We start from the raw sequence: 60,948 nt of genomic DNA, 5'->3' as shown, positions 1-60,948 counted from the left end.
GACAAGATGGGAGAGAAGCTGCACCAGGTCCTAACCGACCTCCTGTGCTAAGTTGTCGGGTGGCTTGTACCTCCCTGTTTTAACCACTGGCACAGAGGAGGAGACCACCAGCCTTAGTGTACACGGGATTGAAGGACGGCCACACACTGTTGAAGGACGAGAAAGTCTCTCTTGAGCACCTTTCTCTACAGAACTTGTCATCTCTCACAGCAATGAGCAGTGAAAGGATTTCTTGAAATAAACGAAGGCTTCGCACAATTTTCAAGATTTTGTGTAGAGGTAAACAGTGTAAACAATGGTCAAGCCTTGAACAGGCTTTGCGAAATCCTGTCTTTATTCCTTCAACGGACAGAGTAAAAAAATAAACAGTTTGTCCAATATCTTAAGAGATTTTATGTAATGATTATGATCTTCAATAGTCCATTCCTTATGTAACAGATAAATGATGCTTGCAGGCGGTTACATGTGGGAGAGAGTGAGACGGTTGTTGTGGACGCTGGGCTGACGAGGACAAGTAATTCAATGTGTCGCTCCACGGGGAGAGCAGTGTCAACAGTCTGTTGTGACAGTTGTCATGTCACCCGATCAGCACCCGCCGATTGGTTGTCTTTCTCGTGATTAATCGCAGCTTTTATTTGGGTGTGTGCAATGTGTGTATCCTGTCACCCCACTGTCACCTGGCTCGTCATTGTCGTCAAGACTGCCAGAAAGCGAGTCTACCCGTCTGGTGCTGCTGCCAGCAGGATGGGGTGGGGACGGATCATTCTCACTGTGTCATATGATGTCTGTGAGTCGGGTGGGGACGTGAGCTCGCCAGCTTGTGTCACACCTGTCAACTCCTGCACCTCACCCACCCGCACTGACACGGCAAGGCACGTGACAGTCAGTCACTGCCACCTGGACTTACAGCGGTACACGGGTTGTAGCGGGCCTCGTCCGATACTGCCAAGGGGTCCACCCTCCCACACCTGTAGTAAATGGCATAAAGGTCATTTCTAAACTTTGAGGCGGTTGGTGGAGAGGTTTTAGACGACCTCCCACCAACTTCCTTTCCTCGGAATCAGCCCTCCCTCTCACTGCCTTACCTCCTCCAGCCCTCTGTGGAGTCGGATACACATTTCCAACAGCTTGGTCCACACTTGGCAGCTTTCTCCACACAGGTACCGAACCGGCCCGCCTTAGGGTTTGGACACCAGGGCTGTAACCACTTGCCTGTCTGCTTTCTCCAAAATAGAATGATTTTTTTTTTTTGTCTCACGTTGGCTGAAACTATCGACTGATGGCGGGTGGACGTGCAGTTAGTCACCGTTAGTCTCTCACACACGACTTCTACCTTCTACACACGAGCTCATGAACCCAGTGTTTGAGTCTTGCAATCAATGATTACTACAACACACTTATTTTAATGAGCGTTGTGAGGGTATGATTGTACCCCGGTGTTTATAATGGTCTAAACTCGGCTCCACGCTGATTGGCTGGCTCCTCCTGAAGGTACAGGTGTGTTGGGAAAGCGGCGAGGAGCGAAGGTGTGCTGCACCCGGTCTCTCTCACCTTGTTCTCGTGATACGAGTCCCCGACAGGCCTTTCAGGCCTGACTAATTTGTACATGATGAGCGCAAATGCTCCTCCCGTCAGCGGAGTACATGCCAGACCCCGCGCCCCTCAGGTGAGACATTTGCAATGTTTATAACAATGTTTATTTACAGAGGACAAAGTACAGGTGTCAACGATCGTGGACAACTACTGGATCATTTCACAATGTTACTGAAATAAACATAACAAATATTTAAAACTTTGATCATCGTAACTCGTGGACTGAGCAATGCTTGAGAATGTGAAGTGACAGGTGCTGTTGTTTTATTTACTAGTTGCACAGTTTACATTTTGTCTTTCAACACATCAAAGAACACTTCAGTTGCCGATATAGTAAATGTTGGAGTAGGTTCCAGGTGTCTTGTAACCTGCTTACCTGCCGCTCAGTATCGTGAAAATAAAGTTCGTTTCCTTCTTCGCCAAGAGAGGCTGTAATTCTTACAGAACTCGCTGACATTGTTGGCCTGAAGCTTTCAATCAACATATTGTTTACGCCCATGCTAATCTGTCAACAAATATCTTGATTTCATAAAAAAGTTGTGAACCAAGTACTTCCTGTTTATTATTTTCTTGTCACTTTTCGCTTTCACAAGTGAAGTCATCGAGATAAGATAACAACACGACAGTGGTTTGCCCCGAGAAATGTTGTTAACACTTACAACTGTCAACGATTCCACAGATAAACAACATGGTAGAGTAGAGTGGTGGCTGTTGATAAACAACCTGGTAGAGTACAGTGGTGGCTGGTGTAACATTATTAGCACGATTGACTGTGACGTATTGTCGTCTGTCAGTTGACAGTCGTATTGAGAGTGACATGATATTTTGCCAGTGACATCATGTCACGTGTCTGCCCTGCTGACTTATATGTTCTTGAGAAGCTCCCCCACCAACTGCACTTCTACCCACCGACACACAGGAAGTACACTCCCGTTGCACTGTACCGCAGGCTGTGGGGTCGTCACGCCCCAGCGACCTTTGCGCACGGCTCGCAAGTGACCTTGCAGCAAGGTGTCCATGGACAGGACCTGCTCTTGGTGCCAGCCAGAACTTTCATTGCTGCACTCGCGCGTGTCTACAGTAAAGTGCAAATGGCGAGAGGTCTGGGTCTCGATGTTTCCCGTTACGTTCACTGAGGGAATGATATACCCGGCTATGCCTACCCATGCGTGTGTACCCGCACCTGCATTTAATTGCTCTTTTCCACTAATGTGAGGAATGGTGGCCTCAGTGACTATGGAAAGTATCTATTTGTGGCTGTTGTCTACCCTGTTGCTTACTGCCCAACTACCCGTACTTCTCTAACCAGTGACGTCACCTGGGAGCCATTTGCGAGTGACGTGGAGAGGAGACTCCTGTTGCAATGCTACATTGCCATTGAAATCTTCACGAGGAAACCTTACAAACATGGGAAGGTGCGAACAGCACTTAATAAGTGAAGTGTTTGATAATACCATCATTACATGCGGTGTACGTCACACCGTAACGTCACCACTTCTGTTGGTGGCACGAAGCCACATGTTCGTTGAGAAGACTCCGATACTTATTTAGCATTTCTCTCAAAACTAAAATGCGGGGTAGAGTGCGTCTCAGCCACGTGGCTGTGGACGTGGTGATGTGGAGACTGACACGTCACTGTTGTGATGTCACAGTGGCGCACGAACACGTCCATATGCACGTTTTTATATTTCTTAACACCAGTCACCTGTCAGGTTTTTTCTTTCTCTCCAACTGCTAAACATCGTGTGCGGACGTTTTGTCGACTGGACGTTTCGCCGCTGGACGTTTCGGAGTCGGACGTTTTGCCGACTGGCTTTTCGCCGCATTATGTCAGAGAGAGAGAAAGCTTACTTACTTCTCAAAGAATGAAAGTAACTACTAGATTACACAATAATTCTTTATTTCAAACAAATTTTACACACAGACTTCACAGACAGTTCACTTTGATTGTCACAGATTATGCGCAACAGCTTTGAGAAAAAACATTGATACAATGGCGAGAGAAATGTGTGAGCTAACGGTTCACATGAGGAGGGATAGTGAGAGAGAGTTCACTGATACATTGATACAATGGCGAGAGAAATGTGTGAGCTAAGGGGCGTCACACACTTGACTTCGGCTAAAGGTCCGCGTGAAATGCCGAAATGAAGTGCCCCGCGCTGAAACGTCCGGCGGCGAAACGTCCGTGTACCGTGGCTGTTTGTGTTGGTGTCTCATGCAATATGTATTGAGGCCCTTGGTGGTGTGATGGTGCTGTGGGCTGGTCACGTGTCACAGGTTGTTGACGTCTCGCCTCTTGATAAGCAAGCTCTCTCACTGCACGTGAGCTCTTCTGACGACATCACAGACGATATCACAGTTAACAGTTGATAACGACGATTACAGTGATGCCAGCAAGTTGCAGAAGTAACAAGCAGCAGCAGCAAGAAATTGTGTAACATGATGACAGTAACAACACCAACAGACTGTGTGACAGTAACAACAGCAACAGATTGTCTAAGATGACAGTAACAACAGCAACAGACTGTGTAACAATGTGACAGTAACAACAGCAACAGACTGTGTGACAGTAACAACAGCAACAGATTGTCTAAGATGACAGTAACAACATCAATAGACAAGATGATGCTCGCAAAGCCTGACCCTCCGCCGTGTCGTACCCCTGGAAGAGCTGGGCCTAGTCTGCTGACGTGTCGGTCCTCCACCTTCTCCGTGCACAACTGGAGAGAGAAAACTCTTGTCGTCTGCTTACATCCACTTGATGTTGGGGGACCTGGAGGGGGGGGTAGCTGTCTGCTGCTGTTATACTTCATGAGGTGGAGGAGGGGCTCAGTGGGTCTAAGTGAAGAAAACAGTTTTTACCCTCATTAACTGCAGGTACCCAGACATGAGCGGGTAGACGATAACCGACCTCAGCCATCAGTCCCACCCCTTACCTCCCTGTAGACACTTGTAAGAAGCAGCTGCTTACACCTGAGCTGTCGTGTGTCTGTCACAAAGACAGGAGTGTATATGTTCTGTCAACATGTCTACATTTTGTGTAGACGCTGCTGTGGGTGTGCAGGGCTCCCCCTCCCTGTCCTGTGTATTATGAATGGATAGGCGTGTTGTTATGTGTTGTTATGTGTTGTTATGTGTTGTTATGTGTTGTTATGTGTTGTTATGTGTTGTTATATGGTGTTGTTATGTTGTGTTGCTATGTGTTGTTATGTGTTGCTATGTGTTACTATGTGTTGTTATGTGGTGTTGTTATGTGTTGCTATGTGTTGCTATGTGGTGTTGCTATGTGTTGCTATGTGGTGTTGCTATGTGTTGTTATGTGGTGTTGTTATGTGTTGCTATGTGTTGCTATGTGGTGTTGCTATGTGTTGTTATGTGGTGCAGTGCCAGCCCCCAGCGTGTCTGCCCGCAGCGTCCGTGTGGTTATTACAAACCTTTTGTGTGATGGGAGGGTTAATATGTTGAATTGTTGTTAGTCAAGAACAACAATACAATATTTGTGTGTCGTGGCTGTCTCTGGTTGGAACTGAAGCGGCTTGTTTGTTGATTTCTTTGCAAAAGACTACAACTTCAAGGTAGCAGCCAAAGCATCACATTCGTCTTTTGTGTTTTCACTGTATTGGCCTCCCGCTCTTACAGTGAGTGTCTTCACACCTACCCACCCTCCTCTCTCCGTGTGGAAAGCACCTCCCACCCCAGCCTTAGGACAGTCATTGTCTTTATTGCTCGTGAGGGTGACACTGGTTGTCAGCGACTGTTGGGTGACACTGGTTGTCACATTGGGTGACACTGGTTGTCAGCGACTGCTGGGTGACACTGGTTGTCACATTGGGTGACACTGGTTGTCAGCGACTGTCACACCCGTGCTGTAGCTGTGACTGCAGTGGAGGGACGAAGGGTGAGGATGAGACCCTGACATACAGTGTTCAGCTGTTCACTCTGCTGTCCAGTCCAGTTGACAGTCAACTTTAACCTCTCATGTTCCGCCCCTCACCTCCCTTCTTCGTGCAGGGAGTCTGTTGATGGCGCCTGTCGTCTGTATGTTCTCTTCACTGTCCTTCATGTTTCTCGCTCAGTCATCTGTGTGCTGTTGGTTTTCTTCATCATCGGCACTTTTCGGTAACTTTTCTTTGTTTTTTCTTCTTCTTCTTCAAAGCGCATTTCGTGCCACAGTGAAATCCACATGTAAAATAATAATTTTTATGTTGTCTGTACTTTGTTAGATGTGTCATAGTATTGAAAACATCGTCAATCCTTCCGGTCCGAGGGTAGTATTGAAAACACTGCATGCAGCGTGCACTCCTCCCTTTCAACTGCATTTGAGAAGAAGGCCCTTGGCGGGTGGCAGGCGGTCTGTGGTCTGCGACCACCCAGAAGTAGTTACCACCGAGTTCCAGTCTCACCCGCCATTGCTGCACGTGCGTTATCGCGCCACGAGTACATCCGCACTGGCGCTGAGGGATCAATGAGGATGATAAATACTCCCCAGCACTCCCTCTACCGGCAACACACTCCGTCTTCACTTCTTCTCTCTCTCTCTCTGTCCTTCTGCCCTTCTCTTTCTGCCAAATAGGTGCGATGGCATGTATCCTGTCTGTTAATAGGTGAAGTGGACATGTATCCTGTCTGTCTGTGACCATCATATATTGTGACTCGCATATTTTGTAATCATTTGATTGTGTGCTGCCCCCTGGCGTCGGGACTCATTGCTCTCTCTGTCTCTGTCTCTCCAGAGAAACGGAATGGAACCGAGAAACGACTTTGACCTCTCGACGACGAAGAGAGGTGAGAAGAGCCGAGACGACCTGTTGCTAGGTGACAAGAGGGTGCTTCGCGCCTGGACAGCCAGGTACTCGTCCTGTGGACCCTGACGTCACGCTCTTGGCCATGTGTGACGTGCCTGAGTGGCTGTACTTGTTGTTTGCTTGTGTACTGGTTTGTTGTGAGTGGGCATGCTTATGTATGTACGTAGGTATGTATGTACGTAGGTATGTATGGACGTCTGTACGTCTGTATGTATGCGGGAGTATGTATGATGTCAGGAAGCTCGCATTTTCTGTTCATGTGAAAACTTCCTCATAGCACGTCACCATACGAGACATTGCACACACTACAAAACACTGCACTACACAACACGACACTACACGACACTACATAACACACACTACACATACATACATACATACTCAACACACTACATGCACTACAGGACACTACACTACACGACATTACAATACACGACACTACATAACACAGCACTAATATACACACTACACACACTACACGACACTACACGTCAGCACTACGCTAGTCTGTGTTCCCCGTGTACAAGGAAGTACACACCAGGATGTACACGTGGCACCAAGTCTACCAGTGGCGGAGGGGGAGATAATTAGCTTTAGGGAGAAGGGTCTCCATGGTAACGTGGACATTCTTGCCTCCTCACTATCTTAGGGGAGGGGGTGCTGCCGACTTTCGCCCCCTTCCCTGAGGTAGCTGCGCCCCTGTCTCAGTCTCGTTTCTGGGGTATGGGGACTTGCTGTCTCTGTCTCTCAGTGCTCGTTGTTGGCAAAGTAAGAAGCACGTGGGTCGACAGCAGGACCGGGTAGTTTCAGGGAGGGGGGACGGTGGAGCTGTACAGGGGGAGGGGCGAGCCATGAGGGGCGGCGCTGGTGGGGGTCCTGCCCGTGGCCATGTTGAGCCACTCACCGTACATTTGTCTTGGTGATATCAGCACGTGACGCACACACTGAGTTCTGCCCACAAGCGGCGACAGCAGAACTTCTTATCAGCTGCACAGAAAGTGGGGAACGAGCCTGGGGGCAGAGGAGGGAGTGGCGCTGAGTCTTGCCGGGTGGATTCAGTGTTATATTTACCGAGGTCTTGCCGGGTGACGTGAATTTAAGGTAATAGTTCCTGAGGTCAGCCCTGCGGTGTAACTGCCAGTTGTCCCCAAATAAAGTCACTCGGCGTCCTGCAGAACACAGAGGTCAGCTGTGGTGTTACTGAATAATGGACTGGATAATACCGGCCTCATCCAAATTATGTTAATGGTTACAAAAGTTTTACCTTACAAAAGCCCCATCCTGTGTCCGACAGGATTTGCAGGGTCTCAACCTGTTCGCCAACATCAACACAACAACCAACGACAAACAGTAAAACTTAATGTCGAAAACACATTTCGTTGCACAAATAGATGAGACCACAGTTCCTACAGGTATTAACATCATTTTCACAAGCTGTCACCTTGACTGTCACCTGTCGTCTGAGGGATGACATGGACAGACTAGCAGCTGACAGCCGCCATCTTGTGTACTGTGGGCGACAGTCAGCAGGACCTGTACACGACCACCAGGTCTTTGATCTTCGTCAGTCAGTTCTTCCTCTCATCACCCCGGTGTCCTCTACCCTCCACGGTGCCTTGAAGGACAGTCTTTGACAGGGTGTCACGTGACCAAAGACCAGCTTACGTCGTCTGACTGTTGACAGTAGAGGTTCCTGGTGTCCTACAAGTGCGGCCATCTTGTTTCCTACAAAACTGTTGGTTGTGTGTTGTGTGTATGAGGTCGGGAGCAAGGATGCGTCAGGCAGTTGGTTTCCAATGTCTGGATGCTCCTGTCCTTCTGGCGAGTAGAGTCCACGTGTCACATCCGTAGAGCAGGATGACACTACCAGACTTTGTACAGCTTGTACTTGTAGTCAACCTTCTCTGATGGCTATGTCACATCCTATCCAGTCTAGTCATTGCCGCTGTTGTTGTCGCCATCCTGATGTAGACATCTGGCGTGGAGCTGCCGTCCTGGAGAGGGTGGCTCCCAAGTACTGGAGCTGCTGACCTCGTGGACTGTACCCACTTCATAGACGCCTGTGCTTTGCCTGCCGTTGACCGCAACTTTGGTCTTGTCAGTGCTGGTGTCCATTGTCTGTACACTGGAACTGTCTGTCAGTCTGTCTCTGAGGTCTGGCAGTTGTGTCAGTGAGTACCTGCTAACAGGTCTGTCGTCTGCAAAGCATAGGTTGCAGCTCGGTCCTCCACTAATGTGGATGTAGGATGGTCATGAAGAGCTTCGAGCATGGTGTTCTCCATGAAGATATTAAACAGACCGGTTCCAGGGTACACCCTGGTCCTGCGCCTTCTGATGTGAAGACAAGCTGCTCTTTGGCTGATACTTCACTCCTTGAGCTGTGTACCCGCTTCTCTGATATGAACCAGGCCTTCCTCCATGTTGAGTGTGAGCATCATATGACATACACCCTCGTGCCAGACTCTGTCAAATGCCTTTTAATGTCAATAAAGTTGTGGTTGATTGCCGCTGATGCTGAAGATGATTTGCTATGCGAATGCTTAAACACATTGAAAGAGTGACTAGCAGTGAGCACAGCATTTGATGTTCTTCTGTGATTCTTGCTAAGGACAGAAATCTTTTTTACATTTGACGATGGACATGATGGAAGTATAGCAGTGCTACTAACTGCCCTCTGGGGTAAATAAAGTTGTGTATCCTTACAGAGCTGCTACTAGCTGTCCTGTGAGAGGAATAAAGCTGTGTGTGTATTGCAGTGCTCTCCTCCACTCTTCACTGCCTGTCATAACAGATTTCCTTGAGATGGGGGAGGAGCAGTGGCTGTGTTTACATTATGTAATGTTTGCAGTAATATTCTCTTGTGATCTCTCGCACCACGACTCTCCTTTGTGTTATTGTTATCATGTCTACACACGAGAGAGCTGTATATCAGGCCCTCCATTGTTGCTGTTGTACTTTGTGGTGTTGAGTGCGTCACAGAGTGCGTCAGAGTGTGTCACAGTGTGTCAGAGTGTGTCACAGCCACACTTGCAGGTCTCCACCGTCCAACGAGTGTCTTGGATGTTGTAAGGCTGAGCCCACAGGTAAGTCCCTCCCTTTGGAGTGTGTGGTGAAGATGACATCCTGTGGCTCGCCGTTACCCAGGGAATATTTATGATGGACCAGCGGCAGTCAGTGGCCACACACTAGGGTCAAGGCCGTATTTTGTAACGACTGTTTTGAATTTAACAAAAGACTTGACACCTGCACGCACACTCCTGTAGTAAGAGAGTAATAAATCACCTGCCAACATCTAGTGTCCTCAGCTACTGGTCTTATCAACAAGACTTGAGTTCTCAGGAGGGCAGACCAGCGACGATTACAAAATAAACTTGTCATAAAGACAAACACGCCAGGTGTGATGCTAGTGGCTGACACTGGAGGGTCAGTCCTCAGGGAGGGAACACAGAGAACACAGCCGCTGGACACTCGGTCTAAAGACCAGCCGCAGCTTTATCGTAAACAATAAACTAGCAGACGACGATGAAAAGCTGTAAGAAGGGGGCCTTATCACCAGTCGCCCCCCCCCACCACTGTAACACCTGAGGCAGGTAGGGTTGTCTAACACAGTGTCACAGCATCAGCAGGTCGATGTGTGACAAAGAGGCTGTGACCTTTGCTATGTCTTGTCTGACAGACAGGGAACTGGGGAATGATATCACTCCATCCTGGCTACAGCACTGGGAGTGAGTGAGCGACTTGAGTGGTGGTCGCACTTGCTAGCTCGTGTGTGTGTGTGTGAGTGTGTGCGTGTGCGTGTGTGTGTGTGTATTTACGCACACGTGCCAGTAGTGCGCTATACAGTCTACTTACCGCTGTCTCGTGCTCTCTAACCTCTGTGACGTAGTAAACTGACTTTCAGCGCCGTTAGTTAACGTCTATCATTTAAAAATAGTTTTATTGAAGTCTTGCCATTCTGTGTGCCATCGGCTTTGTTCAGCAGCCTGCAACAAGTGACGTCATTTGTTTGCAATGTTGTTTACAAGCTGACTGTACTAGTGACGTCAGCTGCTTGCAATGTTGTTTACAAACTTTACTAGTGACGTCAGCTGCTTGCAATGTTGTTAACAAACTGTACTAGTGACGTCAGCTGCTTGCAATGTTGTTAACAAACTGTACTAGTGACGCCAGTTGTTTGCAATGTTGTTTACAAACTGTACTAGTGACGTCAGCTGCTTGCAATGTTGTTAACAAACTGTACTAGTGACGCCAGTTGTTTGCAATGTTGTTTACAAACTGTACTAGTGACGTCAGCTGCTTGCAATGTTGTTAACAAACTGTACTAGTGACGTCAGCTGCTTGCAATGTTGTTAACAAACTGTACTAGTGACGCCAGTTGTTTGCAATGTTGTTTACAAACTGTACTAGTGACGTCAGCTGCTTGCAATGTTGTTAACAAACTGTACTAGTGACGCCAGTTGTTTGCAATGTTGTTTACAAGCTGACTGTACTAGTGACGTCAGCTGTTTCCAATGTTGTTTACAATCTGTACTAGTGACGTCAGCTGCTTGCAATGTTGTTTACAAACTGTACTAGTGACGCCAGTTGTTTGCAATGTTGTTTACAAACTGTACTAGTGACGTCAGCTGCTTGCAATGTTGTTTACAAACTGTACTAGTGACGCCAGTTGTTTGCAATGTTGTTTACAAACTGTACTAGTGACGCCAGCTGTTTCCAATGTTGTTTACAATCTGTACTAGTGACGTCAGCTGTTTCCAATGTTGTTTACAAACTGTACTAGTGACGTCAGCTGTTTCCAATGTTGTTTATAAACTGTACTAGTGACGTCAGCTGTTTGCAATGTTGTTTACAAACTGTACTAGTGACGTCAGCTGTTTCCAATGTTGTTTATAAACTGTACTAGTGACGTCAGCTGTTTCCAATGTTGTTTCAGACTACGGGGACGACTGTGGCGATGGCGTCGATGTCTTCTGTGCGTTGTCTTGCTTGTCGGCGTCCTCATCGTCATGTGCGAAATAGTGAGAATCACGCTTCTTCTTTTTTTTCTCTTCTTTTCGTCAAGCGTTGTGATCACGTGACAAGGATGTCTATCTACCATTGGCTGACAGTTCATGAATAACTTGCACCGAGCTTGGATAAGTAATGAGCGCCACCAAGTGTTACATTTACTGTAATACTTTCGGTGTGTAAACTGTGTAACACATACTGGTTTGAACACAGCGTGTGTATGTCACAACTATTAGTCTGTACACAGGGTGGATGTGACACATACTAGTCTGTATATTTATTTTTACAAACCTGTTCATTAACGTATTTCCGAACTGTTTCTCCACTAATATCAAATAGAATTAATTCCTTAACTAACATTTTACAATTAACTCACATGTTTAAAATAGATGCAGCCATGACTTGTTTGTTTACTAACATTTTTTTTTAAAACTGTACTTACTCTTGTAATTTCGCTCATTCCTAAGTTTTGTTTGTAGTTGTCAGTGACGTGTTGTTTCTGAGCCGCTAACTGACATTTTGTGTACATTGTGCTGCTTTCTGTCTGTAACTATATTGCGACACATTTTGCTCGTGTTATGTCGGGTGCGCCGAGTGCTGACCCCTATAGGATGGCAGCCTCTTAATGCTAGATGTGGAGATTGTAGATAAGGTGTTTATTTTAAGGTTAGGGCGCGAGCGTTTGTGTTTAATCGTTGTCATGGAGATACAAAAGCTGTGGTGTAAGGACAGTTTGGGGTTGTGTATTATTGTCTTGGATATTTGTCCACTTTTCTTTCCCTCCCTTTCTTCCACTTATCTGTCCGCTTTTAAAACAAAGGCTCGTGGCTCCCAGCATATCGGGTAGGGAAGGGCCCACATACATTCTGTGTTTATTCTGTTTTTCCTTTCCTTCTTATTGTGTAATGGAGGCGCGTCTCCCGTTACCACAGGTCGAGTTGTCCCAACTGTTTTGTGTGGTGGCTATCTGGGCAAGCAGGCTGTGTTGTTGTTGTTGTTGTTGTTGCTGTTGTTGTTGTTGTTAACCAACTGACATGTTGTGTTGAGCAGCGACTGCCTTGTCGTGTGCTACATGAACTGCCATCGTGTCTCTGTCTCGCTGCAGAGGCCGCCATGTTTGTGGTCCTATCTGCTGTTCAAGCGCTTCCCCAAGCTACAGGCGCACGACGCCAAAGACGTTACCATAGTAACCGCCTACTTCAACCTGGGGAAGGCGCCAACGGCCGGCAAGACCTTCTCCCTCTACAAGTACCTCACGTGGGCCAGCGTCTTCCGGCATCTGCAGAACCCTCTCGTCGTCTACACGGACTCGGAGCAAGTAGGTCGTGTCTGATGTTCAGTGACGTGTCGTGTCTGGTGTTCAGTGACGTGTCGTGTCTAGTGTTCATTGACCTGTCGTGTCTAGTGTTCAGTGACGTGTCGTGTCTGGTGTTCAGTGACGTGTCCTTTTGGTGTTTTAATGCATGCAGCTCATTCTCGTATCCAATTCATTGTTTCCTCCAGTCCATTATTTTAGCCGTGCGACTTCTAAATAAATTATTTGTTCTTACAATTCATTCACCGAGGACACGCCAGGTCTCATGTACAACGTGCTTGTACCTCGGGAGCACTAACACCATCATCTTGAGGGACAAGCCGCGAGCCACTTTCACAATCACACACTAACTCGTGACCATCACACACGTGACCATCACACACTAACACGTGACCATCACACACCAACATGTGACATCACACACTAACATGTGACATCACACTCTCTCTGTGTGGGTTTTCAGATGCGCAATATGCTTGTGGAGACGAGGCGCCACCTGTCCAACAACACGCTAGTCATCTTCATCACCAGGTCTCAGCTGAAGGCTTTCCGCCGGGTGGAGGAAATAAGAAGCATTTTCCGCTCCCCCGACTACCCCAAGTACCCGCCCAACACCGTCGTTGCCGAGTACCCGTGCAGCCAGCACGCCAAGCACGAGCTCGTGAAAGACACATCGACAAGAGTTACTTCCCTGGACCAGGTACATCGCATGGCTGGACATCGGCTACTTCCGGTACCTCACTGAGAGGAGGAGGAACTTCTGGATCGTCCGGCCACCGGACATGGATGACGCCAAGATGGCCGTGACGCAGATCATGCCACCCGACTTCACCCTGTACCCTGACGAAATCTTCAAAAACAACCTGGTGTGGGTGGGAGGAGGTATGAGCGTGGGTACCCGGGGTGTGTACCGACAGTTCGCCGAGGAATACACGGGCGCCACGGACGCTTTCCTGGACCAGGGGCTGAGCAACACGGACCAGCAGGTGCTGTACGCCATGTTTACACACCCGCACGGACTGCAGCACCGGGTGTCCACGCAGCTACAGATGTACACGTGGTCGCTGAGCTGCGTGTGGGACTGCTGGTTCTACCTGGGTTACCTGTGTTATCGCGAGGAGTGACATGCCGGCTACCGAGGCTACCTGTGATGCTCGGTCCTTTGTCAACCACCTGTCACTCAGTGTGCCACACGGCTACCGGCACTCCATGGTCTTCGACTGTCCGTACTTGCCGGAGTTAGACTGGCTACCCGTTTATACAGAAAATACAGATGTTTACATGTTTAGTGAGACGTCACAGTGTAGACGTGTGCAGGTCTCCATCTGTGCAGCAGAGCAGGTAAGTCAGCACAGGTAACACACAAGCTCTGTATCGCCATGTCGTGGTAAGCTCTGTCACAGGTCATCCGTCCAACACAAGCGACTACCGACAGTGGAAGTCAAACCTGTGTGTCGGCATCACACACCGTGTCGCTTTGATGTGTGTGACCTTCGTGCATGAACTGTTTGTAGGCGTGAACACTCCACACACCGCATGGATAGGACAGTACGAAGTGTGTGTGTGCGTGTGCGTGTGTGTGTGTGTGTGTGATGATAGGAATTGTGTGTTTGTACATCTCAGATTGTTTGTGCTTTAACAACGTGTTCAGATGACTGCACTTACCTGAATACCTGATCATTCCAAATGTTGCACTTGATTAATATTAAATAGAGAAAGTTAATAAAGGCGAATGGCAGAGAACTACACAGTTAACTCTTGTTATTTAGCTTGATACATGGAATACAGTTTGCTATTTCGTAGAATAGACTGTAACAGTGGATAACAGGAAGGAAGGAGGGAACATTGGACGAGAGTAGATCATAAGATGCTAACTGAAGGGATTGCACGCACACAGGCTGACAAACAGACAGACAGGCGTGTCCCCAGGCCCAGTGGACCACAGCACCACCTTAACAAGTTAAAGGTCATCAATTAAAGTGTGTTTCACTGACCTCCTCCTCAGTTTACCGTCCTCAGCATGAAAACAACTCATAAACAACGAGTTCTGTGCTTGGCCTCGTGTGGATACCCAGCTTGCTCACGCTCTCAAACTCACCAAAACGACTTTTTTAAAATTAAAACAAAACAAAGAACAACAACAAAAATAAACCCAAACCAAAGCCATCAGGTCTGATCTCAAATAAAGTCAGCAGCAGTAAAATGGAGGCTAGTCAGTGAGTAGTGTACAAACAAACAAGTCATGGTTGTCGATGCAGGCTAAAAATAACCTGACGGGTTGAAAGCATTTCTCAGTTTTCACATTTTGATCGCTGTCGCCAAATGTCAGTGAAGATGGCCATCTGTAGAATATTGGACATGTATGTTTAGATGGACAGACAAACACACACACACACACACACACACACACACACACACACACACACACACACACACACACACACACACACACACACACACACACACACAGTGTTACCAAAAGATTATGCACATCGTGAAGTACACGCACGTAACACAGGTTGACACCAACAGACACAGGTACACAGACAACACACACTCACACAGTTCCTGTCAGCATCTCACAGAAACTCATAGAAGACAACAGACTGACACAAGGACTGTTACTCAAAGACTCCAGCATGCAAGCTGCATCGTTTCTCTGTCCCTCTGTCCGTCCGTCTGTCTGTCCGTCTGTCCCTCCGTCAGTCCGTCTGTCAGTCCGCCTGTCTGCCTGTCTGTCTGCCTGTCTGCCTGCCTGTCTGCCTGTCTGTCCACAGCTCTGTAGGTCACAACTGATTGCTCCCTGTGTTGAGAACTGAGCAGGTGAGAGATTAGATAGGCGTGCACAGACTTCAAATACAGCCGCTGACAGGTAAGAGACTCTTTTGTAGCGGACAGTAGGCTGGGCCTGCATACCTGGTAGGTATACGTCACACACACGATGCCTGGGCTTTGTCTGCGTGTGTGCTCAGTGTTCTTTACTTGTTTCTCCTCCTCCCTTTTACGTTTTTCTTCCCTTCTTGTTAGAATGTGAAGTGAAGAATGGTGTGAGAGCAACGGCGATCACTGGTGTGTGCTGTGGGCAGCTCCACGGGTCACTGACCTCTGTTATTTTCTGTCTTCAGTCAACAATGAAGGCGGCGGCCATTCTCTGCCTCCTCTGCTTCACACTTGTGTAAGTCTGTAAGTCTGTAAGTCTGTGTGAGGTACAGTGAGTGATACAGCAATGAGTTGACACCACACTGACGTGAGTCAGTGAGTAAGGTACAGTGAGGTGTCTACCTGTCACATCGAGTGTCAAACACGTTCACTGCCGATAGCTTGAGGCTGTTTATCGCTAATACAAAAGTAAATCACATTTCTGATTTGTACACAAACATAATCCAACACATCAGCACTCGCGTCACTGACGGAGACATTGTTTCAAGAAAATAGTTTTGGTTCAAACTGTGGCTGCTACAGCATTACGTAACATTAGTCATCATGTGGATGTCATATCGTCAGACAGCAGTCAGTCAGATGATGACATGTCAGATTATGTCAGCGGTCAGTCAGATGATGACATGTCAGATTATGTCAGCGGTCAGTCAGATGATGACATGTCAGTGGTCAGTCAGATGATGACGTCAGATTATGTCAGTGGTCAGTCAGATGATGACGTCAGATGATGTCAGCGGTCAGTCAGATGATGACATGTCAGATGATGTCAGTGGTCAGTCAGATGATGACGTCAGATGATGTCAGCGGTCAGTCAGATGATGACATGTCAGATGATGTCAGTGGTCAGTCAGATGATGACATGTCAGAATATATCCACTCTGTCTGTGCTGTAGGAAAAGCCAGGACCAGACACTGTCGGAACTGTTGGCGCCATTTATGGGTCAGATCCGATCAGAGGTCAACAACCTGTACGTCAGAGCCGACACCAACAACAACGGTCACTTTGACTTGGACGACTTGCGTTCAGTCTTTGAGGAGTATGACATAAACAGTGAGTGTGATCGCTAAGTGTGACGCACACCGTGAGTCCGAACAGTGTGTGTGTGACGTAAACGGTAAGTGTGAACATAGTACGACACAAATGACGTGTGTGTGATGCGAACAGTAAGTGTGAACATGAAGTATGTCACACAATCGGCGAGTGTGAACATTGTGTGACATGCGCTCTGTGAAGCCTGTGTGACGAGACTTCACTCTGTTCACACGGTGACGTCCTGCCTTATCTGACGTTGCCGTCCTGTAATTATGTGACGTTGTCGTGACGCAGAGAACCACGAGGTGACACGTGACGAGTTCGTGCAGCATTTCGCCGGCAACTCCAGCACGCTCCGCATCGTGGCGCTGGGGCTCTTCCTCGACATGGACTCCGACAAGAACGGCATGCTGGAGCAGAACGACGCCACCACCTACTTCAACAAGATCGACACCGACGGTAGACGTCACCGCCTCTCTCCCTCCCTCCCTCCCTCCCTCCCTCTCTCCTTCCCTCTCTCCTGCCCTCTCTCTCTCCCTCCCTCTCTCCTTCCCTTTCTCCTTCCCTTTCTCCTTCCCCCTCTCTCTCCACCCCCTCCCTGCAAGCTTGTCTCTAGGCCTGCCTGTAGGACTGCCTTTAGGACTGAATGTAGGACAGATTGTAGGCCTGCCTTTAGGACTGCCTGTAGGACTGTCCCCGTCAATGGCAATGTACCTCACTGGCATATTTCATGTTTTTCTCAAGAAAACCATCGTGAAAGAGACTATCTTCTTCTTCTTCTTCGTCGATCACTCAAATGGACACGCCTGCCTCCTGCACAAATGATGCTGTGCGCCGCAGGTCCTCCAGGCTGCCGTGTAGCTTCCTCAATACTGGCGTCTCATCAGTCCAAATGCGGTGCCTGAGTTCTTCGTGCATAGGACATTCTTGCAGTAGATGTGCTGTTGTCTGACTGCCTGTCTGGCACGGGCACTGGTCTGTCTGGCCGATTCGGAGCTTGGTGTAAAGGTGGTGATTGAGACGGTTGTGGCCTGTCCTCAGCCTGAAAATAATGACCTGCTCAGCTCTTGTAAGCAGGTAGTATGGGTCGTTTCGGTTGAAACGTGGGTGCTGCTGCAGCCACTTGTTGTGCTGTTTGGCCTTGATGATGGATTTGACTTCACTGTAGGTGGTGGACCTGTCTTGCTGCTCTTTTTTGGATCCTTCCTTGGCAAGAGTGTCTGCGGCTTCGTTGTCAAAAACCCCACAGTGGGAGGGAATCCACTGTAAGACGACTGTGCAGTCTCCGCATAAGGAGGAGAGAGCAGTGGACAGGTCGTTCAGTTTCTTGTCTCGAAAGAGACTATAATTTGTGAAAAATTTTGTAGGACTGTACGTGTACTGTAATGACTCAAGCTGTAATGACTCAAGCTGTAATGACTCAAGCTGTAATGACTCGAAAGGTCTTTGATTCTCTTCCATTCACTATGTGATGCTCATCCTCTTTCGTTAAAAAATATTTGATATTCAAGCAAGCTCGCAGGTGTGCGACTACTGGATTATGGTGCTGTGGGGCTGTGGGACTGTGGTGCTGTGGGGCTGTGGGACTGTGGTGCTGTGGGGCTGTGGGACTGTGGGACTGTGGTGCTGTGGGACTGTGGGGCTGTGGGACTGTGGGCTGTGGGACTGTGGGGCTGTGGCGTGGGACTGTGGTGCTGTGGACTGTGGGGCTATGGGACTGTGGGGCTATGGGACTGTGGGGCTGTGGGGCTGTGGGGCTGTGGGGCTGTGGGGGCTGATGCTAAACATGATACCAGTGCTTGTTGTGGGCGTTGCTGTTGTTATTTTCCTTTGCTGAAACACAAACTGAGACTGTTGTTGTTGTTGTTACCTGCAGATGACGGCGAGGTAAACCGCGAGGAGTTTGTCAGCTTCTTTACACAGGTGAGTAAACCTCAGGTGACAGACTTGTACTTGATGAATGCTATCGTCCTAACGGTTGATATTCACGCGCTTGATGACCGGTGTGACAGGACCTGTGGCAGGACACGAGTGACCCACTGGCACGTTCAGTGATGTAGGAAGGTGTTTGAGGGGGAAGGGGGACAAGCTCAACGACCTTCACATTTGTGTCTCCTCGGTATCTTTGTTGCCTCCCCCTCCTGCTTCCTACGCCACTGAAGTTGGTCTGGCAATAGTTGGTTGATACCTTGACAGTGTCGTCAGCAGCAGCTGTTTGAAGACTTGACACCACTCCATCGCCAGAGGAGGTATTGTCCTGTGTGCTAGAGCAGCTGCTGAAGTCTTTACTGTCACCTTGTGTGCAGCTGTTCGAGCAGCTGTTTCTCATCCAAATCATCGTCAGTCATGGCGGCCTGACTACAACCCACGCTCCGTAAGAGGACGAGACTGGCGCTGATGGCGGTACCAGGACTGCAAGCATCCATCTCTTGTTAGCACTGTCAGCACATCTCAGGCACTGGCACGAGTGATCTCTCCTATCTCAGCACTAAAGAAGTCAAAGGGCACTAACTCGTGGTCACTTCCGCTCTTATTACACGCCTTGTGAGAGTTGTACTTGTATAGGAAATAAACAGGATTCCCAAAGTTTCATGTAGTAACTTTTTAATATATTTTTGTTATGCTCGTGACATTCATCATCATTGCGCCACCGGACCGCCTCCGGGATTCGGAAGCAGCGGCGATGCACATGTCATTCGTTCGACAATCGATTACCTCATTACCATAATGGCCAGCAAAAATATAACAATATTTATGTCTTAATAGTATTGTTACAGTTGTTTTCCTGACTTACTGAGTACCTAGCGTTTCACACACGCTAGACGCCTCCACACCCATCTAGTACAATACGTTATCTCCCTTACTGACACACCGAGTCATTTTGTGAATGTTATTTACCATCATATGCAAATCAAAACAATCATTATTGTCTGTCCAATGCAGTCCAAAACAGAAAATTTTCATTTGCAGAAAGTCAGCATCAGTATATACAAGCATAAGTATATACACACATATACAAGTATATACACACATATAGCTCTCTCTATTTATACACACATATGAACATAACATAAGCATACTTCTATTCCTCTCTATATATATACACATGAACATAGCGGGCAGACATACACACCCATACACGACATTCAATACACACACAAAAGCACGTTTATCACACCTGACAATGTCTACCTGTCCTGAGCAATGTGGTCTATCTAGCGGGGTCTGTGCTCACTGCTCATCTCCAGACTCAGTCTGCGATGACCATGCGCTGTCATTTTTTCGACAATGTATAATTTTACTTACAAAAATAAATAATAAAGAGCATCATTCCAGTCGTGTGTCAGTACTGTGTGTGTGTGTGGAGGGAGTAAGCACAAGAGCTGACAAGGCCCGTCACTCCCGCCTGTTGACCATGTCTGCACAGGCGACCTGTCCACGTCTTCCGTCTGTAACCGCTTCTTCCTCCACCACCGCGGCGTCGCCTCCCTCCACGTACCGTCAGGGGTGAAGTGTCGGGGCGAGTCACGTGACCAGACCAGACCATCTTACGCCGCTTAGCTTTCGAGTTGAGCTTCCTGGTGTCCTGCGAGTGTGGGGACCATGTTTTGCACAAAGTAATTAGTTTTATGTTCCTTGTATATATTCCTGGGTAGGTCTTTCCATGTCAGCAAGTACTTAATGGAGCAAAGATAGCTAATATAATTAATAAAGTAAAATACTTAATGTAGTTCATATAGCTAATATAGTTAATAAAGTTAAGAAAATAATGTACTAAATATAGTTAATATAGCTAATATAGCTAATAAAATAATGTACTTAATGTACTTAAAATGGCTTATATAGCTCATATAGTTAATAAATTAATGTACTTAACGTAGTTAATATAGCTAATATAGATAATAAAGTTAATAAAGTAATATACATAATATAGCTAACAACGTTAATAAAGTAATAAACTTAATGTAGCTATTATACCTAATAATGTTAATAAAGTAATAAACATAATGAAGTTACTATGGCCAATGCAGCTGGTAAAGTAATATACATAATGCAGCTGTTACAGCTAATAAAGTAGTATACTTAATGTAGCTAATACAGTTAATGAAGTCAATAAAGTATTATATTATGTAGCTAATATTGCTAATAAAGTGAATAAAGTAATATACTTAATGTAGCTAATATAGCTAATAAAGTTAATATAGCAATGTAGTTAATACAGTTAGTGTAGTTAATATAGCTAATATAGTTAATAAAGTACTATACTTAATGTAGCTAATATAGTTAATTAAGTTAATATAGCAATGTAGTTCATGTAGCTTATATAGTTAAAGTAGTTTAGTTAATATAGCAATATTTGTAATATAGTTAATATAGCAATGCATGTAATATAGTTATAATAGCTAATGTAGCTAGTGTGGTTAATATGGGAATTTATGTAATATAGTTGATATTGCTAATATAGTTAGTGCAGTTAATATAGCATCGTAGTTAATATAGTTAGTGTAGTTAAAATAGATAATATAAAATAAAAAAGTTAATATACCAATGCACTTAATGTAGTTTATATAGCTAATGTAATTAGTGTAGTTAATATAGCAATGTATGTAATGTACTTAATATAGCTAGCATAGCTAGTGTAGTTAATGTAGTTACTATATTACTGTAGTTAATATAGCTAATATAGGAATGCACTTAAAATAGCTAGTGTAGGCTATATAATTAATATAGCTAATATAGTTAACCAGGGATCAGAACGAGATGTTTTATAAAGCTATAAGCAGCCTTAACATCACACCAGCCTATTTGTAAAGAATTCCAGTCGCACAGTGGGGGTCAAGCCGTGTTGCTGATGTTGGCTGACATTTAAATCAACGGTTTAGCCACACACAGCCACTTCCTGTATTCAAGGACGATGTCTCGGAACATTCGTGACTTACATTCTGACAGCACATGGCGGCGTGGAATTTGCTAAACACTTCACTGAACACTTTACAGAACACTTAACTGAAGACTGAGGTCACCGTCAGGAGGTGGTGTGGAGCAAGCTGCTCTGACAGTGAATGATGGGATACAGTAGTGTGAGGTGTGTGACATGCACGCACCGTCACTTGACTACAGCCAGCATGGCGTCATCACAAGTACATGGCTGACGAAGGGCACCAAGACATATACAGGCCCCTGACCGAGTAGACTTCAATTTTTTCCACCGTTTATCACCTCGCGAAGACTCGCAATCTGTGAGCCAGTGTCATGTGACTTTCTGCCTCTGAAGAATCGAACCTTTCCCTTTCCAGCACACTATTACTTTCCCTTATTATCTCGTGACATCCTGTCGCCTCACATTGTTAGATGAGCGCTACAATAAAACACCAGCGACTACCTCCCCCTCTGGACATAAGACAGCAGCGGTTACCTTCTCCTTCAGAAATCACACGTTGTTAACTCCTTACTTGATATCTCGGGATCACATCGTATCTTCTCATATTCCTCCCCCTCATTCATCCTCTACTCTCACTTCCGTTTCCTCGTTCGTTGTTCCTCACTTGAGTAACAAATCTTTTTGTCGCTCATCATTGCTCATAGTTAGCCGAGTCTTGACCCTCGTCATAAAGGCTAACCCGGGTGCAGCATTTCGTCATGATGCTGGGATTCAGTTCTTCTTAAAATAATGATTCCCAAAATATGATTACATAATTATGAAATTGTCAAAATATAAGCTCTCAAACATCGGTATTGTCACTGGCCACTAAAGAAGCAGAACAGAATTACTCCTTTCGTCGGAGAGCTTGGCTAGAAGTTGTGCTTGTGACAGTGAGTGTGGCTCAGTTCACCAAGTCTCTGCAGTGGAGTCAAAAGAAGAAAACATCGCCCAGGTTGGCGTGCTCAAGAAACGAGTCTTTGCCCAGAAAATGAAAGGGCTGATAGTGAAGTACAGCCTGAGAGATTTCAACTTTATTTTAAATTGGAAATGATGAAGTCCAAGCTCAGACTTATTTCTTACTCAATAATTTGCAGGCAAAATTTACTCTGTTTTCTGATACTCACAATTGTTCTCGTTTACTGTCCTCATGTTTGTCCCCCTGAATTCTTTGTTAGTTGTTTGTAGCAGCACATCAATGGTGTCTTCACGCTGTCCGTTGTTAGAATTGTGCTGATGTTGCATGTCTGGTGCTTGATCTGTCTGGTGCTTGATTCCTCCCAACTCCAGGAAACCTTGTAAACATCAACATATGTTTTCTTTGTCTTTGTTTAGGCTGTTTACCAGCAATCAGTTGGTTTTAACAGCTCGTGTGTTCGTACAGTCAGCACTGCTGTAGGGAGATGTCTTTGTGTTACTGAAAGTCCAAGACTTGCCTGCACTGTACACGTGACTGGATAAAAAGTATTGGGTTATACACTAAGAAGTGCTGTGCAAACATCTGTTACACATGAACCATGTGAGGACTGTGACTAAAATAGTGAACTTTATAACAACAAGAAGGCTCAACCACCGGCAATTCATCTCGTTGCTGGAGGAAGTTGAAGCCCATCACAAAGATGTCCTCTACCAGACTAAAGTCCGGAGGCTCAGCTTTGCAAAAGTTGTTAAGCGAGTTTGAAAGCTTCGAGAAGAAATAGTTCTATTTTTTTAAATAAAAGGAAAAAACAAATGCTTTCCCAAAACTTTGTAGTTTCCTATGTCGTAGAGATCCTGACTTTCTTGTTGATAACATGGACCGTTTGAATAAACTCGATGTCACTGCCGGGTAAAAACATCCTTGTTCATGAGTTATATTTTGCCCTGGACAGAAACTTAATCTTTTTCTATCAAAGAAAAGGCAAAAATCAGCACTTTCCTACCCTGAACTCATTGACATTGGGTGACATTTTCAGGACATATCAGGATTTCAGAGAGTAAGTTGAAAATATTGTAAAATTCGTTTACCGTGGTTGGGGAACGAGCGTCAGACAGTCTGCAACTCGAACTGACCCAGTAACAGTGCAAACAAGTCAAGAAGGATTTTTTAAATCCCACAAACCTTGCCCAGATCTTCAAATCACTAGGTAAGCTCACAAATCCAAACTTAAAATAATTTTCCAAAGGAATGGTGGTGATGTTTGCATCGTCGTATGTGTTCGAACAGAACTTGTCCATCATGAATCACCGAGAGTCCCACCTGCATTCGCCAATCAGAAATAAGACCAGAGTTTGAAAGGTTGGTGAGTGTTAGGGTAAACAGCTTCACTTTTCACATTAAATTCCTTAAGTGAACATCACAATGTATTTATGTTTTAACTTCATTATCACTAGGTTTGTTTTATGGTCCCGTGGCCTGGGTGTTTGACTTTGCTACCGGCTCCCTGCATAGTTAAGAATTTTGAGACCGGCCCACCAAAAGAAAACTTTGCCCACGCCCTGATCCATACAAACAAATAAACAGACAGACAGACAGAGGGACTGTCGGAATAGCTACACTCGTACCAGCTAAAACTAATGGTTTCTTCGTCCACCAGTGCTGTCATCAGAGGGAACAAGTGAATAAACAGCAGGCAAGACATCTTGCCACTTAAGCCTGTCTTGAGTGATGTTAAATAGGACACTCACATACATTCTCACGCATGCGTGTACATAATATATAATATGAGACTCTACAGCACGGTTGTAGGCATAGTAACTACTACCCCCTTGTCCAGGTATGTTATGATTGGTGGGCATCGTCGTCAACGCGAAGTCACGAGACATCACGCCCACGTGACCTCCTGGGCGAGGCTCACACCACAACCAGCGGCTGGCAGGCCTGGAGTCGTTGTCGTTCTAACCACGTCGTAGTCTCTGGTGGAGATGAAGTTGCTGGCGCTGTTGTTTTTCTCAGCTTGTCTGGCCGGCGGCTGCTGTTCCTCAGTCACGTGAGTGTGATACACGATGATCTTGTTTTTATTTATGTCCATTTTGTAAGTTAAAAATATTGTGTAACTACACATAAAAAATATTCGAAACATCATTATATCAGCAATAAGAAATATTGTTAACATCTTACGAATGGACCAAGTAAATAGTTTCTTCTATTTTTCCTTCTCCGCACCGCTGTTCGGAATGTCTTGTCACATATCTTATATGATGACAAGGCTTTTACCTGTTTGATAATATCTTTAGTGGATGAATTATATGTAATAGTCACTTATTTTTCTCTACCTGTGACATTTGGCTTTAATCAACTTATTATACTAAGTTGAATGCGCTCTATTCATCCTTGTTTTTCCTCCCTCTAATTCATTTCACTTGTATGACGACGGCACATCAAACGTATTTTTTTTTAAAACTGTCTTTTGCAGATTTTCTACGAATGCACGACTTCGCATAAATACACAGTCAAGTGTGGAATGTGGAAATGGGGCAGATGCACACAATACGGGTTTGCAATTTTAGTTTTGTAAATGGGCGTGAATAGTAATGATAAATAATACTAGTCATAAATCATAAATAATAATAATTAATAATGACAATGACAATTCTTTATTTATTTATAAGCAAGAAAATGCTTTTTTACATTTAGCCCTCGCCCTTTACAGGGAAGAAAATTAACTACGTAAAAAAAGTAATTAAGCATTATAGAATAATTTGTAGTAAACATAAAGGAAGGTGGATATGTACAAAAGTGGTGGTTAAGAAAAAAAGATAAATGTATATATTTACAATAACAATAATGTGAGAATCCCGACCAAGACTGATGGTACTCTGTGCGCAGACCAATAATGATAAACGAAAGATAACAGCCAGTGAGGTATGTATAGACACACTAAACAACATAAAGATGAGGTACTAGATAACAGTAGACAGTGAGGTACGTGTAGACACACTGAACAGCATAAGAATGAGGTACAAGAGTAGAAGGTAAAGCAATGGATGAAGATATTCACATATTACAAAGAAACTATCAAACCAATGAATGGTTTGGTCCGATGCCCTCCTAGACTAACAAATATACTTTGGGAATGGAGTCAGGATCAGAGACGATGTCAGACGATGTCCGATGTTCAGACACAAGCTCCAGCATATATCTACCTCATACAAAAAAAGTGTGATTAGACAAATATCTTATTAACTAATTAGCAAACAATACCACCATCAAGAATTTTTCAATAATTTTGAATTTCAAAACGCACATTCATTTTGCCAGGTGTGTCACTAACACAGCAGCATGTACCTAATTCAGGTTTTGACTTCAAGTAGGCTGCTGGCCTGTATCCGCACATGTTGTTGTGCTGTCACTATAGTAGCTTCAGATGTTCAGGATGTCAGTGTGTAGTGTCAGAGTGTAATGCCAATGCGTAATGTCAGTATGTAATGTCAGTGTGCAATCTCAGTATGTAATGTCAGTGTGGAAAGTCAGTGTGTTTCTCAATTGTAGATTTTTCCGTCTTTCCATTCTATTGGTTCGGTCATTTTATTTGTCGAGTAAATATTTCTGTCCAGCTACCCAATAACTAAATATATTCTCAAAGGTTTGTTATATTAAAAAGGTATATTGTGTGTTTGTGTATATGTATATGTGTGGGTTAGGGTTAGGCGAGAGAGAGGGGGAGAGAAATAAAAAGTGCCAACAATAACTCGTATGTGGCTGTTGCAGGACAACGACCAGCACATGCTACAGGACTGGAGGTAACACATTTTGTTGTCACACACCTCAGGTCTTCGTGACCATGCTGTACACATGGGAGTAAAAATACAGTCTGTCAGTCAGTCTTACACACAAGCTTGCAGACAACTCTTGTTCTTGTTATTTGGTTCCTCTCTGTGTTTTCTTTATTTGATTTTTTATTCTTTATGAGTGCACTTGTTTATTCTCTTATGGTTCATATGTTATTTGTTTTCCTGTCCCCCGTATGCTGTCCATCTTTTGTTCTTGAGATTAAGCGCTAAGAGCATGCTCCTTAGCAGTGTGAGTATGAGCTTTACAAATTTTGCATTTATAATTATTGTTTTTATTGTTGTTATTATTATTATTATTATTAAATCGTTCTTGTCATTGAGATCAACATATAGTTTAATGTGGGAAAGTCTATGTGCTCCAATGTTTAACCCTATTTTTCTTCTCAGTCAATGGGGGCTGGTCGAGTTGGGAATCTTCTGGCGCCGGAAGCTGCTCCACAAGCTGTGGGGGTGGGACGAGACAGAGGAACTTAGTCCGTCACTGTAACAACCCCTCCCCTGTCCTCTGTGGCACGTACTGTCCTGGGAGCAGCAGTGGGTACAACACCGAGTCTTGCAACACGGGTTGTTGTCCAGGTATGTCAGTACCTTGTTGTTATTAGATGTGTGAGAAGGGTGTGATCTTATACACCCCTGAAAGCTACTGTACAGGAGAACCCTGTTAGTGTTGCCTCCGAGAAAAGCCGTCTGTCTGTATGACCAATCTTACCTGTAAGAACTAGGAGCAGGCAATGACTGCCTGATTGTAACGTCCACTGTCTGCTTGTGGTCTGTACCGAGGTCTGCAATTCATACTGCTGCTTGCTGTCCCAGTATCTGGGGGCTGGTCCAGCTGGCAAGAATACACAACCGGAAGTTGTTCATCGTACATGCGGGGGAGGGAAACAGACCGTGACGTTACAGCGTTGGTGCAATCAGTCCCTCCCCGTCATGCAATGGAGCGAGTTGCCATGGCAGCAGCACTACCACAGAGCAGAGGTCATGCAAGGCGGGACAGAGTTGTCCTGGTGAGAACCTGTTGTGTGTGAAAACTAAGTGTGATAATGTGTCGTACCTCGGAATCGGATCATCTTTCTTACCTCACAATCAAACCATAACATGCCCGGCTTCGTTTGCCGGTCATTCTGAGTCGGGCCTCATACCTGGTCTATCAGATCCTCAACATGTTTAATGTTAAATGTTAAACATCCTTAATGTTCTTAAGGAAGTGGCTAAATTTAGCTTCAGGGATAGCCCTATTTGGCTGGTTTGCACTTTCTTTTTTAACTGTTTCACGTCATAAGATGTTACTGATAACCCTAGTAAGAAAACATCTCAGCAAAGCAGATTGAATGGTAACTACAACAGAGAGAAGAATGAGGGAAAGTCTAGAGAGCATTCAACAAGATAGAGAGACAGAGAAAGGAAAGTGTGTGTGTGTGTGGTGATAGTGGTGGAGGACGATTATAATACCTTAATTATTTTCAATTTCTGTTTCTTACCCATATATTCCATTATCTACACCAAATGTACCACAATACCATCCTACTCCCCCATGGGTGGCAGATACACCCATACCTATCGTAATACCCATACACACCGTAAAACTCATACTTATACATACTTAACTAGTATACACACTAACCAATGCCAACACTGCTTCTTGTGTCCTTTCAGTCAATGGCGGTTTTTCTAGCTGGTTCCTGCAGACTGAAGGAAGCTGTTCACTCACGTGTGGTGGAGGAACAAAGACCTTGACCTACAGGCGTTGGTGCAACAGCCCTCCTCCTCAATATGGCGGAACGAACTGCACTGGCGACTATTTCAAAAAGGAAACATTAGTTTGCAACAGTCAACCTTGTCCTAGTAGGTCCTTCATGTTTTAGTTTTTTTAAGTAACTTGTCTATTACATAGAAATGTAGTCTAAACTATATTTCTCTATAGCAGTGGCTACATTTAGCTTCCAGGATGGCCATATCTGGTTTGTGTACACAATTTGCTTACTTTTTCACATCATCAGATGTTACTGATAACCCTAGAAAGAGAACATCTCAGCAATGCTGATTGCATGGTAACCCTACTACAGAGAGCAGAATGAGACAAAGTCTAGAGTGAATTCAACGAGAGAGAGAGAGAGAAAAGCCAATGTGTGTGTATGGGAGAGGGGTAATGTTGGAGGACGATTTACATACCTTGATTATTTTGAATTACTGATTCTTACCCATATATATGTGTACCATAATATACACCAAACGTACTCCAATACCTACTTATATGTACCATCATACTCCCCTATACATACCGTAATACCCATACATACTATAAAACTCATACATACTTAACCACACTGGTGTACAGACTAGTATACACACTAACCTATACTAACACTGCTACCTGTGTACTTTCAGTCAATGGCGGTTTTTCTAGCTGGTCCCTGCTGACTGAAAGAAGTTGTTCACTCACGTGTGGTGGAGGAACAAAGACCTTGACCTACAGGCGTTTGTGCAACAGCCCTCCTCCTCAATATGGCGGAACGAACTGCACTGGCGACTATTTCAAGAAGGAAACATTAGTTTGTAACAGCCAATCTTGTCCAAGTAGGTCCTCCATAATTTTTTGTCAAAGTAACTTCTTTCTTAGATAGAAATGTAGTCTAAACTAGATTTCTCTACAGGAAAGGCTGAATTTAGCTTCTTGGATGGTGTCGTGAACTCAGGGGAATGAGCACGTGGAGATGGTCAGAGGTTGCGATTGCCACTGCCTGAGGCTGAGCACACTCTCGATACCTCTACTAAATCACGCCGACATTTACGTGTACCCGCACACTTACAGTAAATTGCTAATGACACTTTTAATTGACACGAGCCCCCAGCGCGTTTAACCCCAATGAACAACACAAGGCAACGAGAGGAAACAAAGACTGAAATGAGCAGCAGAGCTAGATCGATGCCAACTAGAGAAGTCCAACGTTGTAAAGAGGGAGCGAGGAGGCTAACCTGCTTTATATGTGGAGGCGACCACATTGCGAGAAACTGCAAGCAGATAAATCAGACAGCGGCCGCGGTGATCAAAGACTTTCCCTACACGTTCAAGGAGCGTGCTAACAAAATGTTGTGCGCAGCCTGCTGTGAAATACCGCTCTCACTCGAGTGTGAAGTGATTATCGAAGGGAACAGGGTGGCTGCACAGAGAGACCCTGCTGCTTCAATCACGATTGTGCAGTCAGACCTGGTGCCTGAGTGTTGCAAAGCAGGCAAGACAGTTGAAATCACTTTAGCCTCATCGTCAGAAAAGCGGATGCTCCCAATTGCGATGGTAAAGATAGACACCCCATATTTCAAGGGATCCTCTGAGGTAGTGCTCATGAAAGATCCAGTCCACAAGGTATTAATCAGGAATAACCGCAAAGAGGGTGGAGGAGTAGTGAGTACAATCCTAGTGTACCCTGTCCAAGAAATGTATGCGGCAGTACAAACGAGGGTTTCCGGGAGGAAGTCTGACAAACACTTGATGCTATCGCAGCATCTACAAGGTCGCATAACTCTTGAAGAACTGAGATGAGCTCAACGACAGGACCCCACTCTTGTTGGGATACGCAAACTTGCCGAAAGTGGCAACACCAGGCAGAAAGGCAGAAATCGAGCGACAAGCCCTTTATCAGTGGAAGAAAGACATATTATATCGGACACACATCAAAGAAGGGAAGGCGGTACACCAGGTAGTGGTGCCTATGGCATACAGACAAGAGGTGCTGCGTTTGGCGCACGACACACCTATGGCTGGGCACCTCGGAGTCGCAAAGACTAAATGCAGAGTATGGTACGACTTCTCTTCGCCGGGAATTTGTGCTGACGTGCGCAGGTACTGCAAGTCATGTGACATCTGCCACAGGACATCCCCCCGGGGCAGGAATTTAAAATTCCATTGGGTAAAATGCCCTTCATTGAAACGCCATTTGAGAGAGTGGCTGTACACATAATTGGCTCAATCGTACCAGCTTCCGACCGTGGAAGTCGGTATATAGTTACCATGATAGATTGATAGATTACGCCACTAGATAAGTGGAGGCCAAAACCCTCAACTCCATTAGGACGGAGGACGTGGCAGAGGCGCTCTGGGAGATGAGGACACGTTTGGGCGTGCCGAATGAAATTCTCACTGACCAGGGGTCACAATTTGTTGGAGACCTTGCCAGAGAAGATAACTCTCTATTATCCATCACAGGAATTAAGACCACCCCAAGGCATGCTCAAGGCAACGTGTGTGGATATCAAACTGACACTGCCTCTAACAACACAAATAAGACTACCGGATCGGCAGGCTTCGCGTTAGCGAAGTGACAGTGCTAAGAAGCCGCAAAAGCTCGCGGGCAATAGGATTTAGACACCATATTTCTTTTATTGCTATCTTTCCTTTCTTTCACCGTTCCAATTCTTTCGTGTTAGACATTAAATGTCTTAACTGTTGGTCAGACCTTTTTATTTAAAACTGGTAGAAGAGTGCAACGAGCAAGTTTTACAGGCAGATGTTTATTCATGCTAGTATACATTCACTCTTGACAAAACGTTACACTTATACCTACTTAACCACACTAGTATGCACACTAACGAATACCAATACTGCTACCTGTGTCCTTTCAGTCAATGGCACCAGGAGGTGCGAAGGGCAATAATAATAATAACTTAAACATACCATCATACTCCCCAAAGAATGGCATATACAGCCATACCTACCGTAATACCCATACATACTAAACAAATCATACTTATACATACTTAACCACACTGGTATACACACTAACCCATACCAACACTGCTATTTGTGTCCTTTCAGTCAATGGCGGTTTTTCTAGCTGGTCCCTGCTGACTGAAGGAAGTTGTTCACTCACGTGTGGTGGAGGAACAAAGACCTTGACCTACAGGCGTTTGTGCAACAGCCCTTCTCCTCAATATGGCGGAACGAACTGCACTGGCGACTATTTCAAGAAGGAAACATTAGTTTGCAACAGCCAATTTTGTCCTAGTAGGTCCTCCATGTTTGTCTTTTTTTTTAATTAACTTATCTATGTTGTCTAAACTATATTTCTCTGTAGCAATGGCTAAATTTAGCTTCCACGATGGCCATCTTTGCTTTGTGTACATAATTTGTGTTGACTTTTTCAAACCATCAGATGTTACTGAGAACCCTAGAAAGAGAACATCTCAGCAATGCTGATTACATGGTAACCCTACTACAGAGAGTAGAATGAGACAACGTCTACAGAGAATTCAAAGAGAGATAGACAGAGAAAGGCAAACATATGTGTATGGGAGAGGGGTAGTGGTGGAGGACGATTAACATACCTTAACATTTTTTGAATTTCTGATTCTTACCCATCGATATATATCTATGCCGTAATCTAAACCAAATGTACCACAATACCTACTCATACATACCATCATACTCCCCAATGACATATACACCCATACCTACCCTACTACCCATACATACTATACAAATCATACTTATCCATACTTAACCACACTGGTATGCACACTAACCTATACTAATACTGCTCCCTGTATCTCTTCAGTCAATGGCGGTTTTTCTAGCTGGTCCCTGCTGACCGAAGGAAGCTGTTCACTCACTTGTGGTGGAGGAACAAAGACCTTGACCTACAGGCGTTTGTGCAACAGCCCTCCTCCTCAATATGGCGGAACGAACTGCACTGGCGACTATTTCAAGAAGGAAACATTAGTTTGCAACAGCCAATTTTGTCCTAGTAGGTCCTTCACGTTTGTCTTTTTTTTTTAATTATCTTATCTATGTAGTCTAAACTATATTTCTCTGTAGCAATGGCTAAATTTAGCTTTCGGGATGGCCATCTTTGGTTTGTGCACACTATTTTTTCCCTTTTTCTTGTCGTAAGATGTTACTGATAACCCTAAGAAGAAAACAACTCAGCAAAGTTAATTGCATGGTCACTCCACTACAGAGAGCAGAATCAGACAAACGTCTAGAGAGAATTCAACGAGATAGAGAGACAGAGAAAGGCAAATGTGTGTGTGTGTGTGTGGGATGCAGGTTTCATGGTGGAGGACGATTAACATACCTTAATTATTTCGAATTTGTGATTTTTACCTATACCAATATACCATAATCTACAGAAAAAGTACCACAATACCTACTTAAACATACCATCATACTCCCCAATGAATGGCATATACAGCCATACCTACCGTAACACCCATACATACTAAACAAATCATACTTATACATACTTAACCACACTGATATACACACTAACCCATACCAACACTGCTATTTGTGTCCTTTCAGTCAATGGCGGTTTTTCTAGCTGGTCCCTGCTGACCGAAGGAAGCTGTTCACTCACTTGTGGTGGAGGAACAAAGACCTTGACCTACAGGCGTTTGTGCAACAGCCCTCCTCCTCAATATGGCGGAACGAACTGCACTGGCGACTATTTCAAAAATGAAACATTGGTTTGCAACAGTCAACCTTGTCCTAGTAGGTCCTTCATGTTTGTCTTTTTTATTTAATTAACTTGTCTATTAAATAGAAATGTAGTCTAAACTATATTTCTCTGTAGCAATGGCTAAATTTAGCTTTCACGATGGCCATCTTTGCTTTGTGTACATAATTTGTGTTGACTTTTTCAAACCATCAGATGTTACTGAGAACCCTAGAAAGAGAACATCTCAGCATGCTGATTGCATGGTAACCCTACTACAGAGAGTAGAATGAGACAACGTCTACAGAGAATTCAAAGAGAGATAGACAGAGAAAGGCAAACATATGTGTATGGGAGAGGGGTAGTGGTGGAGGACGATTAACATACCTTAACATTTTTTGAATTTCTGATTCTTACCCATCGATATATATCTATGCCGTAATCTACACCAAATGTACCACAATACCTACTCATACATACCATCATACTCCCCAATGACATATACACTCATACCTACCCTACTACCCATACATACTATACAAATCATACTTATCCATACTTAACCACACTGGTATACACACTAACCTATACCAACACTGCTATTTGTGTTCTTTCAGTCAATGGCGGTTTTTCTAGCTGGTCCCTGCTGACCGAAGGAAGCTGTTCACTCACGTGTGGTGGAGGAACAAAGACCTTGACCTACAGGCGTTTGTGCAACAGCCCTCCTCCTCAATATGGCGGAACGAACTGCACTGGCGACTATTTCAAGAAGGAAACATTAGTTTGCAACAGCCAATTTTGTCCTAGTAGGTCCTCCATGTTTGTCTTTTTTTTAATTAACTTATCTATGTTGTGTAAACTATATTTCTCTGTAGCAATGGCTAAATTTAGCTTCCACGATGGCCATCTTTGCTTTGTGTACACAATTTGTGTTGACTTTTTCAAACCATCAGATGTTACTGAGAACCCTAGAAAGAGAACATCTCAGCAATGCTGATTACATGGTAACGCTACTACAGAGAGTAGAATGAGACAACGTCTACAGAGAATTCAAAGAGAGATAGACAGAGAAAGGCAAACATATGTGTATGGGAGAAGGGTAGTGGTGGAGGACGATTAACATACCTTAACATTTTTTGAATTTCTGATTCTTACCCATCGATATATATCTTACCGTAATCTACACCAAATGTACCACAATACCTACTCATACATACCATCATACTCCCCAATGACATATACACCCATACCTACCGTAATACCCATACATACTAAACAAATCATACTTATACGTACTTAACCACACTGGTATGCACACTAACCTATACCAACACTGCTATTTGTGTTCTTTCAGTCAATGGCGGTTTTTCTAGCTGGTCCCTGCTGACTGAAGGAAGTTGTTCACTCACGTGTGGTGGAGGAACAAAGACCTTGACCTACAGGCGTTTGTGCAACAGCCCTTCTCCTCAATATGGCGGAACGAACTGCACTGGCGACTATTTCAAGAAGGAAACATTAGTTTGCAACAGCCAATTTTGTCCTAGTAGGTCCTCCATGTTTGTCTTTTTTTTTAATTAACTTATCTATGTAGTCTAAACTATATTTCTCTGTAGCAATGGCTAAATTTAGCTTTCGGGATGGCCATCTTTGGTTTGTGCACACTATTTTTTCCCTTTTTCTTGTCGTAAGATGTTACTGATAACCCTAAGAAGAAAACAACTCAGCAAAGTTAATTGCATGGTCACTCCACTACAGAGAGCAGAATCAGACAACGTCTAGAGAGAATTCAACGAGATAGAGAGACAGAGAAAGGCAAATGTGTGTGTGTGTGTGTGGGATGCAGGTTTCATGGTGGAGGACGATTAACATACCTTAATTATTTCGAATTTGTGATTTTTACCTATACCAATATACCATAATCTACAGAAAAAGTACCACAATACCTACTTAAACATACCATCATACTCCGCAATGAATGGCATATACAGCCATACCTACCGTAACACCCATACATACTAAACAAATCATACTTATACATACTTAACCACACTGATATACACACTAACCCATACCAACACTGCTATTTGTGTCCTTTCAGTCAATGGCGGTTTTTCTAGCTGGTCCCTGCTGACCGAAGGAAGCTGTTCACTCACTTGTGGTGGAGGAACAAAGACCCTGACCTACAGGCGCTTGTGCAACAGCCCTCCTCCTCAATATGGCGGAACGAACTGCACTGGCGACTATTTCAAAAATGAAACATTGGTTTGCAACAGTCAACCTTGTCCTAGTAGGTCCTTCATGTTTGTCTTTTTTATTTAATTAACTTGTCTATTAAATAGAAATGTAGTCTAAACTATATTTCTCTGTAGCAATGGCTAAATTTAGCTTCCACGATGGCCATCTTTGCTTTGTGTGCACAATTTGTGTTGACTTTTTCAAACCATCAGATGTTACTGAGAACCCTAGAAAGAGAACATCTCAGCAATGCTGATTACATGGTAACCCTACTACAGAGAGTAGAATGAGACAACGTCTACAGAGAATTCAATAGAGAGATAGACAGAGAAAGGCAAACATATGTGTATGGGAGAGGGGTAGTGGTGGAGGACGATTAACATACCTAACATTTTTTGAATTTCTGATTCTTACCATCGATATATATCTTACCGTAATCTACACCAAATGTACCACAATACCTACTCATACATACCATCATACTCCCAATGACATATACACCCATACCTACCGTAATACCCATACATACTAAACAAATCATACTTATACGTACTTAACCACACTGGTATGCACACTAACCTATACCAACACTGCTATTTGTGTTCTTTCAGTCAATGGCGGTTTTTCTAGCTGGTCCCTGCTGACTGAAGGAAGTTGTTCACTCACGTGTGGTGGAGGAACAAAGACCTTGACCTACAGGCGTTTGTGCAACAGCCCTTCTCCTCAATATGGCGGAACGAACTGCACTGGCGACTATTTCAAGAAGGAAACATTAGTTTGCAACAGCCAATTTTGTCCTAGTAGGTCCTCAATGTTTTAGTTTTTTTAAGGTAAATTCTCTATTAAATAGAAATGTAGTCTAAACTATATTTCCCTATAGCAATGGCTAAGTCTAGCTTCCGGAATGGCCATTCTTGGTTTGTGTGCACAATTTTGTTTTTAATTTTTCACATCAAAAGATGTTACTGATAACCCTACAAAGAAAATATCTTAGCAAAGCTAGATGCATGGTATCTCTACTACAGAGAGAAGAATGACAGAAGGTCTATAAAGCATTCCACGAGGGAGAGAGACAGAGAAATATGTGTGTGGGGGTGGTGGGGGGTTAGTGGTTGAGAACGATTAACATACCTTAAAAATTTTGAATTTCTAATTCTTACCCATAGATATATATATACACCATAATATATACCAAATGTACCACAATACATACCATCGTACTCTCCCAATCATGTCATGTACACTGTCGAGTATAACCCCCGTCGTCGCCGGATGTAAGCTCGCATCCGCCCACACAGCCGGCACGAACACACATCAACTCGCTCAGCCAGAGGCGCGACACGACGTACCTGTCGAACAATGTATGAACGTAGCTGTATGAACGTAGACCACAACAAAGAAGAAATGAACGTTACAAACAAGAAGTTTAATTAAAAAAATAATGTAGATATACAGGAGAAAGAAAAAAAAAGTATTTAAGAAATAGACTTACACGTGCACGCAAGAAAACTGGGAACCACGCAGAAAAAAGAAAAGGTAACAAGGAATGTTAGTAAAAGAGAAAACAATAGGAAAAAACCGTCAAACAATCGGACACATTGCGGAATAGTACTTTTAGAGTTCTTGCCCCTGAGGCCTTCAGGCCTGACGTTAGATGTGGACACTGTGTACTCTGTGGACACTTCACGTTCTGTGTTGACACTGTCTGCACGTTCTGTGGCCTCACGCGACGCTCTCGCGCTGACCACAACCACACTGTCTGTCCGATGTGTGCCGGGACCCTTTGCTGGTTCACAGTCTGAGCTGCCTCGCTGACCACACGACGCTGGACCGACTGATGAAGAAGACGGAACGCAGAAATGAAGGTAGAAGGAAACGTAGAATTGTTGAGCTTCCACCCACGCTGGGGCGGTAAGGGCGAAGAAGGTGACGAAATAAAAGAAACGCAGTGACGACAAGAACCAGGACGTGGTTGACAAGATCACATGAAGAATCTAAGATGAAAAAGATGACAATGACGATAAAGATGACAAATGTTATAGAACTGTAGAAAACGCGTACAAAAAGCACGTACACAAAGCCTGTGGAGAAAACAAAAGAACAACAGTCACTAGCTGGCCTCAGCGTGAAACAAAAAACTTCCCTCTCCAAGACCCACCTATGGCTATGCCCTAATGTAACCCTATTTTCTCCTTTCAAAATTGAGCCCACAAAAAGATTACGCGGTCAAAGCGTTACCAAGTATACATATCTCTAAATCAACAACCAATGGGGTACTCTAATATTTCTATTACCGGTGCGTCACAAGCACTGAGAGACACAAAGGTAAAGCAACATCGCTGACACGTGACAATAGGAATGGCTTAATTTAGCTTTTCTTCAAAAAAAATAAAGTAACTTCACTAGTAGGAAGAAATGTAGTAGAAACTATATTTCTCTATAGCAATGGCTAAATTTAGCTTCCGGAATAGCCATCTTTGGTTTGTGCACACTATTTTTTCCCTTTTTCATGTCGTAAGATGTTACTGATAACCCTAAAAGGAAAAAAACTCAGCAAAGTTAATTGCATGGTCACTCCACTAGAGAGAGCAGAATGAGACAACGTCTAGACTCTAGAGAGAATTCAACAAGATAGAGAGACAGAGAAAGGCAAATGTGTGTGTGTGGTGTGGGGAGGAGGGTAAGAAGAAAACGATTAACATACCTTGTTTGTAATTTCTGAAAAAGTACCACAATACCAACTTAAACAGAAGCGACCCGAGGGCGCAACGGTTAGCGCTGTTAGCGCCTGTCACCAATACAGTGAAGTTGGCTGCCCTGAGTTCATTTCTCGTCTCGGGCATGCTGTTCTTTCTCTGCACGTGGCACCTGTTTACAGGGCTGGCTGCTCTCCAGTAAACTGTCGTCGATGGCCTATGCACTAGGAGGTGCGAAGGGCAATAATAATAATAACTTAAACATAACATCATACTCCCCAATGCATGGCATACACACCCATACCTACCGTAATACCCATACATACTAAACAAATCATACTTATACGTACTTAACCACACTGGTATGCACACTAACTTATACTAATACTGCTTCCTTTGTCCTTTCAGTCAATGGCGGTTTTTCTAGCTGGTCCCTGCTGACTGAAGGAAGTTGTTCACTCACGTGTGGTGGAGGAACAAAGACCTTGACCTACAGGCGTTTGTGCAACAGCCCTCCTCCTCAATATGGCGGAACGAACTGCACTGGCGACTATTTCAAGAAGGAAACATTAGTTACATTAGTTTGTAACAGCCAATTTTGTCCTAGTAGGTCCTCCATGTTTGTCTTTTTTTTTAATTAACTTATCTATGTTGTCTAAACTATATTTCTCTGTAGCAATGGCTAAATTTAGCTTTCACGATGGCCATCTTTGCTTTGTGTACACAATTTGTGTTGACTTTTTCAAACCATCAGATGTTACTGAGAACCCTAGAAAGAGAACATCTCAGCAATGCTGATTGCATGGTAACCCTACTACAGAGAGTAGAATGAGACAACGTCTACAGAGAATTCAAAGAGAGATAGACAGAGAAAGGCAAACATATGTGTATGGGAGAGGGGTAGTGGTGGAGGACGATTAACATACCTTAACATTTTTTGAATTTCTTATTCTTACCCATCGATATATATCTTACCGTAATCTACACCAAATGTACCACAATACCTACTCATACATACCATCATACTCCCCAATGACATATACACCCATACCTACCCTACTACCCATACATACTATACAAATCATACTTATCCATACTTAACCACACTTCTATGCACACTAACCTATACTAATACTGCTTCCTGTGTCCTTTCAGTCAATGGCGGTTTTTCTAGCTGGTCCCTGCTGACCGAAGGAAGTTGTTCACTCACGTGTGGTGGAGGAACAAAGACCTTGACCTACAGGCGTTTGTGCAACAGCCCTCCTCCTCAATATGGCGGAACGAACTGCACTGGCGACTATTTCAAGAAGGAAACATTAGTTTGCAACAGCCAATTTTTGTCCTAGTAGGTCCTCCATGTTTACCTTTGTTTTTTTTAAATTATCTTATCTATGTAGTCTAAACTATATTTCTCTGTAGCAATGGCTAAATTTAGCTTTCGGGATGGCCATCTTTGGTTTGTGCACACTATTTTTCCCTTTTTTTGTCGTAAGATGTTACTGATAACCCTAAGAAGAAAACAACTCAGCAAAGTTAATGCATGGTCACTCCACTACAGAGAGCAGAATCAGACAACGTCTAGAGAGAATTCAACGAGATAGAGAGACAGAGAAAGGCAAATGTGTGTGTGTGTGTGTGGGATGCAGGTTTCATGGTGGAGGACGATTAACATACCTTAATTATTTCGAATTTGTGATTTTTACCTATACCAATATACCATAATCTACAGAAAAAGTACCACAATACCTACTTAAACATACCATCATACTCCCCAATGAATGGCATATACAGCCATACCTACCGTAATACCCATACATACTAAACAAATCATACTTATACATACTTAACCACACTGGTATACACACTAACCCATACCAACACTGCTATTTGTGTCCTTTCAGTCAATGGCGGTTTTTCTAGCTGGTCCCTGCTGACCGAAGGAAGCTGTTCACTCACTTGTGGTGGAGGAACAAAGACCTTGACCTACAGGCGTTTGTGCAACAGCCCTCCTCCTCAATATGGCGGAACGAACTGCACTGGCGACTATTTCAAAAACGAAACATTGGTTTGCAACAGTCAACCTTGTCCTAGTAGGTCCTTCATGTTTGTCTTTTTTATTTAATTAACTTGTCTATTAAATAGAAATGTAGTCTAAACTATATTTCTCTGTAGCAATGACTAAATTTAGCTTTCACGATGGCCATCTTTGCTTTGTGTGCACAATTTGTGTTGACTTTTTCAAACCATCAGATGTTACTGAGAACCCTAGAAAGAGAACATCTCAGCAATGCTGATTGCATGGTAACCCTACTACAGAGAGTAGAATGAGACAACGTCTACAGAGAATTCAAAGAGAGATAGACAGAGAAAGGCAAACATATGTGTATGGGAGAGGGGTAGTGGTGGAGGACGATTAACATACCTTAACATTTTTTGAATTTCTGATTCTTACCCATCGATATATATCTTACCGTAATCTACACCAAATGTACCACAATACCTACTCATACATACCATCATACTCCCCAATGACATATACACCCATACCTACCCTACTACCCATACATACTATACAAATCATACTTATCCATACTTAACCACACTGGTATGCACACTAACCTATACTAATACTGCTTCCTGTGTCCTTTCAGTCAATGGCGGTTTTTCTAGCTGGTCCCTGCTGACCGAAGGAAGTTGTTCACTCACGTGTGGTGGAGGAACAAAGACCTTGACCTACAGGCGTTTGTGCAACAGCCCTCCTCCTCAATATGGCGGAACGAACTGCACTGGCGACTATTTCAAGAAGGAAACATTAGTTTGCAACAGCCAATTTTGTCCTAGTAGGTCCTCCATGTTTACCTTTGTTTTTTTTTAATTATCTTATCTATGTAGTCTAAACTATATTTCTCTGTAGCAATGGCTAAATTTAGCTTTCGGGATGGCCATCTTTGGTTTGTGCACACTATTTTTTCCCTTTTTCTTGTCGTAAGATGTTACTGATAACCCTAAGAAGAAAACAACTCAGCAAAGTTAATTGCATGGTCACTCCACTACAGAGAGCAGAATCAGACAACGTCTAGAGAGAATTCAACGAGATAGAGAGACAGAGAAAGGCAAATGTGTGTGTGTGTGGTGTGGGGTGCAGGGTAAGAAGAAAACGAGTAACATACCTTATTTGTAATTTTTGATTCTTACTGATATATAACACAATATCCACCAAGTGTACCACAATACCTACTCATACATACCATGATACTCCCCAAACATTAGTTTGCAACAATCAACCTTGTCCTAGTACGTGCTCCAGGTTCTTTTTTTAAAGTTACTTCTCTATTAGACAGAAATGTAGTCTCAACTATATTTCTTTGTAGCATTCGCTAAATAAAGTCAAAACTATATTTCTCTTGGATGTTCTTTTGCGCTTATGTCAAAAAGAGAAACTTTTGACTAAAAATTGATCTCACTGGAAACTAGTGAAAAATTCACAGAAGGTCTAAAGTGCTTTTAATCTATAAATAGAATTGGTTTTATTGTTGGTATTTCTAATACCATCTTTAGTAAGTTGACATTTAAAAACAAAAACCATTTCCTGAACACATAAGATGATAGAAATTAGTTTGAGTGATGTTATCAAGTTTAATGAAAAATGAAATTTTTCTTTGCTGAATAGATAATAAGATCCTGGTTGAGTCGTGTGGAAACATTTCGGTAGTGAATTTTATTTTGACACTGAGCATTATAATATATTTCAGCTTTAGAATCTTTACCATTGTATGATAACTCACGATGTAAAGAACTGCAACAGTAATGAAGAGAAAACAACATGAACTGAGTCATCAAATTTCACATCATACTCTGTAATATGTCGCTTGTTCAAAGATATTCTTAATGAAAACAACGGGAGTAAACATGTGAACATTTACTCGTTGGTTCAGTCAATGGAAGCTGGTCCTCATGGCAGTGGCTGGACAACGGAACCTGCTCGGTGACGTGTGGAGAAGGATTGATGGACGTGACGTACGAACGTGAGTGTGACAGCCCCGCTCCACAGTACAACGGAAGTAGCTGTCTGGGAAACAACACTAAGACTGAAATTGTTATCTGCGACTATCAGTCTTGCCCAGGTGAGCAAGTAATCAACAGGTAGGCAAGTAATTAATATGTTTGATATTGCATTGTCAAACCTGTTACGAGAGCATAATTGATATCCGAGTTCATACTATATTTTACAAAAGGTTTATTAAATAAAATTAAGCAAACCAGCGCATAGTCCATGAGAATGCTATTATTTGTGAGTGTTATTATTTGTGTGAATAAATGTGAACATACATGAATAGGTGTGTGTGTTTGTTTTTCCTAAATTTTAAAAAAAAGGGTAGCAGATATTCTGTTGCTCTACTTCTTGTTTGTCACTTTGGGAAACATAAAAAAAGACAAAAATAAGTAAACGGTCTGGTACTTTGAAAAACAATCCTCTTTCAGTTTGATATTATTTCCCAGTGAAGATAATATTAGTTTTGGTTATAGAAGGGCTGTCACAGACGCCGGTTCTCACACGAGCAATACACACACGACGTCAGTACGCGTTCTTTCAACACAAAACAACGATTGTCTGAGGCTATCCACATCATGTTAATAAGTTGCTCAGGATTTTATGACATAGAACACAGATAAATATATTTATACAAAAATGTCGCAACGCACAGTTCTTAAGTGAAGATGGTCAAAGCCATCTATGAGAAGTAAACATGTAGTAATGCAATAGTCTCTACTTTTAATTTTATAGGAATATCAATCTCTCAGTTCATAACTTAAAACAGTTTCCAATGTTTTAGTCCAGGGTGTATCAGTTCCAAACCATACTCACAGTTCGTAGGGTGGTCACCCTTTGCGTCTACAGTCAGAATACGAGTAACACAAATCACACTGGTAATCTATTACAGGCGGCTTTTCCTTTCCCGAGCGGGTAGAAAACTCCGTGTAGCTCAGTGACAGATGACACTCAAAGGCCGTACACAGTGGCCGTGTAGCTCAGCAGATGACAGATGATGACAGATGACACACCAAGGCCGTACACAGTGGCCGTGTCGGGGAGGGGCTCACACAGTCACAGTTGCGGTACCCCAAGATGGCGATACTAAGCCAACGGTACACCGAGCCCACACTCTGCTGGTGTTTCACCGAAGACGATCGAGGAATCGTCTAGATGTAATCCTCCTTCAGAAGGGCCCCAACACAATTTGCACGTACACAGAGAAATCCTTGGCTAGGCAAGCAATTACTGGCGTCTACGCTTCTCCTCTTAGCGCACACACAGCGTCCTCCTACAATGTCCGCCAATGCCGTCTGCTTCTTCTGTCTTATTCGCTAGAGTGATCTCCCTTTCCCCTCTTTCCCACTCGGTCTCCATTACGTGTTATTTACTGTTACAGTTCATAAACAGCAACACTAACCTAAATACATGGAGGCACGGACTGGTCCGTGACAGGGAGGTTATCTACAATTAGAAGATTTAATGGACTTAACGGATAGCATCATGGTCCTCTCTATGTACTAATCTTCTGTCGTGGGCTTCTGCCCGTGATGAACAAATGTTTCTTTTTGTTCAAGTGCTTTTAGGCCCTTGGTCACCCAAGGTTTGTTGTTAGGATAAACATACACTGCTTTGATGGACTGGTGCAATCAACACTATTTTACTCCTCACTTTTACTTCTAACTGTGTGTTAAATGTCTGTATGGGTATGTGAGCAAAGACAAATTTCTGCCCTGGGTCTCCTGGGCAGACAATAAAGTCTGTTTTGATTTGATTTGATTTTGACTCAATTATGGATAATTAAAGGATTAATTTTAGTAGAGTCTATCAGCGCTAATCAAAGGCAAATGTCAACCCGAAAAATTGAAGCCTTTCATTTCTTAATTAAACATTTCTTTGCTATGAGATAGATACCTGGAAAGCGATAAATGTTTGAGGTCAAAGAGAAAACTAGTGTATACACCTTTCTGGATATTTAGTCTCTGACAACTCATCCTCGTGGTATTTGTCGTTTGCTCCCTCTTCTAAAGGGGTAATATAGGCCTTAATGAATAAACAATTAATTTGATAGCGTTATTGATTATTGATTATTGATTTCGTATCATGTGTAAGTCTAGTGACAACTTGTACATAAGTATTCTGCTACTACTTGTGCATTCATTTAGAAAATGAACAGCATTTTGTATCTTTGGTGAAAGATGCAAAGTTTTTTCATGTGTCCACTGAATTGCACTCAACCTTTCATTGGTCACTTGTGGGAGAGGTCACTGTGGTCACTGGTCCAGGCCGCTCGCAGTTTTCTGTCTTTACCGGAAATTTGTGAAAATTCTAGTTTTTTTTTTTTTTTTTCTTATTTTGTTTTAAAGTGGATTATTAATTGTTTGTAAATACGATGTGAAAAACACAATACCGTCGATTCCACTCATTTTAGTCAGAAATGTGGCCAGTTTCTCCCTGTTTACATCGTCTTCATGTACAAGAGACCAAGTGTGATGGCGGCGTTGGCCCCGCTCTCGCTTCATCCACAGCAACCCTTCCCACAGGTGAGATTTTCAAGGAGCCCACGTTACCTGGTTACCTGATGTCATGCAGATGTTAAACACAATAAACTTCACGTTCGTCGGTCTGATGAAAGATTTCTGTGATGTTAAAGAAGCTTTCTCCAGTTTAAGTGAGGAGGTGGAAGAGTTAAATGATGCTGCGGAAAATTGTCTAGAGAAAATACATTACTCAAAAAAAAAAAAAAAAAAAAAGCAAAAACAAAAATCTGACAGAAATAGAGAGAAGGTCGGATGACATCGAATCGAGAACTAGAAAAAGACTGCAAGAGACTGTAAGAAAAATTGAACTTGAATGTAGATGAAGAAGAAACAAAATTTGTTATTCTATAGACTTCTCTGGAATGACAATGAGACAGTGCAAGACTACGAAAGCACTTTGTGAGAGAAAACCTGGGAGAGTGTGAAACCATAGTTTGACCGTCTGCACACAAAGATAAGGTTTATATCTTGAACACAAAATCCACGCTGAATGGTTCGAAGTTGTTCATTGGAGAAGACTGATGCGAGTGCAGGCTGACACTTGTCGCCTACATGAAGGAGGCAAGAAAGGAGGGAAAATCAATAAATTGGAGTTTGATCACTTATTTATTGATGGCAAGAAGTTCTTCATTAATGAAAATGAAAAGCTTGCAGAACTTAGGACTATGGCCGCCGTTTTTCCAATAATTTACACACAGTACCTACGCATGAACAATTTTGTCAATATTCTCGTGGAAATAAAGAAAACAGCTTAGTGAGTGTGCTGTAAGTTAACATTCGTGTGTTTATGTATGTGTATAAATTAATATTAAGATATACAGGTGTGTGTGTGTGCGTGTGCGTGTGTGTGTCGGTATAATATATAGTGACTAAGACAAGGAAAGTGAGATACGATATTGCCTGACATCCTTCTTAGGAGGTTGATGTGGATGTGTGAGAGGGTGAGTGTGTTGAATGTTGTGTATGGGTGTGTGTGAATGTATGGGTGTGTCTGCCCGTTAAACTATACATATACCCTTATTGTGTGTACGTGTCTTTTGTGTGATTGTAAGCACAAGAATAATAACTGTCTTGAACTTCCTCAAACAGACAATAAAATTTGACTAGATTTTACTTGTCAATACTATTCTTAGTAAGTCAAAGATATCATAATGAATAAAACAGCGAAAAGCTAGAGTTTCATAACTTTTCTCTTGTGTTCAAATAAATGTAAGTTACACAATAAAAATAGAGCATCAAACACATGACCATTTATTCATATATTTCTGAGTAATGTTAAAAAATAATCTCGACACACAAGCAACGGTGAGTATATTATATGATAGTTGTCTACAGTTGTTTAGCCACCTGAATTCAGAAGAAAACGGAAAAGCGTTTGGTATCTTTGGCAAGAGATATGTTATGCAGAGTTTGTAATAACATCTTTCTCACTGAATTATACTCACGTTTTTCTAGAACTGAAAGGTTTTTTTTCTTGATAATTGATTTGACGGGGTGAGGATCATTTCTAGTCAGCGACATCTGCTGGTTGTTAAGAAATTACCCTTCAACAAGAAATCGTCAATAAACATGTAAACATTTATTTGTTGTTGTAGTCGATGGAAGCTGGTCCTCCTGGCAGTGGCTGGACAACGGAACCTGCTCGGTGACGTGTGGAGAAGGGTTGATGGACGTGACGTACACACGTGAGTGTGACAGCCCCGCCCCACAGTACAACGGGAGTAACTGTCTGGGAGACAACACTAAGACTGAAACTGTTATCTGCGACTCTCAGTCTTGTCCAGGTGAGCAAGTAATCAACAGGTGAGCAAGTAATCAACAGGTAGGCAAGCAATCAAGATGTTTGGTATTACACTGTCAAGTGTGTTACCAGAGCATTACTGACATGTCAGTGAGTTCATGCCATATTTTACAAGAGGTTTCTTAAGCAAAATCAAGCAAACCAGCACATAGTCCCCGAGAAACAGTCTGTCTCGCCCAGGTAAGCAAGAAATATGTTTCGGTGTGACACAGTCATAACCTTGACAAGAGTTTTATCGAGAGGGTTGCTTATTTTACATGTTACATGTTACAAGAGGATCCAGTCTCTGACAACTCGTCCTCGTGGTATTTGCTCGACAACGGAACTTGCTCGGTGACGTGCGGAGGCGGGGAGATGACGGTGACGTACAAACAGGACTGTGACAGCGCCATCTCTCAGGGTGACGCAGGAAACTGCCCAGAAAACAGCACCAAAAGTGAAACCACAGACTGCAACACACAGCCTTGCCCAGGTAGGACAGCAGGTGACTCTCTCTCACAACCTTGTGATCAATGCTTTATGGAAATTTGGTAGAAAGGCTTGAAAATAGTGCAGCTTAGTGTGTTACTACTCCTGTGTGTATGTATAATGCATTAGGTAGCTATAAAGGTGTGTGTGTGTGAGAGAGAGAGAGAGAGAGTGATGAGGTGTAGTAGTGACTAAGACAAGGAAAGCGAGACACAATATTACCTGACATCCTTTCTAGGAGGTTCGTGTGGATGTGTGTGAAGGTGTCAGTGTGAAAGCGAAAAGCGTTTTGTGTCTTTGGCGAGAGATAAATTATGTACAGCTTTGTAAATTTATCTTGCTCAGTGAATTTCTTATAAATGACAGTTTGTGCTCTTAAATATTAGTATGTTGTTGTGGCGAGGTTTATGAGTCAGCGACATCTGCTGGTTGCTAAGAAATTACCTCTACACAAGAAAACGCGAATAAACATGTAAACATTTATTTGTTGTTGTAGTCGATGGAAGCTGGTCCTCCTGGCAGTGGCTGGACAACGGAACCTGTTCGGTGACGTGTGGAGAAGGGTTGATGGAGGTGACGTACACACGTGAGTGTGACAGCCCCGCCCCACAGTACAACGGGAGTAACTGTCTGGGAGACAACACTAAGACTGAAACTGTCATCTGCGACTATCAGTCTTGTCCAGGTGAGCAAGTAATCAACAGGTGGGCAAGTAATCAACAAGTGGGCAAGTAATCAATAGGTGGGCAAGTAATAAACAGGTGAGCAAGTAATCAGTAGGTGGGCAAGTAATCAACAGGTAGGCAAGTAATCAACAGGTGCGCAAGTAATCAATAGGTGGGCAAGTAATAAACAGGTGGGCAGGAAACCAACACCAAAGCTTATTTAGACTAAATGATGAGTAGTCACGGAGACGTCACTGCCACTTCTGTTACACGTCACTGTTTTGAGTTCATTCAGTGGAGAGCTGTGTGGCTGTATCTGCAGCTCTTGTGGGCATGTCGTGGGGCAAACAGGTCACACAGGAGTATGAACACTAAGTACAGATGTTAAGTGTGACAGGTGTATGAACATTTACAGATGTTAAGTGTGACAGGTGTATGAACATTAAGTTACAGTTCCGGACTACACTATGGCGGAGGGATCTGCGGAAGGAGACAAGCCCCGGACACAAACTGCAGTCAGCAGCACGCAGCCTTCTCCGGGTAGGTCAGACAGTGGGGTAGATAGGGAGAGGTCTTGTCTGTCAACTATTCTTATCATACCTACTCCTAGTCGCCTCCCCTGTACGACTACATCACGTACGACCACACACACATCTAACCGTTGTCTCTCTCGTTGCGCATGCGTGTAAGAGAAACAAAGAGAGAAAGAAACGAAGACAAAAATGTGATTCGGTATTCCGAGCCGATTTACCTAATAGCAGTTGACGCCGGCATCCGGCTGACAGTTGGAGCTCATCCTCACCGCGCGGGTGGATTCATATGACACCGTCCAGCGGGACCAGTCTGTAATCTCGCGGGACAGTGTCTAGCGGGAGCAGTCCATAATCTCGCGGGAGCAGTCCGTAATCTCGCGGGAGCAGTCCGTAATCTCGCGAAACTGTATCCAGCGGGAGCAGTCCGTGATCTCGCGGGGCTACGTCCAGCGGAAGTAACTTATATAGTTATACGCTGACTTATAGAGTTAAGCAAAGTGTCACGGCACTAGTCGTAATTAAAGGGCAATAATTAAAGTCTTTGTGTGATTACTCACAATGTCTATGATTGTTATTTTGCTTGTATAAATCACAATGTACTTTACCATAACACTCAGTCTCCTCACACCACAACGACTACAGAAAGCTGACCGTAGTAGCATCTGTTGTGATGCAAGTTGTGGGACGACTGGTTCTCCTGAGCACCACCAGAGGTAAGGTCTGTCCTCTCCCAGCTGCTTCTAAAGGGCCGCCATCAGTTTTCTGTTCTCGCTAGGGCGGCCGGGTAGTGTAGTGGTCAAAACACTCGCTTGTCACCACTGCAGGGATCTGCTTAGGGTTCACATCTCGTCTCCGGACACTTTATGTACGTGACACCTGTCCACAAGGCGGTCATCTGTGCGAGGTGCACAAGGACAGGGTCAAGGGTCACCTGGCTGCTTGCGACGGTGAAGAAACCGATTCTCACTCAACAATAAAATTAATAATTGATCATTTTAATCGTCTATTAATTCATCAGACAATGTATTCCATTCATTTATTTATTCACTTTTTTTGCATACATTTAACACGTACAACATTAAAATTAAGCACGTACAGCTTCCGTATTTTACAGAGTACACTGAGTATACTTACCTCATAGTAAACTACATTCATCCACTGGTTGTACTCCACAGTCGCTCATACACTCATGCACTCGGGCACTATGTTCCTTGCAGCCTCGTCTACTGTCTGCTGTCTACATCTACTGTCTACATCTACTGTGTCTGCTGTCTACTGTGTCTGCTGTCTACATCTACTGTGTCTGCTGTCTACATCTACTATGTCTACTGTCTGTCTACTCGTCTCGCCTGTCTATTGCAGTTGTCAGGACTCAGGCATCTGAATACAAGAGCGAGTAGAGGCGCAGGTTGTCAAGAGATTAAAATTAAATTAATGTTAAAGTCTGAATCACACGCACACCACTGACAGACACGACTCCACACACTACAATATAATATATATATAATATTATTGTTGTTACAGGGTAAACCTTTTTCTTCATATCGTGGGCGTGGTTTACAGCTTGTCCTTGTTTGTTGAGGTCATGTTAGTCTGGTCACCATGGATACATATTGTTTATTATACATCAGTTTCAATGCCATTTCAGAGCTATTGAGGTTGTTAAAGATCTTCACCACATTTTAGCCATGATGCTCAGGTATCAATAATATTTGTTTATTTATTGCAAAGTGCTGCCCTCTCGTGGTGTAGACAGGACCTCCTAAAGGTTCGTGTAAGAGCACTGAAGGTTCGGGCAACAGGTTCCGTCGACTTGTATACAGAGGACGGTCCCTGTGGACTTGGAGCGGACTCCAGCTTGGAACTGGTACCTGATGCTTGACACAGCTGCTGAGTGAAGAACGATTGAGACCACCACTGACTGCAAGGTATCACAACTGCCTTATTTATTTATTACCTTTTGTTTCACGTTTGGTTGTTTACTATTACACGGCCCTTCAATCCTTCCAGTTACAGAGCTATAGGTCCGCAGGGTGCAAAATGTCAAATGTATACAAACATTCACTAGACCGATGACACAGTGTCCTCCAAGCTCCTCTCGTTGCCACTGAGCTGCTACACGAGGACAGTCCGAGGTCTTTAGGTAGCAGCGATGTTGACACCGATGAGGGCATTGATGTCAAAACCTTTTGTTTCATTTCTGTGAGGTCTTATTTGGAGGAGACGAGACCCTCAGGATGTCGGCCTCAAGTCTGCAGCTGCAGGCTGCTAGTCTCACTCTGTACAGGGGATTCGGACAGCCGTCTGGTCACGTGCACTCCGTAGCTGGTGTACACGTGTGATGAAGCCAAATGTGTTCTACAAGGGGTACGAACATGTCACTTTGACATACAAAATATTGACACAGAAGTTTTGCTTGTGATGCTCCACAGCAATGATTGCGGTCCGTTTATCATCGTAAAACACACACACACACACGCACGCACACACACACAGCCTCCTAAAAGCAAGAATTGTGTACAGTACACACAAACTCTTTCTGTTAGGAAAAAGGAATCTGTTTCATTAAAGCACAGCGGCTGTGGATGACTTGTACTGGTGGCTGTCAGAGTTCATGTGTTGTTTTGAAGATGTAACACTGAACACGTGAGCGAGAGCAAACAGTAACACGTCACACAGAACACATTACATGAAATGTACACATTAGCATACATACAGACATATAATGTACACACTAACACGTCAACAAATCTCACATCGACACATTTTAATCCTGCAGGCAGCACGAACACTAGACAGAGTGCCGCTCGTCATGCATGTCCACATGAACGTGGACAAAGACAGAAATGTTCACACCTTGTTCACAAGATCAGTCCGTACGAGAAACAAAATATACATGTACTATCAGAGAATAAAACAGTCCACACAGGAACATGCGTGTGTGTGTGTGGGTGAGTGTGTGTGGGTGAGTGTGTGTGGGTGAGTGTGGGTGAGGTATATGACCCCACTTATATGACTCCCTTGTAAATAAAGATGTCATTTGTCATGTGTCCCTGTCATATGTAAGAGCAAGTAATATTGTGTTTGCCTTCCCTATAGACTGATGGACTGACAACAGAAATACAAGAGAGGGGAGGTAACACCAGTTGAGTGACCTGAGGCTGGACTCTTTGTTCACAAGGTCCAACAGGCGCAGTCCAGCTCAGCAGCCCTGACAGACAAAGACATTTGGTGACCAGTATATCCAGTATTGGTTAGGGGAACTAGACTCCAAACAAATATACTCAAATTATAGAATGTTCAAAAGCAGCTTCTTACTAGAACCCTACTTAAAAATCCTACCCCCACATGATTATCTCCCTTTAATAAAATTTAGGTCATTGAATAACCACTTTCAGTGAATAAGGTAGGCAAACAGATATCCCTAGAAATGAAAGGTTCTGTAGACTCTGCAACACCAAGGACATAGGGGATGAATTCCATTACCTTTTTAATTGTAACAAATTTGATACCCAGCGCAAAAAATACTTACCAAGCTACTATACTCGTAACCCAAATGCTTACAAATTCCAATCTTTATTAGCCTCAAAAAATAAAAAGACCCTCAGTAGACTATCTCAATTTGTAAAGATATTACTAAGAACACAGAACACCTGTGAAAGAGAGTGAGGGAGAACAAGAGAGTGGTTACCCTATGTTCTGATATGTCCAGATGCTTTAACCTACTCGATTACAATATCCAAGTTTACACGAAGTGGTTGGAAAAAGGAAAGAATGAGTGGATGATTTTGAATATATGTGAATGAGAGACACCCTATATTTAATGATAAGAATGTGAATGTATATGCATGGATACTTCCTAATTTCTCAATACCCCCTGGAGGGCGACAGAATAAAAGAATCTTGAATCTTGAGTTCTGACTGACACCATGAGCTGGTCACAACGGATGTTGTAGCTTAGTCGGTCGTAGGATGACCATGTTATCTCAATGAATGGGGCACTCTTTGGCTTTTCTTGTTGTTTAGGTTTTATTTTGTTTTTGTTTGGTTGTGTTTCTTTTGTCTTGTTTGGTTCTATATACCTGTACATATAAACGAAGCAGTGAGTGTATATATGTTAGTGAGAGATAATTGGATGTAAAGATCAGTATGTGTGTGAATGTGTTTAGCTATATTTTATCTCAGTACCCCTTAGAGGGGGAAAGAGTAAAGAATCTTGAATCTACAACTATGACAGTTTACACAAGATTCATTACAATATTTGCTATTTAAAAATTTCATGTGGACATCGCTTCATTTTGTTAATGAAAAGAAGACATCATTGCGATTAAAATTTGACTTTGTATGTCGTGTCAATCGTGTTTGTCTAGAGCAGTGATGCCCAACCTTTTTTGGCCTGCGGGCCATATCCATTTCGAACAGCCGTGTCGCGGGCCACTTCACCGTAAAAATACAAAAAAGGAAAAAAAAAATAGAGCAGATTGCATTTTTTATTAGAAACAAGTTGTACTTACCATTAATTATGTGGTAAATAGTGGGATATTTGAAGTTGTTTACCCGAAACCAACTTCTGAATGTCCGGCTGCATCGTAGAGACACCAAGTCGGAGCACTGAATCGAAATGTTCGTCCATCGAAAAAAAGATTGAGAGACGCCCCTACGTGGGGATAAATACTTCTTCTTCCTTTTTTTTTTTTTTTTTTTTTTCGTTTTTTAAGGTCTTCTTTTATTACTAACATGCCGATTTCCTGCACTGTGGGCAGACGTTTCGCGGGCCGTAGGTTGTGCATCCCTGGTCTAGAGGACATGTGTCACGTGTCATGCAAGTTTATCTAAAGGACATGTGTCATGTATCATACTTGCTTACTAAAAGCTACGTCTGCATGAAGTGTCATACGTGTTTATTAAAACGGAGCATGCTCTTATTGCTTGAAACAAGAAGGAGAGATAGACAAAGGTAGGAGAAACAACTGCACAGACAATTCATAAAGTAACAAACATAGAAAATGTAAGGTCTCGTGAATCAGCCTGGTTCAAGATCAGAGCAAAATGGTGTACTGAACTATGTTAATTGTAGGCATGGAGGTCACTAAGGGGAGGCATTACTGTCCATTTTAACGACTGAAAGGCTGGGGCTTGTGTGTGCCACCAGCAGTGATGTCACAGTAGTGACAGTGGTGACAGCAGTGTGCTAAGACAAGTATGTGGCAGTCAGTCGTCATGACGCTGTCCTACCCCAGCTGTGTGGAGGCGGAGTCAACGTCCCGGGGAGCCAGGGAGGGTTCGTTGCCAAGGGACTGGGGGCTCCCCACAAGACGTGGATGTGAGGGAATGTTTGTATGTAGACCACTTGAAGTTGTCATGTCATTTTATCTGTATGTGTCTATACTTCATGCCATGATGTTCGACATTGTTTTTCTGTTTGTGTGTTAATAATAATTTGTTATTACTTGTACAACTGTGTTGTCACGTGTCGTTTGCACACACCAGTGGAAGAGAGCATTGGAGCGAGACGTGCGGGTGCGCGATATGGGGTGAGTGGGTGGGGTGTTCTACAGGGTGTGAGAGAGAGAGAGAAAACGTAAACTCACAACCGTTATTGTTACGACTACCACTACCACTAAGTCTTATAAGTCTTATTTCTTGATTGCAACACCCGGTCTCTCAACACGATGACAGAACCTTTCATCTGCTGTAACGGGTGAAGTGCTAGAGACGTCAGACATGTCAGGAAACACTGAAGCAAAAGGTTGATGAAAGGAAGTGAGAGCTTTCTCTTGTAAACCTTAATTGTGATTAACATTTTCACTACCAACTGGTTTTGTTATTATTAACCAACTCAACTTTATGGACATCATGATCTTTGATAAAAGCGGAATTTCTCCCGGAGAGGCCATAGGTCACTGACTCGCTTTACATCCCCTTTACGCGTGTGACGTGGAGTTTTTAATTCGCTCTCCTGTTCTTTTTCTGATAATACAAAATTTTGGTTCAAATAAGCGAATAATTAGGTTGTGCAATAAGATTTGTTTCTGCATTTTTTTATGATTCGGTCCGGATAGTCGGTAGTCCTTGTAACTCCTCGAGGAGCATAGGGCCGCAACAACACCTCGCCAGCGGACCCGGTATAGGGCAGTTGGGCCCCGGTGCTTCCGATGTCCTTTGCCTCGCTCTCTACCGTTCTTTCCAAGTCTGCTTTGGTCTCCCAATTCTCCTCTAGTCCTGAGGGTTCCAGCAAAGTGCCTGCCTGGCCATGGTGTCAGCTGGTTTGCGCAGGGTGTGTCCTATCCACCCCATTAGCGCAGGGTGTGTCCTATCCAGCCCCATTTGCGCTTTGTGATATCTTGGCTAGTGACATTCTGGTTGGTTCTTTTCCACAGGCTGCTGTTGGAGATCTTTTCAGGCCATCTTATTCCCAGAACATGGCGTAGGCATCGGTTGGTAAAGGTCATTGCTCCCCAGATACGTGAAGCGGTCTGTTTCCAGGATGTTTTGTCTTTGAAGTTGGACTGGGAGTTCCTCCTCTTTGTTGATTCTCAACACTTCAGTCTTGTTTCAGTTGACCTTTCAGCCAGTCTAATCTGCTTCCCTTAACTCTGAAGAGCGGTCCGGTGGCGCAACGGTTAGCGCCTGTCACCAATACAGTGAAGGTTGGCTGCCCAGAGTTCATTTCTCGTCTCGGGCACGCTGTTCTTTCTCTGCACAGGGCTGGCTGCTTGCCGTAATATAGCCTTAGTTGCTGACACGGCGTAAAACACCAATTCCCCCCCCCCTTCCCTTAACTCTGATAGCTTACTCACTTGGGTTTGTGCATGTTGTTGCTGATAGGAGAGGACACTAATGTCATCTGCAAAGTACAGATACTCTAGCTGTTTGATGAAAGGTTTAGTGAGTTTCCTTTGAGTATAATTTGGAAGGACGAGTCTTGTTACAATCCTTTGGATGAAGTTTATGAGATTAGGCGGAATACCACAGTGGATCATCAGCCTTCACACCTCACAGTGACTTACTGACACCTGCACGCGCGCATCTGTACACACATTACCACACACCCACCCCTGTAATAAGACAACTTTAATATAAAATATATTCTGAACTGAATAGTTTACTTCACATGATAACTGTGATGACATTAGATGTTGTGTAAAGTAGACCGTGTGATATTGATGTTGACACTGATACACACTAACGTACATAATCTCGTGATAAACTGATAGTACAAGAGGAGAAAGGCTAAAAACAACGGTTAATGTAAAAGAGAGACAGACACACAACTAAAACAGTGACAGGTGAGTGAATGTCAGTCATCTTCAGGATAAACAATCACAAGTTGTGACGTACAGCGGGACATGAGGTCAAGTTGGACAAAGCCGTGCATCATTCGTCTAAGCTTGTCTTTCGTATCGCCTTCAAACATTCTCGTGAAGTTAAACGCAGGATCGTTCACACACACGACGCTTTTCTCTCCAGACCACGAACACGACATCCACTCGCCACCCACACCACGTCACTGCTGGCCGTGGCCACGTCCTCGATGTCTTCATCCGTCATCACCCGCACTGGGATACCCGCTTCTAGCAGTCCTGTCACCAAACCCGAGTTGTCACTAAAGTCACCCCAGTGCACCAACAGCACGTCTCTCCACTGTAGACAGGGTGGTGTTGTGAAGCCGCTGGTGGACGTCACTGTTGTCGATGTTGTTGTGCAACTCCCTGTCAACATTCACAATTTGTTTGTTCTGTGAATCACGTGTCACACATACAGCGTACACACGGACAGACACATGCATATAACACAGGGAGGTGCGGGATGTGCTCAGGGAGACAAAGAAAAGGTACAAGGACTAAGCTGAGTTACACTTTGGCTCAGTAACGAAGGGAGCGTCCACAGGTCCCGTCTGGACCCGGAGACTTGTTAACATTTACTGGCCTCAAGAGATGTTTGACACAGGACTGGACAATCACTGACCTATGATCAGGGTCCAGAGACTGCTTTAGTGGGGAAACCTCGCGAGACAAGTCATGTTTGTCAAAGTGGGAGTAAAGAGAATGAAGCAGGTGTGGAATATGATGTTCATCAAGTGTCCCTGTTTGTTTACGTGCGACTGACACTCGACATGTTAACACCTGGCCACCCTGCCCTCGGGTCGCCACTACTGACTGGAGTTTGACAACATCTGCAGCTGTCTGTGGAATCTGGTCACACTCCTGATGTGTGGAAACTTTCACACAGTGTCCTGTCCCTGACATCACTATCCCAGTGACCCCAACGACCCCAGACTTCAATCAACATGAAATCACGTGATTCAGTTGTAAGCAGCGAGGTTATTGTCACGTGCAGCGTGCTTCTGATAGGCGGGGCAGGAGGAGGCAACTGGAGGTGGTGGGGTGGGAGATTCTACGTCACTGCGTGTCACGTCATTTATTTCTTCCTTGTTTACGTGATGGCCGCGTTCGGTGACGGTGAAGGTTGGGGTGTGTGGGTGAGAGCCTGTCAGCGGCGGCGTTAGGGGGTGGCAAATGGGGCGGCCGCCCCAGGCCCCGCTCTCGAAGGGGCCCCGCGCTTCAGCCCCGAGGTCATCTTTATGACTTATTGCCAGCTGTGCTAAACAAGTTGTGACAAAAAAATTGACGTTCAGTAAACACTTCTAAGTTCTAATTAAGCAAATTATTGAACCCATGTCTTCACGTTAAACCCGACAATAATAACAAGCAGTTTATTAAGTTTTGCTCTGTTGTCGCGACGTGGCTGTTTCGATGTTGGTTTGTTGGGTGCAACACAGAGCATTTGTAAGAGGCACTGCGAGGGGCTAAAGGTCACATGGGACAATGACAACGACAATGACAATGACAATTCTTTATTTACGAGGGGTAAAATAAGCAGCAGGGCGCTTTTTTTCCATTTAGCCCTCGCCCTTTACGGGGAAGGAAAATAGCTACATAAAAGAAGTAATTAAGCATTATATAAGAAAAGAAATTCGTAATCATAAAGATGGGTGGATGATGATTAGGAATATATATATATAGGAATATATATAGGAATTAGGAATATATACAAGGTGATGATTAGGAATATATATATACAAGGTTACCTGGAGTTGGGAGGAGTCTCTCGAGGTCTCATCTATGTGTCTTGTAAGTATTTGGATAGGTGGCGTCTAAAGCAGTTCAGGGAGTGCAATTGCTTGAGATGCAGAGGAAGGCTGTTCCATTGCACGCTTCCTGAGAATTTCAGACTTGATTTGAAGTGGTCTAGTCTAGGAATGGCAATATTCAGTTTTGGAGAGGTTCTAGAGTTATTGGAGGAACATAGTAGAGAGAGTCTTGGCGATAGTTTGCCTGTCAGTATTTTATACATGAAAATGCATTATTAAATGTAAGTCTGTTTTTTAGAGGAAGGACGCCTAGAGAGGTGAAGTCACGTGGGTCTAATTTCGGTTTTCGTAGAACAGCTTTGATTGCTCACCTGTGAACACTTGCTCGAGGTTTCATGGAAGCGCCATTAGCGGAGTCCCAGAGGGTGGAGGCATAGTCAATGACTGACTGGATGTGGGTGGTATAGAAGAGTTTTCTTGTGTGAGTGTCCAGGCAATCTTTAATTCTTGACAGCTGGTAGACTTTCTTGGAAATGTTTTTGCTTGTGGTTGAGATGTGTTGGGACCACGATAAGTTGTTGTCAATGGTAACACCCATGAGTTTGTGGAACTGTACTTCCATTATTGATTGAGCGCTGATTTGGATACTAGGACATGGGGTGGCTAGGTTTTGTCTTTTCTGTCTGGTTGTTAGAAGCATGACTTCAGTTTTCTGGGGGCTGAGTGACATGTGGTTTGAATCGGTCCAAGCCTGAAGCTCGTCAGCGCTCAGCTGTAGGAGGGAAGCAAGTGGCTTAATCTGTTGGTGGTGAGCGTGTATTGTGGTGTCGTCCGCAAACATTTCACAAAATTGGGATATGTAGAGAGGAAGATCGTTTAAGTAAATGGAGAAAAGCAGGGGTCCTAATACTGACCCTTGAGGGACACCAAATTTAACTTCAAGGGGATCAGACAGTTGGTTGTTTACAGCAACTCTCTGAGTTCGATTGTCGAGGAAGGAGATAAGGAGTTCGGTGCTACTGGTACTTAGTTTATATAGAGTTAGTTTTCTGATAAGCAGTCTGTGATCTATAACATCAAAGGCTTTGGCAAAGTCAACAAATAAGGCGGCAGAGAAGAGATTATCATTAATATTATTTAGCCATTGTTCCACCATCGATGTAAGTGCAGTGTGGCAAGAGTGACTGGGCCTAAAGCCGGATTGGTTTGTATGGAGGAGTTCATACCTTAGAACAGGGGTTGGCAATTAATTTTCCCAAGGGGCCGCATGAGAAATTGGGATAGTTTTAGAGGGCCGGACTAATATAGTTAACTCAGTTTTACCCAATACTGTATTATATTAGTATATATACTGGCGGGGGGCCAGCGGCGGGCCGGTCAGAGACAGGAGGCGGCCGGATCCGGCCCGCGGGCCGGCGTTTGCCCAGGTCTGCCTTAGAAGGTGGTCTTGTAGGTGCTTGTGGATGTGTTTTTCTAAGGGTTTGAGAAGGCAATAGAATTGAGGATTGGACGATAATTTGTAGGGTCACTTGGATCACCTGTGATTGTGAATTGGGATTACTTTATTGCTTGTTTAAGGTGCGTTGGAAAGTAAGATTTATCAATACAGAGGTTTACAGGTAGGTCAGGCTTTCAATGATAGCCGGTGCTGAGAGCTTGAGGATTTTGTTGTTGATGCTGTTCTGGACTTTGGTGTTTAGTATCTTTTAAGTTTGATAAGTGCTTGATATACATCCAATATAGTCATTGGGGGTATGGAGAGAGCCATATCAATGTGTTTTGAGTTACAGAAGCTTTGTAGTTTGTCAAGTTTGTTTTCTTGTGACTTGTCATTTAAGACTACCTGGGAGATGGCAGTAGGACATTTTGACTGTATTGTGTTTGATCATCGCGGGAGGGACTGTGCAGTAGTCGTACAGTGGGGCTGACAGTGACGATTGGGCGCATCAGGCGTTTGTGTATCTGTTGAGTCTGTGTGTCTGTGAGCGTGCTTGCGAGAGTGGAACGTGTGGCGCCTGATTGCGTCACGCGACAGTTACGACTGCTGTTGGACCACATCTTGACCTGCTGCAGTTTGCCTACAGAGCTGAACGAGGTGGGAATGATGCTAAGTTGTTGATACTGAACACTGTGTACAAACATCAGGAGAAATCAGAGCTCATGCCAGGCTTCTCTTCGCTGATTTTTCTTCTGCTGTTAACACCGTGCAACTCAGATCTTTCTCTGTCAGCTCTGTCATCCTCACTGGGTTCTATCAGTCCATCACTGAAAGTCTCATCACGTTTTATTTCATCTCTTGGTTCCACAGCCTGTCCCTAGGGAACAGGAACAGTCTTGTCTCTCTTGTTAATATCTGTTCCAAGATCTGTTCCCAAATCAGTGCAACCAGGTAGAGGAACTTGGCAGCCTGTTGTCATCAGCACATGCTTAGGATCCTGCATCCTCTGTATTTCTCATCATGTGTTGACCTGTGAGTTCTCACTCCTGCCGTCTGTCTGTAGGTAGGCGATGTCTGTCTGTAGAACTAATCGTCATCGCAACTCATTCCGCGTGCCATCCACTTGATAAACTCTACTGACCGTCATCTTGTAATAGGCTGATGTGACCTTAGGTCACCAACTGTATCTATTGTGTGTGTGCGAGACAGAGAGATTATTTCAACGTGTATAGGTATGTATATTGCTAGTGCGACTTCTACCTGAAACTGTCCTTGTGGAGAAATAAAGTTATATTGTATTGTATAAACAACAGCATCATAACGAGATGACATAATATGACAGACACACACCAATAGCACAAGACTGTTTCTTACCTGTTTGTTAGTTATCAAACAAGTAAGTTACCCACACCTACCTGTAACACCAACACGGAGACTGTGTAGGAAGCTGGCCACGTCACGACCGCACGTCACACAGCCACCTGGCCTGTCACCTGAGTGACCCTGTCCTCGGTGATACAGTCGTGTGACTGGCGGGCCGTCTGTGTGGTCGGGTACACCTCGCTTACAGTACGGGTGGACAACACGGTATTTACTGATCTTCTCGTCCTGCTCGACTTCCCTGACGACAGACGGAGGAGAGCGGAGGGGTCTGGTTAAATATTCCACTTGCCAGCAGGCGGGTATGAATGCATAATAACAACTTGCGGCCCACAGATGGAGACGAGGAACTCGTATCAGCAGCTGGTTACAGAATGACGGGAAGTGCCTTTTCTTGTGTCTAGGACAGTAACAGAGGATGTTACTACACGTGTTATACTGTGTACTGTCACTAACATGTGTTTATGTTTGTGTCTCGTGTGTGTCGTCAACTAATGACCTCTTCAAGTAATGATGGCACAAAAATGAATCAATCTTTATAATCTGTACCAGGAATAAAGGAGAGAAATTTTTCTTTTTCTCAGAAAAATAATGTATACACGTGAACATCACATAGTATATATAGATATAAAAATATAACGACATTTAACACACACGCACACCTATACCCTCTCACACATGCACACGAACATCATCCAATTCATCAACGTCTGTCATCTCCGCATAAGATCGTGTCGATGATCAACAAGGCACTGTCGATCTTCAAATGTGCGAGTGCTGATGAAGGTGAAAAATGATCAAATTGGAAAAATGATTGCCATCCTTGGGACAGCTTTGTCAGTGGTGGTAGGGAAGGGAATGAAAAGCGTGACATCCGAGTGGGACAGTCACGTACACAGTCACCTGCAGACTCATCAAATCACGATGCTACTAGACAAACATCATTTATAAAATTATATGGCAGGCTGAAACACTACAGCAGTCGGGAGTCAGTGAGAGGTTTTAGCATTTGTCAAGATGAGAGTTTTTATAACCTGAAGATGGAACCCTGTGATCAGTCAACAGGTGTAGGCCAGCCCAGGTAGATGTAATTCTCTGTTTTCCAGATGAGCCAGCCTCCAATGACCTGATTATTTGAAACTGGACGATGTACAACATGACTGTCAAGCTGGGCTTTGTCCAAATACACTTGTTGGACCAGCTTTGAATCCTCAGAAAAACTAAAAGCTGACGAATGTAGAAGTGTG

General features: G+C 43.8%; 4 protein-coding genes across 7 annotated transcripts in view; 3 read left to right on the top strand and 1 right to left on the bottom strand.

Annotated features, from left to right (window-relative positions):
- Positions 1 to 473: 473 nt before the first annotated feature.
- On the top strand, positions 474 to 13,465 carry LOC112574703. The gene is made up of 5 exons (XM_025255931.1): positions 474 to 1,666; positions 6,327 to 6,442; positions 11,332 to 11,416; positions 12,511 to 12,723; positions 13,184 to 13,465. The coding sequence occupies exons 1-5, from the start codon at positions 1,607 to 1,609 to the stop codon at positions 13,463 to 13,465; spliced, it is 756 nt and encodes a 251-aa protein (XP_025111716.1). The 5' UTR covers positions 474 to 1,606.
- A 236-nt stretch (positions 13,466 to 13,701) lies between these two features.
- On the top strand, positions 13,702 to 19,285 carry LOC112576062. 2 transcript variants are annotated; one of them, XM_025258285.1, is made up of 6 exons: positions 13,702 to 14,061; positions 15,846 to 15,895; positions 16,554 to 16,711; positions 16,988 to 17,152; positions 18,570 to 18,616; positions 19,000 to 19,285. In XM_025258285.1, exons 1-6 carry the CDS (start codon positions 13,846 to 13,848, stop codon positions 19,069 to 19,071), a joined length of 708 nt encoding a protein of 235 aa, XP_025114070.1. In that variant the 5' UTR covers positions 13,702 to 13,845; the 3' UTR covers positions 19,072 to 19,285. The 2 variants fall into 2 exon arrangements, with proteins under 2 accessions (XP_025114070.1, XP_025114071.1); XM_025258286.1 differs by lacking the exon at positions 13,702 to 14,061 and adding an exon at positions 15,601 to 15,639.
- Positions 19,286 to 41,755: 22,470 nt separating this feature from the next.
- On the top strand, positions 41,756 to 47,631 carry LOC112574702 (coadhesin-like). Its single transcript, XM_025255930.1, has 5 exons — positions 41,756 to 41,873; positions 45,918 to 46,106; positions 46,398 to 46,595; positions 47,088 to 47,276; positions 47,579 to 47,631. The coding sequence occupies exons 1-5, from the start codon at positions 41,756 to 41,758 to the stop codon at positions 47,629 to 47,631; spliced, it is 747 nt and encodes a 248-aa protein (XP_025111715.1).
- Positions 47,632 to 54,848: 7,217 nt separating this feature from the next.
- The window catches only part of LOC112575950, a 17,383-nt gene continuing 11,283 nt past the window's right edge, over positions 54,849 to 60,948 (bottom strand). For 2 of the 3 annotated variants that reach the window (XM_025258109.1, XM_025258108.1), the window contains exons 7-8: positions 59,737 to 60,101; positions 54,849 to 55,501 (exon numbers count right to left, since the gene is read on the bottom strand). In XM_025258109.1, coding sequence (XP_025113894.1) covers positions 55,233 to 55,501; positions 59,737 to 60,101 — 634 coding nt within the window. In that variant the 3' untranslated portion in view covers positions 54,849 to 55,232. Of the gene's footprint in view, positions 55,502 to 56,880; positions 57,011 to 59,736; positions 60,102 to 60,948 lie in introns of all 3 variants that reach the window. The other variant, XM_025258110.1, reaches the window with a different exon arrangement.

The sequence above is a fragment of the Pomacea canaliculata genome, linkage group LG11 (assembly GCF_003073045.1).
Source record: "Pomacea canaliculata isolate SZHN2017 linkage group LG11, ASM307304v1, whole genome shotgun sequence".
Taxonomy (NCBI): domain Eukaryota; kingdom Metazoa; phylum Mollusca; class Gastropoda; order Architaenioglossa; family Ampullariidae; genus Pomacea; species Pomacea canaliculata.
This window is presented reverse-complemented; position numbering and strand designations above follow the sequence as displayed.

Bases quoted from the DNA above. Each gene is read 5' to 3' on its own strand.
- LOC112574702 (XM_025255930.1), top strand. From the start codon at position 41,756: ATGGACGTGACGTACGAACGTGAGTGTGACAGCCCCGCTCCACAGTAC. The intron at 46,107-46,397 runs GTGAGCAAGTAA...ACATGTTACAAG, and splicing joins CGACTCTCAGTCTTGTCCAG to AGGATCCAGTCTCTGACAAC. The intron at 47,277-47,578 runs GTGAGCAAGTAA...CTGTATCTGCAG, and splicing joins CGACTATCAGTCTTGTCCAG to CTCTTGTGGGCATGTCGTGG.
- LOC112574703 (XM_025255931.1), top strand. From the start codon at position 1,607: ATGATGAGCGCAAATGCTCCTCCCGTCAGCGGAGTACATGCCAGACCC. The intron at 6,443-11,331 runs GTACTCGTCCTG...ATGTTGTTTCAG, and splicing joins CTTCGCGCCTGGACAGCCAG to ACTACGGGGACGACTGTGGC. The intron at 11,417-12,510 runs GTGAGAATCACG...GTCTCGCTGCAG, and splicing joins TCATCGTCATGTGCGAAATA to AGGCCGCCATGTTTGTGGTC.
- LOC112576062 (XM_025258285.1), top strand. From the start codon at position 13,846: ATGCCGGCTACCGAGGCTACCTGTGATGCTCGGTCCTTTGTCAACCAC. The intron at 14,062-15,845 runs GTAAGTCAGCAC...TTCTGTCTTCAG, and splicing joins CCATCTGTGCAGCAGAGCAG to TCAACAATGAAGGCGGCGGC. The intron at 18,617-18,999 runs GTGAGTAAACCT...CCTTGTGTGCAG, and splicing joins TTGTCAGCTTCTTTACACAG to CTGTTCGAGCAGCTGTTTCT.